General features: G+C 44.9%; 3 protein-coding genes across 4 annotated transcripts; 1 reads left to right on the top strand and 2 right to left on the bottom strand.

Moving 5' to 3' along the window:
* Positions 1-5,303: 5,303 nt before the first annotated feature.
* Positions 5,304-13,749, bottom strand: NUP35 (nucleoporin 35). The gene is made up of 9 exons (XM_027734967.2): positions 13,575-13,749; positions 12,372-12,542; positions 10,268-10,395; positions 8,554-8,614; positions 7,905-8,046; positions 7,439-7,508; positions 7,219-7,347; positions 5,963-6,130; positions 5,304-5,587 (listed from the first exon to the last, which is right to left on the bottom strand). The coding sequence occupies exons 1-9, from the start codon at positions 13,708-13,710 to the stop codon at positions 5,510-5,512; spliced, it is 1,083 nt and encodes a 360-aa protein (XP_027590768.1). The 5' UTR covers positions 13,711-13,749; the 3' UTR covers positions 5,304-5,509.
* Positions 13,750-14,478: 729 nt separating this feature from the next.
* Positions 14,479-21,466, bottom strand: DUSP19 (dual specificity phosphatase 19). Of its 2 annotated transcripts, none has more exons than XM_027734975.1 (4): positions 21,196-21,466; positions 21,049-21,095; positions 19,606-19,758; positions 14,479-15,689 (listed from the first exon to the last, which is right to left on the bottom strand). In XM_027734975.1, exons 1-4 carry the CDS (start codon positions 21,419-21,421, stop codon positions 15,468-15,470), a joined length of 648 nt encoding a protein of 215 aa, XP_027590776.1. In that variant the 5' UTR covers positions 21,422-21,466; the 3' UTR covers positions 14,479-15,467. The 2 variants fall into 2 exon arrangements, with proteins under 2 accessions (XP_027590776.1, XP_039240299.1); XM_039384365.1 differs by having other exon boundaries at positions 21,004-21,095; positions 21,196-21,441.
* A 10,754-nt stretch (positions 21,467-32,220) lies between these two features.
* On the top strand, positions 32,221-44,066 carry SPP2 (secreted phosphoprotein 2). Its single transcript, XM_027734976.2, has 7 exons — positions 32,221-32,293; positions 32,388-32,512; positions 33,884-34,006; positions 35,475-35,585; positions 37,865-37,919; positions 38,483-38,584; positions 44,000-44,066. The coding sequence occupies exons 1-6, from the start codon at positions 32,245-32,247 to the stop codon at positions 38,572-38,574; spliced, it is 555 nt and encodes a 184-aa protein (XP_027590777.1). The 5' UTR covers positions 32,221-32,244; the 3' UTR covers positions 38,575-38,584; positions 44,000-44,066.
* Positions 44,067-70,011: the final 25,945 nt, after the last annotated feature.

The raw sequence follows: 70,011 nt of genomic DNA, 5'->3' as shown, positions 1-70,011 counted from the left end.
CTATTTTTCACGCCTGACAAATTTCGCTCTTCACTTTTGATGAACGATACTTGACCTGGTCTTTGTCACATTATATATTGCACCAGTGACACCCTGACTCTCTGGCATACACACACATCTCTCAAGGTTCCTTGTATGCCCATCTGGAGCCAGATGCCACAAAAGCCTTCTAGAAATAAAGCAGATATGCAGCTGCTCCCTAATCACACTGGGACAAGTTACCACAATTTTAATTCACCTAAGAAAACTGTCTTTTCATCTCCTGGGGCACAGAGCACCAGCTGCCACCACTGTACTGCAAGCAGTAGTCAGTTAAAACATGTACTAGTGCCATAGTTGCAGTACCAGGATCCTTATGGGTCCCTTCCAACTCGAGATAAAGAATCATAAACTATCTTTCAGGACCTTTTCCATAGGCAACTCTTATTTAGATTTGGAAAAAAAAAAACCAAAACATTTCAAGGCTCAACTACTAAGATGCTCAGCAGCATCTAAATTTGACCATCTAAATGGTCAAAGGTGAAGAGACAGCCACTACTGCCACCCACTCCCCTAAACCACTCCTATTGCAGTTAATCATTATGTGTCTATTAGGCTAGTTGTCTCCTTAACAACATAATTAAAAGTACATTTTTGATTCTTAATTATGCACGTCTTTGCGAATAACATTAATTTTTAGAAAGATGCTCCAAGCCATTCTCTCCCATTTCCACTGTTTACCTGGACTGAAAGCTGTTTCATACTTCTCAGTGTAAAGAGTCACTGCATTTGCTAGAAATTGGAAAGCTGGTAAGTTTAAATAAGGGCATAGGAATAACACTGAAGTCAGCAGCAGGATCTTATCCGTGGTGCAATTCTACACAGGGAAGAAATCACATTTGCAAAGTTGAAAAGGGGAGCTAAGAATACTCTTTCAGACAGCCCAGGAAGTCAATGCACTCACCAGCTGAGAAAGCATGTCGAGCAAAAGAAGTTGGTTACTTTGCAGCAAAGAAACCTTTTTTTAATGACAGTTTTAGGGCTGACTTCTGTTGTAGTCTGGATTGATGAGCATTTTTCAGCAGGAGGCTGGAAACTGATTCTGGTTGAATTTATAATGTATGTTATAAATATATTAAAATATCTAAACAGCTTAAAAAATTAATTTTACAGTGCTTTTTTTTGTCATCATAGACAACTTCATAACCGTAATACACATTTAGTTGCCAGGAGAAAACAGTTTTGGCAAAAGAACAACCACCAGTTAACATCCTAGAACCCAAAAATTAGGTGCCTGACATACACAACAGAGAGGAAAAAATATCATTGAAAAGTTATCAATTTCTCATCCTGAAAATCAGTTCATGCCTATGAGTGATATGCTCATAATAAGTTCTGATTTTTGCAGTAAACTATACCAAAATCTGATGGAATAAACAACTGAGAACAATAATACAGTGACAGTTCAGAGCAATTCCTCACTCACGTGCTGTTTCTAAACAGAAGAGAGTCTCCAACTTCATGCAAAGGACTGTAATGAACAAAACCCACAATTCATCCACAAAGACCAGAATTTGGGGGTCACTTTAACTGCATCTGCTTACATCAGCAATAAACTCTTTATTTAAGCTGAAAGTTCACTTACAAAACTGACAAACTTGAAGAATCAAGACATCTGATGACACAGGACACCACAATTTACAGCTTCTCAGACATTCTCCTGATTTCAAGGCCCGTTCTACTTGCAGAAAAGTGGAAAACGTGATTTTGTTGACAGAAGCACAGTTCATACACATGACACGACCACACACCTGCATCACAGCATTCCTTAATAAAGGCAAAAAACACTTTGTACAAAGTTATTAATTATGTATTCATTTGTAAAGGTAACTCCACTGACTGAACATTTTTTTTATAAACACTAGCAGAAGTTTGACAGTTTGCATTTTGACACACCACACCAAAAGAACACTTTTTACTCTTGTCCAAACCAGTACAAAAAGGCAGTACCACAAAGCCGTGGAGTAACCCAAGGACTGATGTTTTTATTAGAGATCTAGAACATTTATTCCAGAGCCTTCTCACCTGCAGTCCAAAATTCAGTAAACCAGCTCCCAGTTCCAAGTTGTTTGTGAGTCAGCTTATTTTGGTTTCACTCACTCAACAACTGAGCAGATTATTGTTCCTAAACATGGTTAAGCAGCATATTTTTGCAGACTCATCTGTGGTGTAGTGACCTACTGTCAAAGTAAAGGAAACTAATGCAAGGGTTGTATTTTTACACATGTACACAAACTACCAGAAAAAAAAGGCAATTTTGTTCACTTAAGAAATGGATATTGTGGCATATCCTGCTAAAATATCATTTGGTGAATTAATCCATCTCAAAATGGAGATGAGTGAATACTGGCAAGATTTTAAATGAAGTTTAGGAACTATTTCCTTGATGCAATATTTAAAACTCCGAATTACTCACAAATTAAGCTGTTCAGTAAACTCACCTTTGTGCTTTCTTCTTTTATGACAAAAAACACTTCAAGGGACATTCGAGCACCACTATTTTCTCACAGTACTGTTTGTTTATACGCTTCCTAACTGAAGTACAATTCAGATCCCATATTCCATTCACTACCAGTTAAACCTCTCATTACAGTTCTGAAGAACTGCCACACGGTGGAGGTAGATGCCTACAACTTGAAATGAGAGGCAGAGGTGATGCACTACCTTCATTTTATGTTAGTGTAAATTAATTACCTAAGTTAATTATCAAATTACTTGCTTTGAAAGCTACTAGAAAGCTAAACTGAGGAGGGGTAGAAGGAAAAAAATAAAGACCATCTCCAAGTTATAAAAGTCTTCAGCAAAAATAAGTTTAAATTGTAGGGTAATTCTCATTGAAACAATACAACAAACCCTTCTACAATTTAAAACCTGTGCAGACCTATATACTAAGAGAATTAGATCCCTGAGTAACATGCTTGTGATCCAGGCAGACAGCAGCAAATATGTATTTCCGAGTTTTATTTTAAACTAAAGCCATAATCCTAAAAACAAAAATGTCATGTGCAGTCTTACAAGAAACCCCATACATCTAAAATCAGAACTCCTTTTCATGAGTGCGTTCTCATCACTGAGGTCCATAACTTTGACTCTAATGTAAATCCCATCTAGCAGAAGAGAATTCTTCCTTATTGCAAAGCAGCAGATCCACCGTTAACAAAGGGGCAGAACTGGATTTTCCAGTGCAATGCTACCCAACAATAGCAGCTGGCCTGGAAAAGGGTTGAAGACTTGAAGACTCGTGCAAGTGTTTCAGAGATTTTTCACAGATGTACTTCAACAGCCTCTGCCCTTCCACATGTGGCCCCTGGACACCCATATAATAATAATATTACCAGGAACACAAACTGTGGTTTGTGTACTCTGGGACTGTCATGTTCTCAGACTGAGCAAGCCCAAATCATTGATACCAGGGTTTAACTAGTACTCAACATTAAAACAACACAGTAAGTCCTACCAGCAGTCTTCACCAGCAGAAGCCACATCATTTCTTAACGATCCTGTCCAGAAGTGCACAGATTTACATGTTCTGAGCTTCCTTCTTCCCCTATTTACTACATACATCCACTACTCCCAAGTGCTTTTACTCTACAGGAAGCTGCAACAAAGTGATTACTGTAATCATTCCTAGAGTTAGGAGAAACAAGAAACTAAGGTAAACAACTCAGTACAGTTTTAAATCTGTAAAACAGATCAGCCAGACTACTGTCTTGGGCTCCAGCTCCTTCCTTACGTATTTAGCTTCAGACTTACTTGGTCCAAGTTCAACATTATCACTTCACTACACCAAATCCAGCACATATCACAACTCTCCAGCACACCAGAAATGTATTCTGCCAAGCAACTAGCAAAAAACAAGAATTAGCTGAACTCCCTTTATTTTTCTCCAGTCATATGCATGGCAAATATTTTTTGCCAAGAAAAAAGCCAGATGTATTTAGAGAAAACATGTTCAGGTGTTAAGTCTGAGTAGTTCCCTTTGATCAAATGCAAATGGACAAGTAGCAACCAATATTCTAAAAGCATAAGCCAGCAAATCCATCAAATGCATCTCAAAAATCTCTGAATCTGCCTGCAGGTAGGTTCCTTCTAAAGTGTTCAGTGAAGAACAAAGTGCTCCGAGGTAGAAACCTTACTTCTCACTAAGTGCTTTGGGGATTTTAGTCAGGACCATCTCTAGCTTAGTCCTGTAAACTGGATGCCCATCAGCACCTGAGGGACATCAGGCATGCTGCTGGACTAATCTTGAAATCTAATTTTATCAGAGGAATGCAGCTGAAGAACTTTGAGACCACACTGCAGCGTGAAGCAAAGCATGGAAAGGGGTATAATTGGATTCACCTGACCAACACACCACTGACCCAAACTAAAAGGCTGATGTTGACCACACTAACACAGCCACAAAGTTATTAAAGGAATAGTAGTTTCCCAAGTATTATGAAAAAAAATTGTTCTCTTCCCAGATGAACGAGACCATGAGCTGAAATGACACACGTGATTACTTGAGAGGCTCATCTCCAACACTTCCAGGGGGAAAGTTCAATTCAAAAAGTAAAAATAATTCAGCCAATACCTTAAGAGAAAATTTCTTAGAAAAGTCTTGAAATGAAAGCAGCTGTGGTCACCAAACATTGCATTTTCCTATTTAGCTACTTCAACTCAATGTTTTCTAGTTTAGAATGCTACAGTTTGTTACCTGTTAAGTGCACACTGCTATAAAATACCCACAGAGACAACATTTAACCACTAGCTAGTTTGAAATCCAGTTTGTACTGCTTTGTAAAAATCAGCAGCACCTCCTCTGCTGATAACACTTCAATAAACGTTAGACAGCATCATATTTAATAGTTAAGAGCACTGCAGACAGTTTTTCCTAACAGAACTCATACTTGTTTAAAAACCAACCAAAGGAAAAAACTTCACTTGATCTTTATTAATAAAAAAAGAGTTCAAAGGCTGCTATGACATTTAGAACAGTATGCCAGAGATAATTATAAAACAGCAATGAATCTTAATTTAAAAAAAAATAAAATGACACATACTAAGAACAGCCCCTGTCCCTGGGAGCCAGCTGTGCATAGTTTTCTTCCTGCAAGTAGCCCATAGTCTCTCCAGAGGGGAAAAAAATAAAAAATTAAAGGCATCAGTAAATGTAGCTGCCATTTTAAGCACTTCCAACTTACTGGGAAATAACTCACAGAAAGTAATTATAGAGAAGTCAGTGCTGACATTTTTCCTACAATCATGCAATTGGAGCACAAATGGGAATAAAGCACTTTTATTTACACTTAACTCAGTTTGCAAACCCACGTGTACATTGCCATCATTTAAAGTGCAAGCTACATGTCTGCTGAATGAACTGAAGGCATAACAGGCGCTGTGGGAGATAAAACACCACCTGTAGTTATACAACTAACCACGGATCCAGCTCCAACCCTGACCAGCTGAGTGTGTTCCTGCCTCTGGGACACTACCAGCCAAACACATATTCCATTGCTTTGGACACAATACTTTCATCTTTCCTAGGAGTCTGTCTGTCAGAAACCACCTACAATGGAAGGGAGAAAAAAGAAGAGAGAAAATAAGAGAGTCAGTCAATACAGCTAATTCTTTTTACACTAACCCATTTCTATTTCTTTTCCTAAGGACAACTGTATTTTGACAAAATACGTTTGAAATCGTTTCAAAACAAGCCCTTAATCCCTGTAAAAGTGACAAATAATTAATTTATTATTATTATTATTATTATTATTATTATTATTATTATTATTATTATTTTAGAGACTGAACAGACTGAAGAACATCTTTAAAGAAATGACAGCAAAAGATAAAAGCTAAGGTCACGAAGTTAATTGTCTGTACAGCCTCACACAACCAAGAGGAGACAGCACAAAAACACGTGCTTCTTTTTCCCTTAAAATACCTGATAGTCACTAGTGGAAGCTTTATATGCTGTTGCAAGAGGTCTCATTGTAGAAATCCTTGTAGTATTATTTGCAAGTTGTATTGGTGTGCCCGTAGATTTTGTAGGTGGAGTGAAAACCGAAGACATTGAGGATGTAGAGCTTCTTTCAGAGTTTTCCATCACACTCTTAAAAAGAGGGTTAATATAATGTAAACAAATACTAAAAAGCAGTATTCCAACCTTATCTAAAATTGTCTACTATCTAAAATTGTTTGACAAAATGTATTCATACCCCAAAGATAAATGGCCTGTCAGTAAAGAGCACACAGGTACAGACCACCAGCAAGCATCTTCCTCACTGCAATCATTCACATGTTGGATTATGCCATTGCAAAGTAGTGAAAGCTTGGAATCTGTTCACAGTCTGTACTAAACGTCAACCAAGCTTGAAACAGTGTAGAGAAAATATATTGTACTAATTGCAGAAAACTTCAAGTAGTAACATGTTTCAGGCCCAGTGGAACAAAGTAGCATAACACTCCCTTTCTAAATACTTCTAAAATATTTGACCTGATCCAGACAAAACTGTCTTCAAGTCTTTAGCCACTCTCACCTTTTGCTCAGACTCAGCTTGCCAAAGAGTTTCATTCACTCCCTTTAGCAGATGCCAGAAAAGAAGTCAGAAGGCTCCATTTTGTAAGCTTTTGTTTGGAAAGGAATGCATGTAAAATCAAAGAGGCATCAAGTGACTTGACGGGCACCACGAGTTCCACAAGAACCCAGAGGATACACGGTGGGAAATAACAACTAGCCTGGGGGGGCAAATTTTCAGTTCAATGTACTAATATAAACTCAAAAGCCAGAAACACATGAATAGTCACATTAAAAAGAGAGGGACAATAAGGAGGAGCAGCAACAGTCTTAATCTGCCCTCACTTATATATTGCAGCCTCTGAGTGCCATAAATTCCAGTTGGGAAACTTCTCTCAGTTGCCTCACGTTACAGTTTCATTTCACTACCTTCAATAGCAGTATAATTCTGTGCACTGCAACTTCCAAGGAGCAGAGACTGCCCACAATGATCCTTCTCAGCAGGAAATGTTGACAAATACTTCAGAAAAGAACTGGTGTAATGTGTAACATTCTATACCTACACAGCTACATACGCTCTGCAATTCCAAAAGAAAAAAAATTAAAGAGGTCAGGGGAAAAAACAAAAAGGAAGATCAAAAGAAGAGCGCCTTATATTTAACTAAAAGCAGCTCTTAACTTACTTTATCTATACAGGGCTTGACACCAATCATGATGGATTCACCAAAAATTCTTCCATCTTTGCTTAAGGCTTTCCGGGCTTGAAGCTTAGACTGATATCGAATGTGCATCCAGTTTCCTGTGTTGGACATCTGCAGGAGATGAGGTGAAAATTGTGAAATGCAGCTTCTTAAATACATGAGTCCCAATGTTTTCAGAAATAAGTGTCAAACTAAGACATACCACGTGCTTTAATATGTTTCCATACTGAGCAAACTGTAGAAGAATGTAGGAAGCTGATGCTTGAGGAAATCTGAAGGACAGAAAAAATGTAAAAAAAAAAAAAAAAGAAATTACTAGTAGTTTAAGAATTCAGGTGCTAAAATACAATCCTATGAAGGGTTTATAGAAATCCAGAAGAGAGCAGTGTGAAACCATTTTAGAAGCAGTGACTTGAGGAATACCACCTTCTAGGCACTTTTACTTCACCACACACCTCCATGGCAGAATGGTGCCTTTCTAACTTGAAAAAAAATAACATTTAGCTTAAGTTAAGGTGACTCACTAAAAACTATGTTTGCTTGCTTTAACCACAGTTGTATTTCCTGCACACCTACGAATGCCAGACAACAGCAACGCCCAAGTATTTCCCTTCACATGTCACGAAGACTTCACCCAGGTTTTTCTAACAGTCTGGAAATCAGCTTACCCAAATACAGTTACCCATGTGTCATCAAGCTGATCTTCTGAAGTAAGGGAATCACCTTGAGTATAAAAAGGATCTAGCTGAGCAGGAGACAGAGTAGTTTTCCTAGGCTGCCCAATACTTGCAGGACTGAACACGCTTGAAGCTGTTAAATTAAAATGGCATCGTTGAACGGATTTCTTTTGCAAAACAGAGAAGCTTAAAAGTCTATAATAAAACAATAAATTCGGTATCGAGCATTTCACTTGCATATGGAGGAGTCTGATGGAGATTTACTCACAGACACAGACAAAAAGTAAGTCAATCCAAACTTCATATCCACAAGGGTGCTACTAAGTCTCACGACTAACTCAAGATCAGAAACCTTATGAAGATGGAAGGCGACCCATCAATCTCAGCTGCTTCACTCGAGTACAACCACCCCTGTGCTCAGTTCAACAACACTCTCTGAAGAAGGAATAAGTAAAGTTGATCAAAAAATTCAGTGTCAGAATGGATAATTATTTCCTACTCATACACCTTCTGAAAAGCTAATAAATACACAGTTCCTTTGCAAATTAGTAAGGAATTGATGTAGTTTCAACAGTGGTGACTCTTCTGTATTAAGGAAAGCAATAAGAAAGCAGATTATATCTTTTTACAGGACATCTACCTGTGCCTGGAGTTGATGGCAGAATTCCAACTGATGGGCTCTGTGTTAAGGAGAAGTTGGCCTGCATTGAAACACAGAAAGTAACAAATCATTCTAACAGGTATACACTGCTCAGATCAAAAGAGATCATCTTCAGGTGATATAAGCATCAGGCAAGAATATTAACTGTTGCCTTAACTTACTCCTAGTTTTTAAGAGTAAGAACATGTATATTTAATACAAGATTATTAAGAGTTACTAATGAAAAGTTATTTGTACTTAAATGTACTTGACATATGCTTTGTGAAGCAAAGTATCAGTACTCAGAAACCTTACAGTTTAGCTTTTTCAAAACAGTCATCTCACTTATTGCTGCAGTACAGTAATTCACACATCCATGTGATGGGAATCCTGATGGGAAGAATGTCAGCATCCTAAGGCACCAGCATCTAACTCTCGCTTCCTAAAGGGTTCAGAAATCATGGGATCACTTGTATTCCTCACTACTAGACTCACTTTCCTGCTCAACTACTTAGTGTAACTGCACTGAAGGGAAGTATAGTTCAAGTTTTAGCTGTTAGTACTTTTTTTCTTTTTAACACAGGATTTCAACATCCCAAACAATTTTAGTGTATTTTTAACCTGAATCATGGCATTTCTTAGATACAAGCCCAACCAAGCTGGAGTGCCTGCAGACACAGCAACACGTGTTCTGACAGTTGCTCAATACCTTTTTCTTAATTTAACTTGCAGTCTTTTAAGACACTGTTGGATTCTGTCTGTCACAGGGAACCTCAGCTTCCAGAACAAACTCTTCAGAAGGCAACATTCAATAGAGAGACTGCTCATTCAATGAAAAGCATTCTCCTTGCATCAGAAGGATCATGTCCAACAACAAAGAACCTAATAATGCTTGGCTACTCACTTAAGTAGCAGAGCTTATTATAAAAAAATTACCCTGTAAAATTTTAGTGTTCCTCTTTCAAAATTAACCCCACCTTCCTACCCAAATTTTGATTAGATATTTTACTCAGAAAAAAATTCCTTCTATTTCAGGAAGTGCCTCTATTGCCCACTAAAAGATAATCAGAGAAACATAGAATTGTCTGGGTTGGAAAAGACCTCTAAGATTGAGTCCACTAACACAGCACTGCCATCTTCACCACTAAACCATGTCCCCACATGCCACATCTTTTTTGAACACTTCCTGGGATGCTGATTCCAACACTTCCCTGGGCAGCCTCTTCCAACACCTGACAGCCCTTTCAGTGAAGAAATTTTTCCTGCTATCCAATCTAAACATCTTCTGCTGCAACTTGAGGCCATTTCCTCTTCTCCTATCATCTGTTACACCTGGAAGAAGAGACCAACCCCCATCTGCCTACAACCTCCTTGCAGGGAGCAAAAGGGCCTTTCTGGCAATCAGCAGCTCAATAAATCTACAAGCAGGTGAAAATCTGCAACAAGTCTGGATTTGTACGTACAAAGCACAACTGAGGCATGACTTGCATTTCTCACTCTCTACTGTAATGACAGGAGTTTGCTTCATGACAGCAGCTCACAGTTAGTGTGCACAGCAGCAGGCACACCAAACACCCAGAGCCAGCAACAGCACGAGCAGAAGGCTCACCCATCATTTTGCTACAGCAGTTTACAAACCCAGGCTGAAGAATTCGCCGAGGCAGGAAGCTGCCCCACATCTTCTGCTAAGAACAGGCCAGTACCAGACACTTACTGGTCTTCCTGAGGTTAGAGGTGTTGATCCAAGCCCAGGACTAGACAACTCATCATAAATGCTCCTGACGGGTGGAGCACCGCCTTTATCTTTGTGTGTGGGGACCACTGGTTGTGGGGGAGATCCTCCTGCAATGCAAAGGAACGAAGGAAGAGCATGAGCAGACTTGCCACTATACTCCACTGGGGCTTGGTTTTGAACCTTCAGTGGTAAATTCAGCCATGAAAAAAGCTGTTGGTTGTTTCACTGGGCATTTGCATCTGTTCAGGTTTGAATGGTCTACATAACACAGTGTCACATGTGTTAAACTGTATCCTTACAGAAGCACCATCTAAAACTTTTAGACCTCTTCTTAACCCTTTATACTCTCTGTTAAAGTGCACTTGTTCTTTTTCTGAAGTTCTGAGCATACATCTAGCTACAATGAGCATATAATAGCTACATCTTCCTATTTTAAGGTAGGTTAGCAGTGTATTTTGTTTCAGACACTAACTAGCCTGTAGAGATGCAAAAGCAAGGTTTTTAAGACTTGAGATGTACTACATGCTAAAGAACCATACCAAAATGCACACAGATGCTTGCACGTGATTGTCACATTCCCACTGCCTAAATTCCTTGGCTTCTCATCTCATTTCACATGAAATAAAAAATGTAAGCAAGCTCGTGATAGCAGGGACTAGCTTGCTTTTAGACAGGATGAAGTGAAGCCAGCTTCCCTCTCACAAACTTTCGGACTTCCAGCATAACAGAGAATTAAACTGACTGAGAGAACTTGAAGTATCTAAACATTTTGTGTGGGTTTACCTCAGGAAAAGAAAAAAAAAGTTTACAGTTTTCACTTGCAAAACATTTAGAAACTAAGCTTTTCCACAGTACTTTTCAATCCTAAAATTCTGAGCTTCAAGACTCCACTCTGAAGTGTTTAACACATACAAGAACTGCTCCTGTTATATGCAATAACTGTATATTATATAAAGCACTCTCCCACCAAGGTTTTCAGTTTTAGTGATGTATTTAATTACTCATTTTGGTAAGCCTGTTTTAGTACCTTACTGTTTCCTCCTTTTCTAAAATTGATACTTTGAGACTGTGATAAAGCCTTTTAAAATCAGTTGGGTGAAATTCCCATGACTACTTCCAATGTCATAAATACTTCCCTAAGAGGTTTGTACTTGATGGGGTCAGGAAGGCAGACAACAGCAAGAAGTAGGAGATCAACAGACCAACAATCACAGAACATTTTAAGTTGGAAGGGACCCAGAAGGATCATCGAATCCAATCCTGCCTGACATTCAAAGAAGAGAACATCTAAAATTCTCTTGCAGTGCCTTAATCCTCAGTTTCTCCTTCAAGATGACTATTAACACCATCAGATATTAAATTACGCCAACTGATTTAGTAAAAAAGCCAAGATCACCCATGATGTGCTAACTACTCACTCATACTTCTCAGAGAAGAACACAGACACAATAATACCAACTTAAAACCATGTGCAAGAGCTCTTCCCAATCTAATCAATCAGGTCACAGAAAAGAAATGAGTATCTACAGCTAGGAAGAGTCAGTGCTACTTCAGTTCAATGACAGCAGACATCAAGACTAACTACAACCACTAGATAATAATTAAGAAGCATTTTTTTAGTTTCTCTCCTCTCAGTTTTTACAAGTCTGACAATCCATGACATTTTAGAATTCACTGCAAAGAAACCAGCAGTTTGCACGTGCTGCACTTAGTTTGCCAGCAGACATCTGTTTTAAATAAAGAGAAAACTCTAATGGCTGTATGTGCAATTGACTTGTAAAGAGTTGTATAAATTGATTCTGTATTAGCAGAGATTTATATTAACTTCCCAGTAAAACAAAGTTTTCCTGGTACCAAAACTGCCATTTTTAAAACAGCTATTAAATTGAAGACTAGTTTGAAGAATTTAGCCAAACTCCATTGAATACAGTCGAGTTCACCAGTTATTCAATCAGTGGAATTTGTTTATAGCAAGTTATAAAACTTGCTATAAGGATTCAAGTCTGCAAGAGTCAAGCAGAATGACGAGACAAAGCAATTTGTTACTTTCAGGACAATTTTCCAGCATTTTCAGAGTCCTGACCTGCAAGTAGCGGAGACCTCGTTTCCATCACTCCAACTGAAGGGCCGCACAAAGCACGTGGCTGTGGAGTCACTGGTGCAGGTAAGTCACCCATCAAAAACCCGGGAAGGAACTGAGCACCAGCTCCTTGTTTGGGAGACGTCGGGGAGCCGAGAGTCATTGGCTCAGCTCCTGTAAACAAAACGTAAAACCAGGGAAAAGAAAAGTGATCTAGCGTTTTTTTTCCAACGCTTTGATTGTGGTTCTGTTAAAGAAATGTAACACGAGATACAGCAAGTGATTAAGATCACAGAATGGCAGAATCATTAGGATTGGAAGGGGCCTCTGGAGATCATCCAGGGCAGGGTCACCTGGAGCAGGTGACACAGGAACATGCCCAGGTGAGTTTGGAATGCCTTCAGAGACGGAGACTCCGAGACCTCCCCGGACAGCCTGTTCCAGTGTCTTCCCACCCACAATGGAAAGAAGTTCTTCCTCACGTCGAGGTGGAACTTCTCGTGTTTTAGTTTATGGCCATTGCTCCTCGTCCTGTTCTCATTGCCACCGAAAAGAGCCTGGCACCATCCTCCTGACGCCCGCCTCTGAGATATTTACATGCATTAACGATTCCAAAGACGGTTCTATAATAATTCATTTTGCAAGTTTTGCAAGCCAAGTTTACCACAACCTCGCATTTTTCGCAACTACGAGCAGCGGCCGCTCAGTTTAATTCCAAGCCCGTTCCGCTTCACCCCAGAGGGAATATCAAGTGGTCTTAAGCTGTGAGGGGAGGTTTAGGTTAGATATTAGAAGGAATTTTTTTACAGAGAGGGTGGTCAGACATTGGAATGGGCTGCCCAGGGAAGTGGTGGATTCTCTGTCCCTGGAGATTTTTAAAAAGAGACTGGATGTGGCACTTAGTGCCATGGCCTAGTAACCGCAGCGGTAGTGGATCAAGGGTTGGACTTGATGATCTCGAAGGTCCCTTCCAACCCAGCTGATTCTATGATTCTAGGATTCCCCGTCCTGGCGCCGTCTCCCACCGCCCACTCCAGCCCGGTGGCATCCAGATTCCTCCCGGCCTGGAGCAGGGGGTCAGCGCCGGCCCCGCTCCCTTCACCGGGACACTCGAGCGCGGGTGGTGCCCGGGGACCCGCCGAGCGCGGCGTGAGGCGGCGCCCGGCACAGCGGCAGTGCGGGGGGCGGCCCGCGGGCCCGGCTCACCTGCGGGCGGCGGCTCCATGGCGAAGGCGGCCATGGCGGCCCGGGCGGGAAGCAGGAGGCGGCGGCGGCTCCGCCGGGCGCTTTCAAACAGGACGGAGCTTCCTCCCTCCGTCACTTCCGACCCGCCCCCCGACATCTTGGGCGGGAGGGGGGCGGTGGGAGCTCCCTCGTCGGGCCGGGCTCTGCCCTCACGGCTCCCCGGCAAACGGCTTCACCCACCCCATCCACCCCACCCCCCATCCCCGCGAAGGGCCAGGTCGTGAAAAAAAGAGTTGAAAGAACCGCAGTTGCCGTTACAAGAGCTTGCGCTGCGTTGTTGTTTCCACGGGCTGAGAACTCAAAGCCGCCCCCTGGACTGCCCGGGGAAAGGGCTGCGGTCGCTGCCCGGGCTGCCCCGGCCCGCCGAGCCCGGGGTACAACGCTGCGGCCGCTGCCCTCGCAGACGGCGACCAAGGGACTGCGATCAGATGCAGAGGGGTCGCCTAAACCTCGCATTAGCGTTTAGCGCAGTCATGGGATGGTTTGGGTTGGAAGGGACCGTAAAGATGATCTTCCACCCTCCTGCTGTGTGCAGGGACACCTTCCACTAGCCCAGGTTGCTGCAAGCCCCGTCCAGCCTGGCCTTGAACACTTCCAGGGATGGAGCAGCCACAGCTTCTCCGGGCAACCCGTGCCAGGGCCTCACCTCAGGGAAGGCCACCCTCGGGGAAGAACTTTTTCCTAATATCTAATCCAAACTGCCTGTCAGTTTGGATCCATTCTCTCTTGCCCTGTCTTGACCATGAGCAATTAATATTGAGAACACACGGTGTGGTTCAAACACAATGGCATGCAAAAGTTCAGACTATTGGTACCAAGAACGCCAATCTTGAAACCAAACCTTTCAAGTCACTTCAGCACGCAATTTATCCAAACACAGGGTCCTTTTTATTTTACTGCATAATAATATATCAAACCATTAAGAACTGGCATGAAGGCCACAAAAAATACTATTAAAATCTTTTACAGATTTTGCGTGTGTACTGAACATGCTATCTTAAGACAGTAATTCCAGCCTGAGATGTCTCAGGAACGCTGAAGTTACCTATCCTATGATGTCCATTCTTTATATATGGTGTGGAATGGAGTGAGGGAACAGCAAATGTGGACTGAATGTGAAGAAAAGGCAATAGCAGTGAGCAGATAGGTTGTTATCAACATTTTTCATATCTCCACCGAAATGATTTACAAAAAAAAACCTCTGCTGGTTCCAGCACTTTGGAAACATCATGTTAGTGCACTTCAAATCCCTACTTGATGAGAAATGGTAGAAAGACATGAAGCATGAAAGTATCCTACACATTTTGAGCATCCTCCAAAGACCATCTGTTTTAATTTCAAAAAAAATTTAATGGCTGGCTAGCCCACAGAAATCAATAAAATCCTCTTTACTTGCAATATAAATTTAAAATCCAATATGAAGGTACTTTGTTATATGAACATTTTATTATCTAGATTTTACAACCGAATAGAATGCATACATTTGGAAAGTAAACGGGGCAACTTATCTCAGTTATTTTATTGTCTTTCTCGATTGCCTGCATTTTCTGATGTATCATAAAAAAAACCACCATCATTCTGTTGTTTTCTACTGTTTCAAGGAAAACTGAACTTTATCTTTCTATTAGCACTCTAGGAAGAGCTGGTTCTTGGGCAAAACTTCTCTGAAGTCAGTGGAATATCATCTGGCCTATAGATGACATGCTGAAAGAAAGGGTCAAGGGAATATAAGAAAAAATATGTAATGACTCAAAAATGCACAAGGGAAAAGGGGATTGCAAAATGACAGATTAAAGGACATCCAACATCTGTGCCTGTATAGTCAAAACAGATTGTTTCCCTTCTCCCTTTTGATCAGTCATGATCATTTATGCTTCCATTTTCTTTTAAAATCTGTTCTTGGTATCTGTGAAGCTGCTCCATGAAGCCAGGATTTGGACAAGCCGCAGGCCTCGCATTTTTCACCAAGGAAAAGGCTCTGGCAAAACTCAGTCTTTCCGAATTCATTAGAAAACCAATGACTACAGCCGCTGCACGGGAGACTCCTGCATTGCAGTGGACCAGTACCACGCCATCCTTCAAAAAAGAAATTAAACATAAGGTGGGATATTCGTTAGGCAGATAAAAACAAGTACGTAGAAACTTTACACAAAAATCTATTAAGACGTACTGAAAGCTCCTTGCTGAGCTCAAAGCAAATATTTATACACGTAAGTAAGTCCAAACACAGATATATAAGCCCAAAATTAAGTATTTTTCTAATCAAAGCCACTTTATAATTACCAAATACTTCAAATTTAATTCCTCACTTAAAACTAAAAAATATCCCTCTGTCTTTTTCCCTGAGTCCTTACAGGAGCCCCTTCATGTAAAAACCAAATCACAGACTCCCGGGATGCTAAGATATCCGATCTAATTGGGTGCCAATTTTAAAATGGATTTTATTTGCAATATGGAAAGGAACTTGACAGTATCTTGTTAAAGGTTAAAACCAGCAAGGCAGCAAACAGCTGGGCACAGAGGCAGATTTTGGAATATCTTGTAGTTCCGGTCACACGCTTCTTTAAAAAGACACTGCAAGCTTCGTTAAGAAGTAACGAGCACAAATTAACGCAAAGACAGCCAGACAGTCTAGTGTGGCTCAGGCAACGTTTGCAAGGCCCAGGCTTCATAACACTGTCATGTTTGTACATCAGATTACACCCTGGAAGAGGCTCCAAACTGTCTGCCAGATGCCACTGCGACACAAAAACACATCACCAAACCCACAGCACCTCCATATTCTGAATGAAGATACTGAAACACGACATGATTTGCTCAGATACTTGAGAACTAAGCATACCCATTCTAGATATAAACAGCCTGCTCTGTCGGCCCTTAACAGGCACAAATTATTTAAGGAGCATTTTAGCCAGTGACAGAAAGACCAGTGAGTGACAAGAAGCACCAGGGTTCCTTTCCAGGAACTCGATGGTTTATGTTACAGAATTGGGAGCTGCAAATTATCTGGTCTATTAATAAACACACAAGAGCAGAAAATGGTTCCTGCTCCAGAAATCTCCCAGTTTAAGTAAAAAGACAAAGCAGGAAATTGAGTATTATTATTCATGTTGGAGAAATGCCAAGCTGGGACTAGAAGAATGACTTGCACAGCAAGATTATGGCAGAGCTAGGCACTGAGTCTAAGCTCCTGCATCCCAATGAATCACAATATCATCCTTTCTTGCAATGGAAATCACATTCCCTGTGCACTGCCTGCTGCAAATTGCACTCTTCATTCCCTTTCTCACAGTCATAGGGCCGTGATTCCTCATCACACAGACCATGGCAGAGTGGGAAGCAGACCTGTCCATGTATTTCAACTACCTGAGGGAGTGTCAGAGGTGACCTGTAAATCCAGAACAATGACATTAAAAATTATGCCACTGCTAATGAATCAATTGCTGAAGCTTATCTACTGTAAATGTGGAGCAGTTTTTACTGCTTTAATGGGAGTTATTTCAGACATAATGCACCATAATCAAGATCAATATCTAGCAGTGGCACTAAGAGTAAATAATACACATGGGAAGTGACCTTTGGTTTTTTTCCCTTTGTAAAGTTCATGCTTTGTTTTCCTCTTTCACATATAAGTTTGATTTGGTTTTTTTTAATAACTGTTCTGTTTTACATTGTCAAAAATTATTTAGTGATATCCATGGTTCCTGAAAATTACTGAACATGAATGAACACGGGCAATAACATTAAACCAAATTTAACACTGAGAACTTTTATCTCTCCTTTTTAAACCCCCTTGTTTACAATTCATACAAAGATTAATTCAACATGTCATTCTTGACTAGTTTTGTATTAGCTATGAATATGAAATAAAGTGAGAAACAGATTGCAGATAGGAAATTCATCTCTCTTTACCAGGAACTCCTTGCTCTGACTCTGGTAACCTTTGCCTACCAAGAAATGGTCCGTGGTCTTGCAAAACATCTTTTAAAGATTCAAGACCAAGTTGGTTTTTTTTTAATTTTTTATAGAGAGGGAAATGAAATCACCTTCCACCGACAGAAAAAGTGATTATACAATGGCTATGTACAGTGGGCAAAAGAAATTAAAAAGAAGCATAAAACTTTAAGCTAATGTAGTTAGTTATGGATCCTTTCTACTTTGGAGTGGAACCAAGTATTTTTCGTCAGGAAAGACAGGAGGAGCAATAAGGAGAGAGATGTTCATGAATAAACAGAGATTTCCTCCTTGGAAACAAAAGATTTTAGAGGTTTTATTATTCGACATTAAACAGAAATATGAAAGAGCAGTAGCACTATGGCCTGACATGTGTCACCTAACATGTCATGGAAAACCTGCCTGCCAATTTGGAGCTTAGAAGAAAAGGTGAGCTCCGATGGGTATCAGAATTTGTTGACAGACTTGAGCCATTAGAGTTTCAGAAAAGTTGATCCAGTTCCGAGTAGCAGCTGGCAGTGACTTGAGGAACAGCGCAGGCTTCCCTTGCATCCTCAAACTGGAGTGCTCTCATACTCTCTCATTTGAGTTAATCACGTTCTAACAATAATTTCTCATATATCACACTCTCTCACCAGTGAACTTCTCTCCTTCCCTCCTATTAGGAGATGAAGCACTCGTATCTCTGTGATTGCTTGAACAGATGAGCACTTCACGACACAGTTTATCATAAGCCCTTTTAACCCTATTTTGACAAAGCAAATAAAGTGATTCAAGCCACCCAGAGATCTGTCTCTGCATACCACTATCACATGCTTTGTCAACTCATCCTGGAGAACAACTATTCCACCAATTACCTGCTCTTTCACCCACCTCTCCCATTAGAAAACTGTTAATATCGCTGTAAAAGTTTTCCTGAAAACTTCTTAGCTTACAAAATAGTAACCAGGACATAAACACCAGAGGCAGAAAGCAAAACTGTGCAGTTATGAATGGCAACTCTCATTTAGAAATGAAGTGGAAACCGTAACTAGATACCTTGAAAAGGTCATTAAGTGACAATGTGTATCACATAGCTCGTAAATGATAAATGAGAGAAGGAAAGAACACTGCATCACAAAGAAAGCTGAGGCAAGATCATCTTCTTTTATCCCAACCTACATGAATAATCAATTTGGTAGATATGGTGGAATAACATGCAATAAGGTTTGGTTGTCAAGTCACAGTTTTCCCACCAAAGCAATGGTTGTTGTAAATTACACAATAAGCCTGAATTTAACAGCTGTGAGTCAGGGATGCTCCTGGTTACAGACAACTCTGCCAAGCAACCCCAGAAAGAGTCCCTGCAGCCCATTTCCCATCTCACATCTTTTTCAGGATTTTGGGAGCAGTTAAATTACTTGTTGGCTCCAAGACTACTAACACATGCTCTGACATCCTTGGTACATATGTGGATTCATAGCTCAGCGTGTGGCATCTTCTTTGAGAACCTGGTCTAGTGGGAGGTGTCACTGCCTGTAGCAGGGGGTTGGAATTACATGATCTCTAAGGTCACTTCCACCACAAATTATTCTATGATTCTATGATGAAAAGTTCAAGGATGGTGACCAGCTGATGCCAAACCACACAGATCTGTAAAAGCCCTGTTAGGCTTGCTTCTAATCCAAAACAACATCCCTGACAGATAAGTAAGTTTTCTCCTTTCCCCTCTGCCAGGGGTAATGACTTAGGATGGGATTTCTTTATCTAAAGTAAGCCACTGCTCCATCTGTATTAAAGAAGCATTTCTCTAAAACTCAAGACAGACATTCTGAAAAAAACATTGCTGGAGGGAATGGAGATTAACAGCAGGGTCACGTTTCTAGGAATGCTTAGAGATTGCCTGGATTCTCTATTTACAATTCTAAAAGGCAATGGCAAAGCTATTCATTTGGTAGCATATTTTCTTTTGACAAAAGAAGCTGCTTTAGTTCTTAAAATAGTGCAATAAATAATGTAAACAGGATAACTACTAACATCAATTATTGATAGACAATACCTGGATCTTGGCTTTCTCAATAAACTCAAAACATTCAGGGAAGTAGGAGGTAATATCGGTTTCTGGGAGGTCCAGAATAGAAATGGTCTTGTATATAAAATCATCGAGGAAGGCATTTTGGACTCCATATGCCACATTTAGAATGTGAGTAACCTAAGTCAAAAAAAAAAAAAAGGAAAAAAAATGAAAAAAGCATTTTCTGAAGACAGCAAGCAAAATGAGCAGTGGCAAGGATTAATTATTCTTTAGGCATACACAAACTGTATCTTACACAGCTGGAATGTTCAGTTTTACATACATATGCTGTCTGTGGTGTGGTTTTCTCCAAGCAAAGTTTCAACGTGTGCTAAAACATACTGTGAGAAATTTCAGGGTTTTTCTGAGAGGAAATGAAAAAATCAGTGCTCAAACGAACACAGACTAAAATACGGATTTTCAACAGAAAAGGCAGTTATCAGCACGTAGATGGCAAATAAAAGAGGAAGCAATAGGAACAAGAGCACAGGCCACCCAACAACTCCCCAAAATCAAGCCTGCCCTAACCCATCAGTTTAATGTTCCTTCTGGTGAGTTACTAGAACCATTTACTGGAGCAGAAGGATTTCAGAGTAAACCATACCTGCCCTTGGCAGGCGAGACCACCTCTGGCCTCCTGCCATCTCTGCTTTGTCCAGGCTACAGCCACTTGGTGGGTTTTTTAACTTACAGTGAAGTGACATTTAGATAGCACCAGATCCCAGCCCAGTGCACTCCCTGTCCTGCAGGAGCACCACTGTCCGAAGGCCTTATCACCCCATTACTGTAACAGAGAAGAGTAAAAAGACCAAAGTTTGGGACAGATTTTGAGCTTTGTTTTTCCAGTTTCATCAGTACCCATAAGGCAAGGAGGGATGGTGCTGCTTAGTGTCTGAAATGTAAACACACATAGCAATGCAGGAATCTGTTCCATTAACAGCTCTAAACAATCATCACTTTTGCAGCGAAGTAAGACTCTTTTCAGTGGTGCCCAGCACCACAAGGAGCAAGGGCCATAAACTAAATCACAAGAAGTTCCATCTCAGCATGAGGAAGGACTTCTTTCCATTGTGAGTGGCAGAACAGGCTGCCCAGGGAGGGTGCGGAGTCTCCCTTTCTGGAGACATTCCAAACCCACCTGGACACGTTCCTGTGTCACCTGCTCTAGGTGTCCCTGCCTTGGCTGAGGGGTTGGACTGCACGATCTACAGAGGTCCCTTGCAAGATTCTGAGACTCTGGGAAAGCATTTCAACTTCCCGTGAAGCTCACAGGCACTCATCCATCTGCAAACGGAGCAGCCTTTTGAAAATGCGAATGGAATATAGTTTTGCTCAGAGCTGCTAAGAGAATACTTCAGAATTTTTAACTTGACAGACACCCACCGCGCATGGCGCGGGATGCGCGTCTACACGTCCGCGCCAAGTTACCTTGTGCTTTCTCATCGTCTCCAGGTCGTGAGCAGCATCCTGCGACCCTGCGGAGAAAGGAAGGACATCCCGCCGGTTGCTGCGCTGGAAGGAAGGGCATCCCGCCCGGCCGGCGGCCCCGGGCCCGCTGCCCTTAGCCCCACTCACCCAGCAGCAGCCAGGGCTTCACCACCCCGACCTGCAGGTCGGCGCTCAGGTCCTGCACGAAGCCGCCGCCCGGCGCCGCCTCCCCCTCCTCCTCCTCCTCCACCTGCAGGCAGGCGCCGCGCCACGTCTCGATGATCCTGCGGCCGGTCAGCGTCGTGACGCGGGTGCGCTGCTTCCGCAGGTTGGCCCTGGAGAAGCTGCGGATCTCCTGGGCGAGGGAGTGCATGGCGTGACCGCCGGCTCCGCTCCGCGCCGCCCGCCCCGCGCCGCCCGCCCCGCGCCGCCGACGCGCCCGCCGGGGCGGGACCGGGGCGGGCAGGGACATCACCCCCGGACCGCCCCGTCCCGTCCCAATTAAAGCAGCCTGCGAGTTCGGAATGCCCGTGCTCAGTGTCAGCAAGCCGTGCAGCAGTGCCTGTCTGTCTCTAACTGGGACCTGCTTCTTGGGAAGCGTGGGAAAACATTGTAAGGAGCTTGTTGCCGTGGAATTTAAGTGCTGAAAAAATCTCCAGAGCAGTTAATTAGGGGTGAGATAAGAAAGGGTTTATTTTGCCAAGGTAGTAGATGTTACAGGACGCGCCGGCCGTGCCTGAGATGTTACATTTTATAATACCATCCATCCAATCCCAGATGTGTCCACCCTGTGGCCTTTACTCTGGTCCGCCCCGGGGCCACCCCCTGAGAATTGAGTCGGGGGGCTTTCGGGACCCCCTGTTCATCCCATCTTCATCTCCCTCAGAGCACAAAGGGTACATAGTTACCCAATTTTTGACCGTGTTCTGTGGTTTAGGCCCTGACAAAAGACTAAACATTTCTGCTATATTCAGGGGTACGAGTGATATAGGGAGCATAGAATGGGGTAAGAGGGTTAAGGAATGTGTAAACAAGGGTGCTAGAGAGAAAGGGAAAGGGACAAGGGACAAAGGAGGGAGGGTTGCTGCTTTTAAAATCTACTTATAAAACTTATAAGGCTTACCAATATTAGAAAAATAAAAAAAAAACATTAGGGGCTTAAGGCACCAAGCTAAACGGAAAATATTAGAATGAAATAGTTTGGGTATTTCTCCCCCAGAGTATTGGACTAGGGTATTCTCTATAGCATACTATTTGTAGTGTTATACAGCTGGTACATAGTATTAGAATCATAGAATGGCCTGGGTTGGAAGTGACCTTTCAGATCACCTAATTCCAACCCCCTGCCGTGCGCAGGGACACCTTCCACTAGACCAGATTGCTCAAAGCCCCATCCAACCTGGCCTTGAGCATTGGCAGGGATGGGGCATCCACAGCTTCTCTGGACAGCCTGTGACAGTGTCTCACCACCCCCACTGTAAAGAATTTCTTCCGTATATCTAATCTAAATTTCCCCTCCTTCAGTTTGAACCTACAACCTTCTTGTCCTGTCACTACAGTTCCTGAGGAAGAATCCCTCTCTGGCTTCCTTTTAGGTCCCTTTAGATACTGGAAGGCTACATTGTGTAAAGTCTGTATGTGTGTTTAAATCTGTATGTGAGTCTACAGAGATCACCATGCAGATGGAGCTGTGGAAAGCCAAAGGAAAGATCTTCAGAAGCACACTGGGTTTAAACTAATTTGTTTAATTTGTTTTCCTCCTGACTCCAGTGTTCAACAACTTTAACTCCTCAGATATTCAAAGTTATTTTGGAAGTGTTTATCATACAGAAAGTGGAAATGCTGCCTGAACAAAAGGATTGTTACTTCAAGGGAGGAAGAAGGTGATGGAAGGGACAAATTGTGGGAACAAAGGAAAGTAATTCAGTCTCACCCTGAATGGTTTTCCTCTGAGCATGAATTCACGCTATGACAAAGAGTTTGCTTTTCCCAATTTGTCCTCCCCTTGCTGCATGAGGAAATTACAGCAACACAATACAGGGTCTTGTGCATCTTCATTGGTTTTGGTACATAACAGCAATTTAAAGGCTTTGCTTTTCATAATTTTGTCAGCAGATGAGATGGAGAGTGTAAAAATGATTGATTTCAGCGATCCCTTGATTATTTTTTTAAGTGCTCATAGCTGTCTGAACGCTCACTCTGGCGAGTGCTAACTGGTGTTAGAGGAAATTTCCCGTGTTTTGGGAATTCTCTCTAGATCAGTGTACTGAGGGTATTTAGGAAATGCTGGAGCTGAGATTTGCCAGGGTCCCGTGGTTAGCCGGTAGCCAAGGGCTGAGGGCTGCTCCAAAGGTATCCTGTGGATTCCTGTGCCATTGTCCTGTTGCCACAATGCAAGGAATGAGCCAACAACCAGTCAGGAGAAATAAACTTTGCAGAGACTTGCAATGCTTTGCTTGATGTGTAAGGACAGAGGGTGCATTTGAGTCTGTCCAAGCACCAATGAAATGCAGAACCCGAGTTCATACCTTGAAAGGGTAAAGTAATTCCTGTGTCTGGAAAAGGCATTTTGTTAAGGTATTAAAAAAAGTTCAAACTGGTCTTTTCAAAGGGGTTTAGGCATCAAGGTGGTACTAAGTGCATCAACAAATATTTCAATTGATTATTTTAGTTATTTGTTATATATTTTTTAAATACTATTTACAAATCATTCTGAATGTTTCTAATTCATTGGAGCCTTCCTTAATTATTTAGCATTTTGGTGTTCAGGCTGTAAAGTATGTGAACAGTCACAACATTACTGCAGTCAGTTTGGCAGATGTATGAATAAACTTGCTTATGGAAGAGTCACACCCCACTTGCATTTCAACCTGAGGGTGTTACAGTGAATGAGAACAAGCTGGAACACTTGTAGAAACAGCAAATTTCAAGCAAATGGCGAGAGAGAAGAATTTTCCTGCTAAATATGGGTTTTATGGTCAATGCAGTGCTTAAGAGCCGGGACATACAGCACGTTGCTGTCTACTTTTTTTTTAATATTAACTTAAAATGGCTCAGATTTTGAACAGCCCATGTCTTAGTTACTGGAGATTCTTCACTGTCTCCTAATGAACACCCTCCTGGAGCTGAAAATGTTGCTTTACATAAGTATTTATATATTCTGAAACTCAGCCACAAATGCTTTTTCTTCCCAGCACTGAAAGACAGCAACCACAATTGACTTGAAATGGGTTAGTTAAAGTGACCTGATACAATTTTGGCTGTTTACTCAGCTGTAACTCCCAGCAAGAAGTAAGCATGGACTCTGGACTGAGGGGTGTTCCACTAATACATTTGAAAAGGTGTATTTGACAGTTGAAATTATGTATCGTGAGAGGACAACAGAAACAGAGATGAAAATCAACACGTAAATTACTGGGTATGTTTTATTTTGTGGACTTTTGTTTAACTATTCTGCAGATATAACTAGTAAATCCTTGTATGTGCATAGATTAGCATTAGGAATAAGTGGCAAAGTCCATGCTGTCACTATGAGTTTGGATGCTGAGCAGGATAAATGCACATTTTCCTCCTACTACTGTGTTTTCCTATTTTTTTTTTTTTTTTTTAATTATCAAAGATTGAGGAAATTGCAGTAAACTCCAAACAGTGAGTTTTGTGGTTCTGGTGCAGCCACACTTGTTTTCTCTGTGTGTGTACATAAATATGTGTTAAAATGGTACTAAAAGAGCTTAAGGGAGATCTTGGCTTGTGTGGTTTCCCCTGGGTGGGAAGGAACATCAGGTGCAGCCTGATATTAGGATCCTGGATCATGGGAATCAGTGAATGACCTCAGTTACAAAACACCATTCTGGGTGCCTTTAGTCTGCTCTGGTCTCCTCTGAAATCCCTGCTGTAAAAGCAGCTACTGAAACATGGTTTATAAATTCACTTAAAGTATTCTAAATCCAGTGCTGGTGTGAGACTGCTCCTCCAAGGAAAGATTTATTAAACAAACAAAATCTTAAAAGAGAAAACTGCAGACGAGAGATGTATTTTGTCATACTTGCATGACAGAACCTGTGGGAACGATGGAAACACTGAATCTTTTGTTCTTCCACCTTCTGTGTTGAAGGGATGGCAAGGCTTTAATCCTGCAGTTTTCTGAAGGAATGTGTCTTGGAAGAGAGAGCACTGAGTTGCCAGATTGATTCTTCCTTTGGAAGAGGAACCCCAGGTCTTGCAGTGGATGGCTAGAATGGGTTTTAGTAATGTTGCTAAATGGAATATAGCTATTTTAAAAGGGCTACTGTTACCTTCGATCAGCCCTGCGCTGCAATTGCCCGTCCCTCCTCCCCAAAATTGACACAAATGAAGATTCCTTCCAGGGAAAAGGTGCCACCACTAAAAGCTCTGGCTGCCCACAGAGTGCCGAGGCTGTGCCACCAACTGCACCTGAAAGCCAAAGGTTCCAGACTTTCTGTCCTGGAGCAAAGGACTGCTGTTAGTCCTAATTTCATCCCTGCCCTGCAATAGCCGGTCCCAACTCCCCAAACCTGATACAAATGAAGATTCCTCCCAGACCAAAGGTGCCACCACAGAAAGCTCTTGCTGCCCACTGGCCAGTTATCTGTCTGTCCCAGTGGGACGATTAGTGTTTTTTGTAATATCCTTATTTGTTTGGCTTGCTTTTGCAACACCCAATGAACTTTCATTCCCTGACAGCTTTTATACCTTAATAGAGTTATTATATTGTTAACTCTTAATAGAAAACCATTTGTAAACCCAACAATGCCCTTTTTTTTGTCCTCTGTTTGTATTTTATTTTTTGCAATTGACTCTGCCATTGTCTGGTTTTGCTGCTGGGCCTGGAGGCAGGAGTTCAGGGATGGGAATACAGCAGCAGCCAGGCTGTGTCTGCAAAGGGCCTGGGGCTGTCAGTCTGAACCTGCACCTGGAAACACATTTGGGGCACTAGGAGCTGGAACTGGAGTGCCTGTTCTGCGAGGAGCAGGAGTAATTCAGTCTTGCCAGGGTTTCCTAAGTGGATTTGCTTTCCCCATTTGAACTGGTTTTTTTACATTGCTTCTTTAATCCATGTCAATATATATTTGCCTGGCTTTTGCTGTTGTGCCCCAGGAGGTGATGGATTTATCCTTCTTCCTTCCCTTACACACTAATCTAAACTGGGGATGCATCAATTTAGTGTCCTCACTTTCGAGGGTCTGATCTCTCTAGGGCTGTGCTGCCTCTTCTGTGCAGATGGAGGTAGTTGCAGATGGAGATAGTTGCAGATGGATGGGGAGTTAGTCGTGGTCTCCTCCTTGGTGGAAGCTGGCCAAAACTGGGCTGCCTTGGAAATTGAGGCAGCCAATTTTAAACTTGGTTCTGCCTTCAGACATACTTTAAGATGTACCTGTCCTGACAGGTCTTCCATAACCCGACAGATACCTTTCTCATCTCGTAGCACAGGATGCTTTCCTGTGGAATGTCCTACATCTATCCCCGGGGGAGTGCTCCTTGGCATGGGATGGAGAACCTCAGGGAAGGGAGGATGCATTGTGGCCCACTGCTGATGGCTGAGGCTCCTAGAGGAGTGGGCAATACCCTTGATCTGGAGGGGGGGGTGTGTTGCGGAGCCTGCAGAAGGAATCTCAGCAGGAAAGCAGAGCCTGGGCCTTGTCAATAAACCAGTCTGTATTTCCTCACAGAGGAGGTGGCTTGCATGTTTTTGCCACCGGCTGTCTCTCGCTTTTCCATTATTAATTTGATTTAAGACACTGATACGATATTGTCTCAAGGCAACTTGGTGTCGTTATTTTCCAGCTTCCCCAGTGTAAGTGGGTAGTAGCTCTTGCTTTATGCCATTCCTGTTATTCTTTCTGTGTGTAGGATGCTAATGTAATTCCAATAACAACATTGTAAAACTGTCATCTAAGAAACACGTAAATCTAATAATCTCCCTGTTAATTTATGTTGAGTTTTCTCCCGTCGGGAAATCTTTCTTGTGATAAGGAATGTCAATGAGATTATATAAAATGCCCCCTTTTTTTTTAAGAGGTTTTTATTTTGTTTAAAAAGTATAGATTTGCTTTTTGCGGTGAATAGCTGGAAAACATTTTTGTTTTATCTGCAGGGTGGGTTTGGTCTGGAAGATGCTAAAGTCACATACAGTTAAAAATTTCAGCTCAAAGAAGAAGATATGAGTAGGGGAAGGCTGCAAGTGTTCTGCTTGCCTAGGCTGGTGGCATGTATGCAGATATTTTGAAAAGAGATTCATGTAATTTAGAAATTAATCATGGGCTGTAATTATCCCTTGATTGCGATATTTTTTATTTTTGCTTTGTGTGAAATCTTGGATTCGTAAATTCAGGATGGTTTCAGCACAAACAAAAGTGCAGGGTGAGGTTGTAACCTCATGACTGGATTGACTGCAGCAGAACTGCTCAAGGTGACATATTCCCAAGTTTCTACAGTATGTCCTGTTTGGGCTGGAGGGTGCTCCATTGCCAAAAGCAAGGGCTAATTTGTAATGAATAATTTATTCACAAACTTCACCTTTCTTTCCTGTTCTGCTCTCAAAATAGCGAGCAAATAGACAACATTTATTCGGATATTAGAAATGGGGTTTTATGATTTGTGACTGGTATCAGTGTAGAGCTGGAGCTATGAAGTATTTGGGGTGTTTGTGCAGTGGTTTGTACGTGGCTTGTGTACACGTGCTGGGGGTCCTAGTGCTTACACTGGTGGGGAACTGTGAAAATTCATCTCTGTAAATACGTGGTGGGCTTAGATTGGAAACACTTGGTAGCAGAATCCCACAAACATTGTCTTCAGGCCAACTTAAACACACAAGTGTCCCTGCCTTGCTGGAGCTGTGCTTGTATTGAATTAGTTGCTTTGGATAACTTTTGCTTTAAGACCTGCGACAGCAGGTTTCCCTTAAGGCCTTGCCTCTTGCAGTTTGAGAATCTCCACTTAAAAGCGGAAAAAACCCCAACCAACAAACTCCAAAGCTCACTGCAAGCCCTTAACGGGGTCAGCGAGGCATAAACTTAAACTGTAAAATCCATAAATCCAAGGACAACAATCTTCACCCCTTCTGTAATTTTCTGCAGGCTTTCGGCCTTCTCGATTTGACGCCCAAATTCTTAAATGCCAAGAGTCACTGGCGTCCGTGATGGTTTTGATCCTCAGGAGAAGTGACTGAGGTTTTTTCCTTGGAGCTGGTCGCCGCAGTCAGATTTGTCTGCTAAATGCAGGCGCTCGGGCAACAGGCAGCACCACTTCGCGGGTGATGGATTGCCGCGGATGCGGCTGCGGCAGGTTGACTCCAGGTGGCAGCAAAGCCTCACGTGCTGGGATGAGAGAGAGAGAGGAAAGCGAAAAAGCAAGGAAAAAACTGCAATTCTGGGCTGGGATAACGACAGTTTAACAAGTGAAGAGTAAAAAAGAAAAACAGTGATGCAAAAGCAATTACTTGTCACCAGCCTGGCTGTAGTAGCTGTGACATCCTCGTGTTACCAACATTCTCTTGGTTACTAACTCCATCCCAGTCAAACCCAGTACAGCAAGTTATGGGTTGGAACAGCCAGCTGCATGCTGCAACAAACATGATAAAATAATTACATACCCAGGAAGACACTGCAAGGGATGAGAGTTCACTTGGAAATGGCTGGCTGGTTTAGCTGTAAGCAGGTCTAAGAGGCAAGGTCTAAGCATCTAGTAAATGATGCTTGAGGATGAACTTTTGTGAGTTCATTGTGAAATCTGATGAAGGATTTTTTTCCAAGGGTTTCCTCCGAGCATAAATGGAGGAGGAAGTGTTGCACTGGCTCTGTGAACCAGAGAGGATCAATTGGCTTTGGCAGACTAAGTGTTAAAGCTGCGTCAGGTGACAGGGATCAAAAGTTCAACTCCTGTGCTGCCGCCACCATGGGGGCTGAGGGGGGTAAAGCTTTGTGTATGTACAAGGGGGTCGATGAAAACAGTAGAACTACAAGAAGTTAAGATGGTCCTGCAAGGTCCCTGCCTCCGAAGAGAGGTGATGGGGCAAGGTGCCTACTTGGCATGGTCAACCAGGACCTACTCTGGATCCTCAGGTGGATCATGGGATGCAGCTGTTTCTCAGGAGTGGTCCCTGATGCTGTGAACCTTCTGTCTGAGCTCAGAGAGAGCCTGACCTGTGCCCTCTGCCCAGGACATCAGGCTGTGTCTCTGTGTCTTGTTTGGGTGGTGACAGAATGAGGGCAGACCGATAACACAGAGGGCTGCAGCAGGGCCCCCATGATTTTCCTGCTCGGGCCTTTTCTGCTCTGGTCTTGGAGCTGGTTTGCTCTATAAATCTAAAATGAGGGACACATAAGAGGTCCAACAGATTTTCTTCGTACCATTTCTTCCTTCTGTGGGGGTATAAGTAATCACTGCTGGCTGTTTGGACTCCAGGATATCTTGTCTTGCTCCCCTTGGCTGTACTTGTGGAACAGCTGAAGCTTCTCCTGTAGCTGAAACCGAGCACCACCATTATCCTTGTTGCAGGAAGGACCAGCACCCACTGGAACCAGGTAGTCCAGGGAGTCTATCCAAGAGGAGGACAGGGGATGTGGGAAGCAGCTGGCCAGCACTGTGGTCTGGATGCATCATGGAGTGCCCTGTACATATATGATGTGTGGGCAAGGGGACAGCACAGGTAGGGGATGGCAGCTGGGACTGGAGTGTGTGAATCCCAACAGGGAATCCCTTGATGAACAAGACTTCCCAGAGCTGAGGGTGCTCCTGGTCTACAAAATGTAATGTAAAAATTAAAAAATCTTAAAAAAATATCTCCGTCCAATCCCCTGCCATGGGCAGGGACACCTTCCACTAGCCCAGGTTGCTCCAAGCCCTGTCCACCCTGGCCTTGGACACTTCCAGGGATGGGGCAGCCACAGCTTCTCTGGGCAGCCTGTGCCAGGGCCTCCCCACCCTCACAGGGAAGGATTCCTTCTTAATATCTAACCAGTCTACCCTCTCTCAGTTTAAATATGTGGCTTTTTTCAGCAAGACTGAGCTCCCCTGGCTCTGTCAGCGCCTTTGGACTGTCTAATGTCGGGATCAGGAACTTGCACCAATTCCAGGGTCTCCAGTGACATTAAAGATGCTAAAATTGGGATTAGCAGTTGGTATTGTGTCTATATAAGGCTAAATTGGGTCTTAAATGTCCTTTGATGCTGCAATGTTTGCACAGCAGCTGAGAACTTGAGTAAAATTGTAGTTTTACTCTCAGCTTGGGGAATCATAGAATCCCAGAACAGTTTGGCTTGGAAGGTACCCTAAAATTCATCTAGTTCCTGCCCCCCTGCCATGAGCAGGGACACCCTGCACCAGAATTGGAAGAACTGGACTAATCCCTCTTTACCTTTTCCCCCATGGATTTCGAGCTAATGTGAAAATATCAGTTCAAGTTGAATTTTGCAGGCTCGCAGAACTAGGAAGAGGCACTTCCAATGGGATGTATAACCCTTCAGCCTCTGTGAGATCCTATATTTTGAGCTCAGCCCTGTGCAGCCCAACGCCAGCCACCAGGTTGGTCCATTGCAGCACCTGAAAGTCTTTGTGGTTCCACGTGTACCTCGAGACTTCTGAATCCCTCATTGAATTCCCCGTTGCTGCTGTGCCGGACATGAGACAAAGCAGGGCCCTGAATAGCCTGTTTGGGTATTTCTTGGTTTAGCTGTTCATGACTGAAGTAATGATCTAAAATATATGCTGATTTAAGCCTTGAGCTCACCACCAGTTACTTTTTGTTTAATGTCTAAAACCTTGTGTGACCGCTCAGAGACTCTGAAATCCAGAGGTGAAAATAACAGCTTTGGTATTTAAGAATCCTTGAAGTTTGGGCTTGTGATTTATCTGGTCAAGGATCTTAATGCCTGTGGGGGAATTACAAAAATTTTAAAACATTGTTTTCATTGGCAAGCCCCTTTAAATGGCAGCAAGAAACTCACAGGGGACAGGGTATGACACTAGCGACTGTACTTGACAGCCAATGGCTTCAAAAGCAGGAGGTGAATGTTTTGCCTGGATTCATCCAAGATTTCAAGTTTTCCAGGGCTTGGTTTGGCTGGTGATTGCAGGTAACGTTCACTAAATGCAAGGATATAACAGCAGAACTGATGGAAAATGTGCCCCAGAGATAGGGAGAAAAACTTGAAAATTATCAGTAGGGTCAGCAAAACATAAATAAATGAATACATTTTAAAATAGACATAGCTCTGTGGCTTTTTAGGTACCAATCTTTGGGGCTGGAGGTAATATTTGCCTTGCATCAGCTACTGCGTTGTGCCAGTGGCCCTGTAAGAGCTGTTCCTGCTGACCTGGCAGGCACAGGAAATCTAAATATTTAAAGTTTCAAAGGCTCCAGGTAACGCAGTGAGGCCTCTGAGGTTCTGCTTCAGGCTGTGGTGTTCCAGAATGCCCGTCAGGGGTGTGTAACTGAGGTTTTGTTTGCTGTAACTTGTGCTTTTTGTTGCTTCACTCTCAAAGTCCACTGCCAGCAACACCAGTAGGAGCTGTGGAGGGTGAGGTTGTGTCCATCAGACCTGCAGTGCCAAAGGGATTAGACACTGATTAGAATTCCACAATCACTGAGGTTGGAAAAGCCCTCCCAGCCCATGGAGTCCCCCCTGTGCCTGACCTCCACCTTGTCCCCCAGCCCAGAGCACTGAGTGCCACGGCCAGTCCTTCCTTGGGCACCTCCAGGGGTGGAGACTCCACCACCTCTCTGGGCAGCCCCTTCCAAGGCCTGACCACCCTTTCCATGGAGAAGTTCCTCCTGATGTCCAACCTGATGAAGGTGCTGGGTCCAGTGCTAAGGAAAGAGTTGTCTCACCCCATGGAAAAATAATGGCTAAAAGTGAACAGAATAACTATATTCCATCTTTGGCTTTGGAGATATTGGGAATTCAATGCTCCCTGAATTCTCCTATTGGGAATTCAGTCCTGGGAAAAAGGCACTGCAGCCCATCCGTTATCAGGGAGCTACTGCTAAAGGGAGAAAAGCTGACAGCAAATATTTATCCTGGGATCAATTCTGTTTAAAGTGCAATGTTTGTAGAAGGGCTTGGGCATGGGGAGGTCAGGCGTGGGATCAAGGCTGCATTTATATAAAGACAGGAATATGCACTGGAAATCCTTGCTTAGAAAGGGAAAAGACTGGAGAATTTTGAGAGACACATCATGAGGGTCCTAATTTTTCTCCTCACACTGTGCGTTTTCTCATGCTCTGGTAAGTTGGAGCCACGTCCTCTTCCTTAAGGTGCTTTTGGGGAGAAAATACAAGTCCACAACGAACTCCTAATGGAGCTGTGCTTCCCTCTCAGGGTTTCCAGCCTATGACTATGAACTCCCTGTCGTGGAAGAGGCTCTCAATGCTTCCATTGCACGGATCAATTCCCAGTCCTGGGGGAGGAACCTGTATGGTGTTGTCAGGAGCCACGTCACGGGAGTAAGTGTACAGACAATGGGGATCCTTTACCTGAAACTTGCTTTGCTGGGATGCAAAACCCTGTTCCACTCAGCTCTGGAAACCCAGATTTCATTGGAATTCACTGCTTGGAAGAGGGTGGGCTTGGGGCATTATCTGGAATCATGGCTTTAGGAACACAAAAATCCTTTGTGTGTTGGTTTGTAATTAAAAATACTTCAGGAGTTCAGGTTTTTTGCCCTTAGAACAGAAACCTTTGAAGGATGTCTTGTAGGATTTTGTTCAAAAGTGCTGGTTTTAAATACCTCCAGCTAACCACTTTGCTTTGGGTATCAAGCAACCTGGTTCATCTAAAGGTCTCAGCTGATTAAATGCCACCACACATTCTTTCTCCAATCTGTATTTGTCACCTGTCTAAACCACCAATTGTAGTTTAAATCTGCTGCAGTCTAAATGCAGGCTGTAAACCTCTATCTGTTTTAACTTGTGGTGCTAAGAATTGTATTGGATACCTAGAGTTAAGGAGTTTAAGCTTCTTAATTCAAAGTTAGCACATCCATGCTCCTGAACAACCTCAAAACTGTTTCTGTAGGTGGCATGTTTCAAGTCTTCTGCAAGAATGAATGACAAAATGACTGCTGAATTTATATAGTCTGGAGAAAAAACAAACAAATATTTGAAAGCAATGCTGATTTGTTGTTAGTTGGGGTTTTTTTTGGGGGGGAGGGAAGGTTGCTTTTTTTTTAGTCTCTCATCTGAGCTAAAACATTGATTAGACTGTGAGAAGGAGGAAAAAAAATAACAAAAAGCAGTCAAGCTCTCTAAATCTTTTGGTGGTGTGTGCATGCTGCCCATTGAGGCACCTGAGCTGACATGGAGTGCCTCTATAAGCTCCATTAAACCACTTGCTTGCACTCATGGGATTTACTTTCCAAGCCAGGTGTTTCCAACAGACCTCCCAGCAGTCAGGATATCCAAAACAGAGCTCTTGGCACCCTGGTTCTCACAAAAGAAGGGGTAACATGCAGGGGTAATGGGTAACATGCAGGGGTAATGCTGTGCTCATCTGCCTTTGACAGTTTAGGTCCCCACAACTCTGAGTAGTATCAGGATCCAGCAATGACTGGAAGACTCAAGTGGAGTGAGATTCAAGTGGGATTCAACCCCAATGAGTGGTGTTTCAAGTGAAATCCCCATGGAAAACTGTCCTGTGTTGCCATTACCAATAAAACAAGCCTTTCTCACACGCAGCAACCCGCTCTAAATTGGGCACTGATGCCTAATGCCCTCCTGTCACCTTCTGCTTGACAAAACAAGGCAAGGTTGCCGTGCAGTGGGCACAGAAGAGTGACAAGCACTAATTAAATGTTGTGTTGACCTTCCTTTTACCAGGTTGACATGTGGGACAGTGATGCCTACAGACTAGAGCTGCAGTTCAGCATCCGTGAGACCACGTGCTTGAAGGCTTCAGGGAGAGATCCCTTCACCTGTGACTTCAAAACTGGGCCTTATGTGGTAAGTGCCTCTGGTAGGAATGGGAGCCCTCCCCTCCCTGCAGGATGCTCTCAGGATGTGTTGGGAATGCTACTGGTGCTGAAAAAATGAGGAATGACTGGCTTTCTGAAAGCCTAAACAGATACAACCCACAGCATGGAGTGGGTGTTAGGTGGGAAGGGTCAGTGCTGGGATAGTCTTTTGCCTGGTCAGTGGGGAATACAGGGACTGCTGTGAGCTGAAAATAGGATTTGTGTCTTGGAGCAGAATGTAGGAAAAGTGTCTGTGTGTTCTGGGGCCAAATCCCAGAAGGAATGGCTTCTTTAAGATAAGATGGTGGAAGAGCTGATGTTTGACCTGCTTGAGCCTATCATGCATCTGGGCACCAGGTAAAGCTTTCTCTTCCCATGCAGTACAGATTCCCTCTCTCTGCTGATGGCTTTCAGCTCTTCAACTCTCAGCCTCAAATAAACAGGTTCTTGATGCAGTTCTTGCTCTGGTCTTGATTCTCAAATCACCAGCTTTGGTGGAAATATGTCACCTTTGAGTCTGGACTTCTTTGTGCACAGTTATTTTGGCCAAATCACAGCTCCCATTGAGAGTTTCTGAGGGCTTGTATCCTAACTGCTGGCACAGATCTTCCAAAGCATGTGGAGCAGCTCTTGAGTCCCTGTGCATCAGACTTCCACAGAGATTATCTCTGCCTTTATGCTGCTCCAAGCTGAACTCTTCTCACCCCTTTTCCCTCTAGGAATGGCTGCCAAACTTACTTGTCCTTCCTGGGCACAGTCTTTAGGGAAGAGCAGGGATCTGGAAAGGCGGTCAGCAAGGTGCAAAGGCTTTCCTCTCAGCTTATGAATAGTGTTACTCCCACAGGAGGCAGTTTACCCCATAAAGAGAGGAATGGAGTCCCTTTGAGCATCTCTACTCGTGAGCTAAGCAGCTGGTGTGTGTGTGTAGATGGCACCACACAGAACTGATAGTTATTGCTTGGTTTTCCTTAAAAACACAAGGGTTGGCTGCTACGGTGTTATCCCTGGATCCTAAACAGACACCATCCCTCTTTTCCTCTTGGGGCAATACAGTGTGAAAGATAGTGTGAGGGTGTGTTTTCCAAACTTGAGTGCAGGTTTTGCCGGAGCTTCTGTCAAATTGCAGAGGCAACTTCTTTAAACAAAGGTAATTTAACTTTCAGAGCTGGAGCTGCCATTGGCATAGCCCTGCACTGCCCCTGTTTGTTGTGCTTGGTGAGGCCAGGGCAGTGAAAAGGATGTGGAGGTTTTCTCCTACCTCGAGCAGGCTCGAGGCTTTGTACAGCCAACAAGTGGTTGTGGAGGAATAACCTTTGTGTAGTCCTGTATAATCTCGCTTGAGTTTCTTTCTCTTGGAGTTTGTTTTCTAACTCCTTCTACAGGTTCCCACCCCCAAGGAAACTCTCATGTACTGGAGGTTTGCCCTCTGAGATTTGCTCTGTTCCATTCTGTTACAGCCAACTGCTTCCTGCAGGAGTGTTGTGGAAGTCTCTGGGGAGCAGATTTCCAGTGTCATCGTGCGGTGCCATCGTGGCACGTTCAGCTCTGAGTCACTGAGCAGCGAGGAGGTAAGGAAAGGGAAAACTGCTTTTGGCTGCCTGGGGGAAAGAAAAGTCTTCTTATCCTCTTTTAAAGAGAAGTCGGGTGTCTGTGTGTGAACTGCAGTTCCAAAACTGGAGGTCTTGATCAGAAAACTGACTGTGGTTTGAAATCCAGCTGTGTCCTGTTACACTTCCCTTTCCATCAGCTGAGGGGTTTGACCCTGCTAATGTGTGAATCTCTGCAGCAGCCTGGCACACCCACCAGCTCCAACACTTCCTTCCTTGAGTATGTGCCTGGAGAACAGTGATTAGCATGTCTTGGACAGAAACAAATCCTGATGGCTCTGGCTCTGACACCAAACCCAGCTCTCAGCTGAGCGTGTCATCACAGCACAGCTGAAGGACGTTTGCTCTGCTGAGATCTCTGTGTTCCCTTTTTGAGCTCTTGTTTGATTTTTAGGGTGTGATGAAATGCTGACCAAACCCGGGAATTCCTGCTGGCTGTTTTCAAATCATGCCAGCGTCCACTTTATCCGTGAACTGACTCCTGAACCTGGGTGCCTGCACTTTGAACACAGCTCTACACTGGGTGTTGTGCTTGAGGGAACAAAGTTTCTCAAGGAAGCACGCGGAAAGCTTTTAATTTTGTAGAATGTAAGAGACTAAATTAATAATTTGAATCATAGAATCACAGAGTGGTTTGGGTTGGAAGGGATCTGAAAGCTCACCCAGTCCCACCCCCTGCAGGGACATCTCCCATTATCCCAGGTTGCTCCAAACCCTGTCCAACCTGGCCTTGGACACTTCCTGGGATGGGGCAGCCACAGCTTCTCTGGGCAACCTGTGCCAGGGCCTCCCCACCCTCCCAGGGAAGAATTCCTTCCCAATATCCCATCTAACCCTGCCCTCAGGCAGTGGGAAGCCATTCTCCCTTGTCCTGTCACTACAAGCCCTTGTGAACATTACAAACCCTTGTGAAAAGTCCCTCTCCAGCTGCCTTGTAAACAAATAGGATTCTGTGTCACCTTCACTTGGCTTGAATTGCCAAATTAGCTTGTCATTTATTCTTTTTTTTCCTCAAAATCTCTATTCAGAGCTAGCTAGTGGGTGCACCACAGGAAGTCTTGATTTGCAGAGCAGAAAGGCTGCATGTGAAACCCTGAAATGTGGAACACAGCACTGGATGTTCAGTCAGTCCTCTGTGGGTTGATATAACTGTTGTTTAATAGAGCACTCAGCACAAACACTTGTTTTTACCAGCAGACATCTTCCTGCAAGTCTTCCTTAACCATCACTTAAAATTCAGTGCTGCTGCCACTAGTCCTGCTGGGGAATGTATTTCCTGCAATGTTAATAAGGAATAAATGCCAAAGGGAATTATTGCACTTGAAAAGGAAAGTGTTTCCCTCTGCAGAGGGCTGCAGCAAGTGCACTGTAGCTCTTGATCGAGGGCTGTAACTCAGCTCAAGGGACCTCAGCCTGGCTGAAATGGTGTCAGTGCAGCTGTGGTGGTATTTGGGGAGAAGGAATTGTGATTGACTGAGGCTGGGATCACAGGATCTCCTGAGCTGGAGGGAGATCTTTGTGGGTACAAAGATCACCAAGTCCCACTCCTGGCCCTGCATGGGACACCCCAATAATCCCACCCTGTCCCTGAGGGCATTGTCCAAACATTTCTGGAGCTCTGGTAGCCTTGGTGCTGTGCCCGCTGCCCTGGGGAGCCTGTTCAGTACCCAACCACCTCTGGGGGAAGAACCTTTTCCTGAGATCCAGCCTAAATCTCTCCTGGCACAGCCCCAGCCATTCCCTCAGGTCCTGTCAGTGGTCACACAGAGCAGAGATGGAGCTGCCCTGCCGGTGGAAGCTCAGACCCCGATGAGGGCTGAGCTCAGTCTCCTCCAGGCTGAACAAGTCAAGTGATCATGACCAGTGGGATCTCCTTACTTGGTTAGAGACCAATAAAACAAGGCTTTTAAAAAGACAACTTTGGATAAATGTGTCCAGGGGGTTCCCCCTGTGGCTGCAACAGAGAAGGAGCTCTGCAGGTTCTGCTCTCCTGGCTGTATCTGCACTGCAGGGAGGTGAGGTAAGGTTTGAGGCACGAAGGATTTGGATCTGAGAGCCTCCCTGCAACCACCAACTTCCTTAGCAACGCCACTACTTCACAGGGCTATCAGCAATACTTGTTCTCAGCAATATTAATGATCAGGTTTGGAATTACTTTAGTGATCACCCAGTGCCTGAGGAAAGGGAGAGGTGGACCTGTTGACAGATGAGCTTTTCAAAGAAATGTCTTTAATTTACAGATGATGTATGTGCCGAAAATGACCCCCAGCCGGGGAGGCAGCGCTCGCAGGGAAGGTAAGACAGCCCTGCCATGATGGACTGCCTTGGCCTGTGTTTGCCTTTTGTAGCATCTCAAGGTCATCTCTCTGAGGGAGAAGACAATGTGGAAGATCAGCAGTTTGCTTAGGTCGTGGGCAGCTGGTTTTTCCTTTGTTGAGGATACAAGGAGGGCATTTTGCTGCCAAGCGGGGCCACGCTGAGGTTTATGCGTTGTCTGGATTGCCAGATTTGTGCTCTCATAACCAGGACTTGTGTGCTGGTTTATACAGTGTCTGGATTGCCAGATTTGTGCTCTCATAACCAGGACTTGTGTGCAGCCTCGAGGGTGCCCCGATGTCGTGCTGATGCTGAATATTATTTATTTTAGAATCCCAGAGTGGTTTGCGTTGGAAGGGATCTTAAAGCCCATCTCATTCCACCTTCTGCCATGGGGCAGGGACACCTTCCACTAGCCCAGGTTTCTCCAAGCCCTGTCCAACCTGGCCTTTGACACTTTCTTGGGCAGCCACAGCTCTGAGCAACAATGAACATGTTTGAAAGCATCTAATGCTCATGTATCTCACCATGTTCCTTTTTAGAAGATGTCTTTGCTCCTGAAGCCTTGCCTTCGGGGGGAAGAGGTGGCAGCCACGGGGATTGGCACAGACTCAGCTCCGACAAGATGGAATAATGTGGTTTGGGTGAGTGCAATTCCAAGTGGAGCATTTATACACCCTAGGTCTGCAGTTTTTGGGGCAGGGTGGGGAAGTGACTGCTCAGGAGGAAGGCGCTCTTGTTCCTTCACTGCTCAGAAGACATCCCAGCTACAGATCTCATGGCCATCACTCCCTTTTGAGTTCCATATATGTCTATGGCCATCCCACATACTCCCACGAGTGTGCTGGGGTGCAGTAGTGCGAACAGGGTGCAAGAAAATCAATCTGCTGAGTGTGAGTTTGACACAGGGTTCAAGACTTTTTGCCTTCATTTGCCTCACTCCAAGGACATTGAGGGGCTGGAGCACATCAAGGGAAGGGAACGGAGCTGGGGAAAGGGGCTGGAGCAGCAGGAGCGGCTGAGGGAGCTGGGGGGGCTCAGCCTGGAGAAAAGGAGGCTCAGGGGGGACCTTCTGGCTCTGCAACTCCCTGACAGGAAGGGGGGGAGCTGGGGGGAGTCAGGCTCTACTCCCAGGGAACAAGGGAGAGGAGGAGAGGGAATGGCCTCCAGCTGTGCCAGGGGAGGTTTATATGGGATGTTAGGGGAAATAAAATTCACCAAAAGGGTTGTAAAGCTTTGGAACAGACTCCCCAGGGCATTGGAGGAGTCACCATCCTGGAAGGGTTCAAAAAACCTGTGGATGTGGCACCTGAGGACATGGTTTAGTGGTGAACAAGGTGGTGATGCTGGGCCTTGATGATCTTTTCCAACCTTAGCAATTCTTCTGTGATTCTGTGTCTCTTTATTGGCAGACACATGTTTCTGCCTGATGTTTCTCGGATTCTTTGGACCTTATCCCAAAAAACCTTGACACATGGCTTATGAAACAAAAACTGACTGCGGTGTAATGGGTCTGGGAGAACCACAGTGCTGTTTGCCCAGGAAAAGCATTTGTTGCGGATAATCTGTGAAGGAGATGTTTGGAGCCCAATTAATGGGAATGATAATGAAAGACACCAATGATTTATTGGAGCTGGCAAGGCCTATCCTACACAATCCACCTTTACTGACCTGTTTCTAAGGCTCTGTGTGGGAGCAACTCTAATTACTGCTGCTATCTTACCTGCCATTTTAGGGATTTAATCTGAAGGGGAATGCTTTGAAAGAGTTTTGGCAACACAGAATGAGCTTGTTCTTTGGCATGTTAAGCAGGTTTAAAGCATTTGGGAAAGGAAGGTAGTGCTATGTCTTTGTGATTAAAAAGGCTTCAAGCACTCACTGGGGTACAAATCATTAGCAGGTGTCTGTCCCTGGAGAGGGCCAGAACTGAGCTCAGCTCAAGCCTCCTGCACTGGAGCCAGTTTTAAACAGAATTTAACACCGATGAGTCACCAAAACCTAACACATGTTACTCATAAGCATATCTGTAGTAAACCTCCCTGTGCTGAAGGAGACAAACCCCCTGCTCTCCTGGAAACAAGATATGAAAGGAAAACCCAGGCATTCTGCTCTGTTTGTAAAAATTATTTCATTAAATCCATGTGCTATTTTAGTTTATCCATGAGCCACTAAAGCCAAGAGGCTGTTTTAATCACTTCCTGTCTTCTACAGGAATCCTAATTTTCCTTTGCATTTGGGAAGTGTCAGGTACCTTTAATCCTTTGGCTCTCAAGAAGAGCTATGCCTGTTAAGCTTTAACACAAATGCTTTGTGTTCCTGTATCTAATGTCTAAGAAATCTCCAAGCCAAAAGCAATCTGTAAAATCTTCTTGAAAGAGAAAGTGAAAAAAATGGTGAGGAATGTATGGTTCTTGAAATCCTGAGCAGCTCGAAATTTAAGACTTTCTGCTTGCTCTGGAAGATGGGTTGCAAGTGTCATTTGTGGAGCTGTGTTTCATCCCAGTGTCCTCCTGGATTTTGGACATCTCAGAGGCAGATACCCCATGAGATTGGGAGAGAATATCAAACTCCCTCAAAGCTCCCTGTTTCTCTTTTTTTTATCAATTTGACTTTTTAGCTGTAAAGTGTGGAGAAAGGTCTTCTTGATTTGAGTTGTTTCCAGAATGAGAGGGTTTCACCCCTGGGTTTAATTTGGAGCCACACAGCCCCAAATGATTTCATGTGTTTGAGGCCAGGAAAAGTTATTCCCGCCCGCTTTCCCCGGGTTTTGGCACCTGTGTGATCCTGGCTGGAATTATTACAAGCCATACTGTGATGGCAGTGTTTGGTGGGGCATGGGAAACGAGAGTTTTGAAATGGCAGCAGCTCAGCTGGCTTAGCTTAGCTGAGAATATTTTGGGGGAGGCTGGGGAAATAGCAATTTAATAATAGAAGACTTTCATCTCTTCCTCAAAGAGCCTGGTGCTGACAGGCAAAGCTAGACAAGTTCAGGTGAGAAATGACATGTGATTCCTTTTTTTTACACAACAGGATGGATAACTGGCTACTGCAAAAATTACTCAGGCAAGTGACTGACAGAGTTTTTCATGCTGGATTTTAGGTTTTCTGAACCAGATCTTCTCATCTTTTTGGCTAGAGGTGTTATTTCAGGGGAATTCTGTGCCTGGAACTCTGTGCAAGAAGCTGGGCTAAATGATCTCACTGGTGCTTTGTAGCTTCTTTTGTTTATTAGAGTGTGCTAAATATTCAAGGGGGGGGGGAGGAAATCAGTGCCATTGTTACATAAAGAACTTTTTTAAGTCTGCAGTTGTTAGATCCACTGGTCTGCTGGGGCTTGCAGGAGTTAGAAACTGCATATGAAAAATCCATCAATGATTAATGAGCTTATTTCAGTGACAGGTCCTAATCAGATTTTCTGGATTTATTTCCTAGCGTATCTCCAGAACTGGAGAGATCTAAAATTCCCACTGCATGCTGTGGGCCAGTCTTTCCAACAAAAGGCACGTGAGGGAGTGACAGGAGGAGGGAAAGCTGCTCCTCGGTACAAGAGCTGATCACCTGTGGACAACCCTGCAACAAGGGTTGGGGTCATCAGTGAGCTTGGCCGGGGATGTTCAGAGCCTGTGGGAGCACCAAAGGGCGTGTTAGTGATGCTGCTGAACTCCTGGGGAATGTGCTTGGAAAAGATGCTGTCTAGCATACAAATAATATGAGAGGCTTTTTGAGTCTGCACAGGGCAAGGAATTTGGGGTTCTCTTAAGCTGGAACCTGCTTAACGATGTTTGTGGCTCTGAATTGCAAAAAGGAGCCTAAAAATAGCTCAAACTCGTCAAACACCTCGAAGCCCAGAAAGCAAATGGGTCTCAATGCTCTGCTGTTCCAAAACCACCTGCCTAAGGAAGTTTTTCTGTGCAGGGGGAAGCCTGACCTGTGGCTTTTATCTGGAATCTCACCAGTAGTGCTTCATGGCCTTGAACAGGAAGATAAAGCAGCAAGTTGCCTTTGCAATATGCACGTATATGGTGAATGCTGATATTCTCTTACTCTAATCACATAAGGAAAGCATTTTTTAGCAGAAAATCAAATCCCTCCAGCATCAAGGCTGTGATTTCCTCCTCGAGTTTTCTGTATTTTCCTTACAATTACTCTCTCTTACCTGGCACACCTTGCTGCTGGCAGGAATATGGTAGTTATTAGCAGCTGATTAACAGCCTTGCAGAAGTGAATAGACTGGCACCCTTGAATATTAGGGTTTGGTTGTGGTTTTTTTTTCAATGGAAGAGTAACTGGCAGCATTGGGCCTCTTTCCATACCAAGAAATCCAGGATCTGACCTTCAGAGTGAAATGGATGCTTGTTTATCTGTCTTCTATTGATATAATACCAGAGCAGGGTGCAAAGCCCTCCTGGGGCATGGGAAAATGAGCTTTAATCCCCAGTGTCCTCATTAAGGAGTGGCTTGATTTTAGTTGCGCTTTCATATCCCCATGCCTCTGAGTTTTTTTCCTCTCTCATTCACCCACCCACCTTCTACAGTTCTCAAAAAGCAGCTTATTGCTTTCTGGGGAAAGAAAAAAAAAATAAAGTGAAGCACCAGAGGGAAGGAAAATCCCTGGCGAGTGGGATCTGTTGCAGAGCGCGTGAGCTCCGTGTCGGAGCTTTGGGAGTGAGAGCTTGGGGAATGACAGGCTGCTGTTTCATCCCTCCTGCCACAGAGCCTGTCTGTGATGGCTGAGCCCTTGGTGGCACCTGGTAGCTGTGATATGCTGTGGCAGGGAGGACAGCAAGCTTTCATCTGCTCACAGGGAAAGGACTGGGATTGAAACAGAGCCAGGCAGGGCCTTTCCTGGCAGAGGTCAGAGCTGTTCTGGCAGAGAAGGGAATTGCTGTGACAATCTCCTGTTGCTACTCTGAGCAGCAGCAATTTTCGTCTTGCCCTTTGTCCATCTCTTCTTGATCTGTTTTGAAGGATTAGACCCACAGCTGCGTGGAGGAAATTGTCCCTGCGTCTGGAGGATGCAGAGCTTGGATGATCCCTTAGGCTTCACAAGCCCCTTAATCAAATTCCTGGAGAAAACCAATGGAACTTCCCTCACTGGAGGAGCAGAAAGGGCTCTCGGCTGCCCTCAAACTGCTGCTCAGGGTTGGATTTTGGAAGCACTAGAAACGAGCTTGTCAAAGGATCAGGCAGGGGGGGAAGGACCCCTCAAAGCAAGGCCAGGTTCCTGAGGCTGTGTGGCTCAGGTTTGTATATGCTGGCATGTGGATCCTCTTTGGGCTCTAGAGAGCAGTACTCTTGGGGGAAGGTTTTTTTCCTTAAACTGAGCTGGAATTTCCCATATTCCCACTGGTTCCTGTGTCTTCTCCTGTCACTTGGTCCCCAGTGGTGAGTGTAGTGGCTGGTCCTGGTCCTTAGGCCTGCACCCCCTTCCCCAGGGCTGGGTAGGACCCAGGTGCTCTCAGAAGGTCGCTCTATTTCATCACTTCCACATGTGTGGACATTCCTTTCTGACCCAAATCTATCCCTCAAATTTTACCAAGAAAATTGTCTTACTGAAAAATTTCAGGTTGCCATGGTGACCAACTTGCTGAAGACACAGTGTAGGCTACAGAATGCTGGAGAAACAGTCACATGTTCCCTCTGAAAAACACATCTTCAATTTCTTCTGCATACTGAAGCTTTTAATTCAGATCCCTCTCAGAGCAGACCCTACATCAGCTCCAAGCCTCAACCATCTCTGCTTTTGAGCCTTGACAATATGTGTTGATTTGTGTACTTATTTCCCTGCCGTTAATTTTTCTAACAATCTGCTTCTTTTTTTTTCTCTCTTCTTTTACTCTAATTAGCCATTGCCATGACATTTGTGCACATATGTTTTGCATATGCAGGTTTCTTTCTGCAGATTCCACATGGTGGGACTCTGACGTTAAGCAAGTTAGTAAGCAACTTGGTGAAGCTGAATACCCTTTTTCCAAGGCTATGGGTGTTTGGTTGGTTCTGTGAAGTACGAGACATTCTCAGCTCTGCTATTTCTCCTTTCTCACTGTTTTTCAAATTAGATTGGAGAATGCGAAGAATCAAGATTAAAAGATCCAACATGGGAAGAAAGAACCCGATGCTTTGTCCTTTTTTTTTTTTTTTTTTTTTTTGTGAAAAACTATTCTGCAATGAAAAGAAGTCTTTTCCCAAACTCAGTTTCTGCTGTGATGGCAATTGAATGAGCTCATGAGATGCCAAATAAACACTTGTCCATCGAGAGCCCCTTCTGATGTGTGGGATCTCCCTGGGAGGACTCTCAGACACCGAGTCAAACCTCGTGGAGGATATTTGTACCATCCCATAATGATGCTATTAGAAGCTCGTTATTCCACCTGTTTGTTCTGTTACTCTCTGTAATTTTCTGTAATGGTCTCAGCTAATTATTGATTATTCAAACCAATAAACTCACTCAATTCCATTTTCTTGCTACAAAACCAAAGGCTTGAGTTGTAGCCCACCAGCAATCTGTCTTTAATGGCTACTTGGCCACTAATGTGGGGAGCTGAGGGAGCTGGTGACGGTGATTGCCAGGTACTAGTGGCTTTTGGAAGGAGGCCAGGTTAGAACAGACCTCTGGTATATTCCTCTCCCGGGAAACATGTCTTAGCAGTCTTGTCCCTTTCCCTCCACTCCATGCACAGAACCCACCCTGCAGCTCTTTGTGAGGGGAAAGTTTACTGTGCAGTTTTGGGGGGGGTTCTTGTTGAGTTTTTTAATGCTTTATCAGTTATACCATTGTCAAAATCAACTGATTTTTCTGTCTGAAGCAGCTCTCCCACCCAGTTTGGCTCTCAGTTCGTTTTCCCTGCTCATTGCCGCAAGGTGACCTGATCTGTAGGAATTTCTATCGCAAAAGCATAAAGATACGTAGTCAGAGCCTCAATGATCACCTGTAGCAGCAGCTGGGAGCAGAAGGAGGTGACAGGTGCTGATAAGGTGCAGAAGTCCAACAGAGGAAGGGATGTTTTACCTTTCCAGGGTGCTTCTGCTTGGCTTCGCTCAACAGAACTGGGAACAATCAGCCCTTCAAGGCCAGCTTGGATAGGGCTTGGAGCAACCTGATCTAGTGGAAAGTGAGCAGAAAAACCTCCTTGGCTGTTCCCCGCAGACCTGTCTTTGTCTCCTGGGAAGGATAAGGTGGATTGACACGTGGACCAGCTTCAGCTGGGTTTGTACTCCTCCCTATTTCACTCTTGCTTTCCCCAGTTCCCAACAGACAGTTCTCTTGGCCTAAAAGCAGTGATACGGGGCCAGGAGTTGGACTCAGTGACCCTTGTGGGTCCCTTCCAACTCTGGCTACTCCATGATTCTATATATTGCTGATACATGATAATCAAACATGCATTTCTCTACCAAAAAAAAAAAAAAAAAAAGGCAAAGAAAATCCTTTATTTTTTCCCCAGCAAAATGAATTCTGGTCCTTGCTGCACGTATGCAAATGCCTTCACACCTAGAAGCTGACGTGGCATCTGCTGTGCAGATGTTTATCTGGCAGCAGGGAGTAATATTTCTTTTGTCCGCATTAGTCGAGTTTTCCTGGTCTCAAATAGCTGACTCAAGCACTTGATGCTCTAGCATACCAATGACAGTTGCTATGGATGTTCCCCTCCAGCTCCCCCGGCTGAGACTCGGGTCTGCGTGAGCAGATCACGCGTTTTGTTGTCGGATTTTGCTCGGGGAGTGGAGATTTATGCAGCAGCAGGGACAGGGAGGGAGTTTTTCCCCCGCGCCCTTCGAGATGCTGCTTGCCCTGGCAGGAATGTGCAGAGCAGAAATCTCCTCTTGCAGACTTTGAGGTTGCTCAGAAACTCTGAGGCAGCAAAAAACGAGCGATGGCTGAAGGGAGACAGCAAAGCTATGAGGGATTAGACCTGGCCTTGCTGTGTCTTTGTGGCAGTTTGAGTGTTGCCTCACCAGAAGATGAAATATAGCCACCCTTCAATGCGTAGGGTGAGAGAAAAGGGGAGGATTTACGTTGATTTGGACTTGGGTAATAATTTGGGGAATGAGCAGGAGCAGTTTCAGCCGCCTGCAGTGGCAGAGGCAGTGGCAGGACCCCCAACCCCTGCATAGCCAGTGTGTCCTGGAGAGCTCCAGCACTGCAGTGTGTCCATGGGGAAGGATGGAAACTGCTGACTTTTTACTCTCTGTGAGAAGCAGTAAAACCTGGCAGAATCACTCCTTTTTCTGCATTTTTCTCTGGGTTTTTTTGTACACCCCAACACTTTTTATGCTGACAGTGTCTGGGCAGGAATTCCCGTGATGTGGGATGGGTGAAGGACAACACCATCCAGTGATGCTGCAGAAAAAACAGGTTCAGTTCCCTTCGTGCCCTTCAGCCGAGACTTGTGGAAGCACAGTGGGATTTGGGCTCCGGGGTGCCATGGCATCTCATTTCCCAGCCCCTCTTTTTGGCATCATACCACAGATGGACACCCCGTCCCTGGAAGTGTCCAAGGCCAGGCTGGACGTGGCTTGGAACAACTTGGTCTAGTGGAAGGTGTCTCTGCCCATGGCAGAGGGGTGGAAAATGATGAGCTTTAAGGTCCATTCCAGTCCAAACCAGTTTGTGATTCTATGATCGTTGCTGGGCACTGATGTGGTTTGTGCCACCACAGGATTGGTACTGGTGCCTTGGTAGCCCTGTAGCAAATTCAGTTCATGTGGACTAGCTGGGAATGAGTAGAACTCCCAGTAATAAAGGGGGGGGTTAGTCCTGCGTGAAACTGGCCTAAAAAAGTGTCAAAGAGAAGAGATCATGAGCTGGATGGAGCCCCACCCATGTTAGAGAGCAGGTTATTGCTCATCCTGGAGGAATGCGGAGATTTCTTGGCATATGTTCTGCTGTCAGCAACCTCTTCTCAGGTTGCTAATTCGGACTGACCCCTGGATGATCTCTCAGAAACAAAGGAGAGGCCTTAATTGCCAAACCCATGTCCTGATTCAGAGAGCAGGGAGATGTTGGGATCGGGACCTGAGCGTTTTCCCATTCTGACTGAGCATGTGGTTCATCTGCAAGTGCAAGTTTAACACGGAGACTTGGGAGGGTTTTAGGGAGACACAGCTGTGCTGAGGGTGGAGAACATCCTTTGTGGCAGAATAAATCAGTAGCTAGTGCTCAGGCTGTTGGTGAGCTTGGCCACGCTGCTCCTGCTTTGCACTGATGCCCACTAGATGTCAGAATTGAACAAATGCAAGGGGAGGCAGGAGCTCAGCTCTCAAATTATTCCCATTTCTTTTTTTACCTTCTGATTTCTGGCCTGCTGTGTGGTAAAATGACCTTTGGGCAAGGAGGATCTGTGTATTTAAATGGTAAAGAGAGCAGGGGATGCAGAGGAGAAATGACTGAGACAAAAAAACCTGGCCAGGTTAAAGTGCTTGTTTTGCCCATGGCAGCTCAGAGCTTAAATTCTGCTCCAGACACAAAAATAGTTTTGCTTTTTACTCCATGGGACAGTGGAGTTTTCTCTCTCCCGCATGACAAACCCTTTTTGATAAAATGGCTTTAGATAAAATTTTAATCGAATTTTCCATCCACCCTTTGCCTTGGCTGTAAAGTGCCTTTGGTAAGAGGAAAGGTAGAGAAATAAATGCTGGTTGTGAAGAGGGTTTAATTTTAGAGTTGAAGTTTTCTACCTGCTCCCATCTCTCCTCTTATTCAGGAGCTCAGCTCATTCACTGCAGCTGGTTAACATTAGCAAGGGCATCCTAATGGTTCATAATAATTAGATGTGCTAATTAATGCTTCCACAACCAGCAAGAAATTTGCTGCTGTCTAACATTCACAGCTGCCACTGTGTTTGCTCCTTTCAGACCTTCTGCAGTCTTTAAAATCCTGATTTTTTTTTCCCCTCCTTTTTCCCAGGACAAGTTTATGCCTCAGTCTCATGACATGGGGGGGGACTGTCTGTAGGAAATGGAGCACGAGCACTTGACAATCATGATGTGGTGAAGGATTCTGAGAAGGTGGTCGTGACATGTCCGTGGGCACTGCTTTTTCTCTGTGACAAACAGGGAGTCTGGGGCTAGAAAACCAGTGTTAGCCCTGAAAGGGAGCCCTAAAACACGGGTCTTAACTCTTCCAAGAAAGTAAAGCTCCTGAAAGTGATCAAGATGTTTGTTTGAGATTAAATCAGGGGGAGATTAAACTGGGAGGAGCAGCCCAAGAAGGAGATTGGGATTTTGTGTTGGCCTCCAGGCACCAAACTAGTTTAGGGCATAATTTATCTGTGAGAGTTGAAGGAGGAGACCACCAGGAAAACCACAGAGCCTGGCAGGATCCCAGGGATTACAGGCCATGATTAATGAGAATTTTAAAAGAATCTTATGTGCTTTTGGCAACAGAACCTTTTTCTGAGCAGTGGGAAGGTGATGGTGTTGGCTGAGCCTTCTCATCTGGGATAAATAATGGAGGGGAGAAAATCAGCATCCCAAAGAGAGGGCTGTGGATTTAAATAGGCAAAAGAAAACCCATAATCTCATCAACAAGAGGTCCTGTGCAGAAGAATAGGGTCAGAAACATTTAAACCTGGGGCCTCAATGACACCTGTGGGTTACTGGGATAGACTCATTGAAGCTTTTAGGTTGTAAAAGACCTTTAAAATCATCGAGTCCAACTGTCAACTTAATAATGGGGCAACAAAAGCCCAATCACCTTTTCATGTTTTAAAGGTCTCTAATTTCCTTTTGTGGTTGAATACTGAAGGCAGTCTTGTTCAACAGTGAGGAATCTCCATTAAGCAGGTTTTCCAGGTATTTGGGAAGTAGATAGAGAGGATTAAAAAAAAAACCACCACAAACAGAAAACCCTGAGATAGTCTCTGATGCAGGGGCTGCTAAGGAATATTTTAAGACCTTTCCTATTTAGTGGAATGGTCTTGCAAGGTAATTTGAGGGGAAGTAGCACTGACAATAAGAAATGGTAGAACTGATTGCAAGAGCCTTTGACTTGTTTGGTTTTCTGAGCTGGTTAAAACCTGTTGTTGTATTAAGTGCAAACTTGGAAAGAACGGAAAGAAACACTCGTCCATGGTATTTTTTTCAGCTTCTTGAGCTCTTAAGAGCTTTCAAAGGATTCGCTGGTCTTGCTGGTTAATTTTCGGGAGCAGGCCCCACACCACGTTTCCCAGCAGAGAAAAGGACTCAAATAGATGAGGTTTGTGCATCGAGAAAGATCCCCCTTTTCAAAGGGTTGGAGCAGCAGATCTGTGCATCTGCAGTGTGTTCAGTGAACCAAAACACAGCTTTTTGTCCAAAAATCCCATGTGACAAAGCCTGCAAATACACCTACTGAAGTGGGGGTGTCTGGGAAAGACCAGAAGGGAATGGTTGGCTTGCTGCTGCTGTTCGAAGAGCATCACAGATTTTAGTTCTTTCACTGAAAGAGATGGAACAAAAGCTTGGAGCTGAAATGTTAGGCCTTGGTTTTCTGCCGTGAATATATGACTGTATCTTTTTTAAAATTAGTATTCATTTGGCTTATTTCCTTATGAAATGACTATTCAGTTGCTGTCTGCTGTTGGGCAACAGGCTGTGTTCTGACACTTCTGCATTTCTCATCCCTCTCTGGCTGAAATAGCTCAGCAAAAAGTTGCCAATAATCCAGTTTCCCCCAAAAAATCCTATTTTTAGGAGAACTTACTATTTACTGAGCACGTTGCCTGGTCCCACTGTGAACAAGAGCACAGATTCTCAGTGTGGTGCTTGTGCCTGTCATCAGTTGACATTTGCAGTGTTGGCTCTGCTGAAGAAGAGCAGGAGCAGAGGGCTGGAATTCCACAGGGACATGCTGGGAGGCTGGAGTCTGCCACGGTTTGAATGTGAATGCTGCTGGTGCAGGAGACTCCATCTGGTTTGTATTCATAGCCCTGCAGGGGCTCCCAAAACCCAGGGAGCTGGTTTGTGGGAGCTGAGTGTGACCTTTGGAATCTGCTCCTCTGAGCAGCCAGAGAAGCTGCAAGGTTCGAGTCTGAGGCTTAAAACTCTCTCCTTACTTGATGCTAGGGCTGTTGATTTAAGGATGAGGCATCACTGGGACCTGATGTGAGTGGTTTTCCTTCCAACCCTGAGCATTCTCAGATCTGCCACCCTTTGCACAGTCCCAGTCGTGGAAGGAACTGGGCTTGTTTCACCTCAAAACTGCCAGAGCCAAGGGCCAATTTGGCAAAAGAGGGGGGTTCTGGTGCTTGTGCCTCCTTTGTCCTCCTAGAGAGAAGGAGAAACAGATGAGATCTGTGGAAGAGCTTGGCTTTTTTTGTCCATGATTTGCCAAGAGTGGGAAATTCGCTCTTGAGCAGCCCATGACATACAGCAAAGCTCAGCCAAGGCTCAGCTGAAAGTCCTGTGAGCACTTTGCCTTGTCCTTTTCCATGTGTGTTCTCTCTTATCTGCTGTGAGTGCAGAGAATGATGTGATTCCTGTCCTCCAAACACACCTCCCCAGCCCCTAATGTGTTAAAAAATATGGCAAGTGCTCGTTACAGAGCTGGTAAATGATGTTCTGAGTGGCTGAGCCCAGCGTGGGGCAGAGCCCTGTGCCAGGTTCCCCTGCACAAATCCCAATTAATGTAACCACAGGACATGCTGCTGCAAGAAGCCACAGAGCACAAATGCTTTGCCATGATTAGGGACCTGTAGATACTTGCTAGTGTGGAGTGCTGCCTGCTTTGTGGTTATTTGCTCTTTTGAGTCCACCTTTAGAGGAGAATTGAACAAGTCAGGCACCATCTGATTCCAAGACACTGATTTTAGCAAAAAACCAGTCATACAAAGTCTGTCTTCCCCTCGTTTCTCCCACCTCATCCTGCTCTTCACGGATCAGGGACAGGCAGTTCAAATGTGTACGGATACCACGAGCTGAGAACATGAAAGGCAGGGAGACAAGGCAGCTCTGAAAGTAGGTTAGAGATGAAACAAGCCTGAAATTTGGCAGCTGCAGGCAAGGCTGGGTGGCCCAAGGGAAATGGCTCGAAATGATTGATGAGATAAATGATTAATGAAATGGTGTGATCAGCCTGGCGCGGGATTGCGTTTGTGTTTGGATCCCCAAGACAAAACCTGAGAGGAGAAGGGTGAGTGTGAGTGATGCAGAGCAACAAGTGCAAGGGCAGCATCTCCCAGAAGACAAGTAGATCACTCAAGTCAACCTCATGTTGGCTTTATTGCATCCCGTGGGGTGTAAAATATGCCCCTTGCTATGACCCTGTTTGGAGGATTGACTCATCATTTGGTACAGGATTTGCCACCTGCACAATTCTGTTTAGGCAGCTCAGATAGACAGAATTTCATCTGAATTGCATTTGACACACGGAGTTTGCTCTTACCTTCGCTGCCATCCACTGTGCAGAGCAGGTTTTTTGGTGGATCAGGAATATGGAGTCTCCTGGGCTGTTTGCATAGGGGTAGTAGTAACCTTGGGGTGCGGGGGGTGTTCAGATCTCATTCTGCTTTTTCCTGGCAGATATTTCTTTCAGGAAAGCAGGATGTTGGTGTGAGTTGTTCGAACAGCAGCTAATCTGTCATGCTGATGGTTGTGTCAGTGGAGTCTAAATAAGAGATCGATCTGTGTTTACACCCCTCACCAACTTCTTGGAAGATTTTGGAACTAGGAGAGTGGCTTGTGGGAACTCGTTGCATCTGCCATTAGATTAATAGATCCAGACCTTACAATGACAGAACTATGCCCTCAAGGACTTCTTTTTTTTGCCAGTTTAAAAGACAAATGCATCATTATGTGATTCTGTGTGATCACTGTTGCTCAGATCCAAGTGTTTCCAGCGCACAGTAGGGCCAATCAAACCTGTTCATTAGGAGCTGGCTTGAAGAACCAGTCTCTTTGGACCCATCAGATGACTTCCTTTCCAGAATGTAGACACAAGTGCTGGCTTTCCATGGCTGGCATGTCCCAACAAGTGGCCGTCTCCTCCAAAATCAAACGGGAAGCTTGCAGCAAAAGCTGCCCTAGGAAGATGCTGTTTCTCCCAGAGGTTGCAGCACCTCCTGATTATTTAATGCCAGCTGGCTGGGATGGCTGGAGGCAAATATGGATGTGCACGTAGCAATGGATATAGAGATATAAATATGTCTTTCATATGTAGATTTTCTTCTCCCCCTTCGCTCTACAGCTCTTCAGCTGCTGTTGATTAGGAGGACACTGATTTATAGAAACCAGTATAGAAATGGCAGATTTCTTCACCTTCCCCTTTCTGACATGAGCAACTGCTTCAAACATGGCTTGGAGAAGCTGAGCTGATTTTCCAAGCAACACCAGTCTGGGCTCTGTTCCTGCTGAATAGAGAGGCAGCTGGCTTTGCAGCCTCCCAGAGCTGCACAGGGAAAACCAGCTCTGTGTGAAGGTAATTTATTTCCCCAGGGACAATAAACTTACATGGGATGGATTGTCAGAGAACCGAAAGTTGGATTTTTAAGCAGTCCTGTGCTGCAGGATTGCTCAGTCTTTTATAACTGTGTTGGTTGCTCTCTAGGCTGGATGTAAGTTCTGGAATGACTTGGAGAAAGGTTGGGGGAAAAACCCCAATATATTTGTGTTTGTCTTTTTCTCGTTCTTTTCCTCTTCTTAACAACATCCTTCATAAGACCATGTTTTGGGGAGACATTCAATGGCTTGGATGTCACCCTTGGGCTGGGTGACATCACCCTTTAAATGCTGAGGTGGGTGTCAGGCCCTTGGTAATTTGGGGAGCACAAAGTCATGAGCCGGTGGATTTAGCTGACCTTCTGCAAGGCATTGCCATCAGGAGATAAGGAGCTCTTAGGAAACCATGGGGGTGTTACACGAGAGCCTTTCCCTTCTCTGACTCTTGCTGACAACAGTTGGGTGGCTCCTCCACACAACCTCCTGGGATTTTTACCATTCCCCATAATAGCTGGGCTGTGCCATGAGCTTGGGCTCTGATTTGGTGAGATGCCAGCGGGGCACTGCGGCCGTGCCTCTTTTTGGCTGAACCTCAGGAGGCAGGCATCCAAACATCAAGGGTTTCTTCCACGTCCAGCATCTAAATCTTTTTAAAATGAAGGGATTAAAACAAGGAGGCAGAAATGAGATCCCCATGTGATCGCTGCATGTAATCTGTGCTCTCCTTGAGGACGTGTGACCTCAGGAAAACCAGACCTTGCTGCTTTTCCTCAGTTACAAAGGTGTCCCCAGGTATTTGCCTTCAACTGAAACCTCCAGGGCATGGAAAGCTACCAAGAGTCATCAAGACCTACCACCTAATAATGGATTGTTGCTGAGTAGGCTGGAAAGCCCTTGAGACCAAAGATCTCTACGATGTGTCATCACCATGAGATGGAGGAAAAAACAACTGTAGAGGAGCCAAGGGCACCGGTCTCTTCTGGGATGGTACCAGGAAAGAGTTTGTGACACAAGGAATTCATCTTTCTTGTTTTTAAAGAATCATCACAGAATCCCACACTGATTTGATAGGAAGAGACCTTAAAGCTCATCCAGTCCCACCCCCTGCCATGGGCAGGGACACCTTCCACTAGCCCAGGTTGCTCCAAGCCCCGTCCAACCTGGCCTTGGACACTTCCAGGGATGGGGCAGCCACAGCTTCTCTGGGCAGCCTGTTCCAGGGCCTCCTCACCCTCACAGGGAAGAATTTCTTCCCAATATCCCATCTAACCCTGCCCTCTTTCAGTTTGAAGCCATTCCCCCTTGTCCTGTCCCTCCAGGCCCTTGTCAATAGTCTCTCTCCATCTATCTTGTTGGCTCCTTCAGGTCCCGGAAGGCCACACTTAAGTCACGCTGAAGCTTCTCTTTTCCAGGCTGAACAATCCTGATTCTCCCTACCTTTCCTCCCAGCAGAGCTGCTCCATCCCTCTGATCAACTTGGTGCCTCCTCTGGACTCGCTCCAACAGGTCCATGTCTTTCCTGTGCTGGGAACCTCAGAGGTGGAGGCAGCTCTGCAGGGGGGATCTCGCTGCTTTCCTTTGGGGTCTTGGGGGCTGAGAAGCCTCAGGAGAAATATCCCAGCCCCATTTCTTGCTCTCAGACTCCTCTACAACCATTCCCTAGCTTCTGCAAGGGCACATCTTGCAGTCCCACTGGGATGCTGGGAATACAGAGGGTAACACTCAGCTCCTCCTCATGCTCTTTTCCCACCTGTCCTCCTTTCCTTCTGCTGGATGTGACATTCACATCTCAGGGTGTTGGGAATCCTGACAGTTGCTGAATTCTGTTTCAGAAGCCAGGCTGTACTTGCAATTTGAGGTTTCTTTGAGTAAAGGGAAGGCTAAAAAAAAACAAATCATTTCTTTTTAAAAGATGGGTTATGAGAAGAAAACGATGAAAAAAAAAAATGGAGTGCTGAAAGAGATTGGCAGGGTGGTTTCATCAGCTGCTTGCTCTCACAGTAACCATATAATTTTTTTATCCAGGAGAAAAAGCTTTTCCAAGTGAAAAGTATCTTCAGTGCAGCTGGTTGCACCTTGTCTGCTCTCAGGGTAAGTGAAAGGCAGTGTTGACTGTTCCCCTGAATGTGGCAGTGAACAAGCCAGTTCTGTTGCCAGCACACTCCCAGGTAAAAGGCTCTGTGCAAATGCCAGAGGAGTGTCTCTGTCTCCAGACTTGAAAACTCAGCTGTCATTGCTTTCACCTTAACATGAAATAAGATGCAAAGGGTGTGGAGAGAGAGAACAGACAAAAACTGAACTCTGAGCCAAATTAGGTCTGCTGTGAAAGCAGTTTTCTGTTCCAGAGGTCCCTTTCTCTCCACAGGGGCTGGGTTGACCTTGGGTAGCTGCCAGACACCCTCCTGGATGTCTCTCACTGCTCCTCCTTGGCAGGACAGAGGGAGAAAACAAGATGGAAAATCTCCTGGATGGAGATAAAGAAAGGGAGATCATTCATCAGTTACTGTCCTGGGCAGAACAGACTTGCCTTGGAGGAAATGAATGTATTGCTAAAATTCGTGCAGCCTGGGGAAGAGGAGACTGAGGGGGGAACTCATAGAAGCCTAAAACTTCCTCCCAAGGGGCAGCACCGATCTCTGCTCTGGTGACCAGTGGCAGGACCTGAGGGAATGGCTGGAGCTGAGTCAGGAGAGGGTTAGGGTGGATATCAGGGAAAGGTTTTCCACTCAGAGGGTGGTTGGTACTGAACAGGCTCCCCAGGGCAGTGGGCACGGCCCCAAGGCTGCCAGAGCTCAAGGAACATTTGGACAACACCCTCAGGATCAGGGTGGGGTTGTTGGGGTGTCCTGGGCAGGGCCAGGAGTTGGACTCGATGGTCCTTGTGGGTCCCTTACACATTTTTTTGGGTCACATCTTTATCCTTTTATATTACCATTTACTGTAGCTAATAACAACCAAAACAGCTACATACCTGTTTTCCTTTGCAACCAAATTGTCTAAAATAAACCACACACACACATATATATATATATATTTATATATCTGTAAACATTGATCATCTAGTATTGATGTACTTTGATTCACCCCAAGGGATTTATTAGCGAAGAACAAAAGTTACTTCTGTCTTTTGGGGCAGGTTGTAACAGTCCCTTCCAACCCACGTGACTCTCTGATTAAAGTAGATTTGGATGGTGAGAAACAGAGACAAAACATAGAGCAACATCTTCTCTCCACCCCTCTTTTTCCAAGCCCAGCTTCACTCCTTCCCAGCTCCTCTATCCCTGAGGGACTGGGAATGGTTGTGATAAGCCTGTAACAGCTCCTCTCTACTGTTCCTTCCTCCTCCCACTTTTCCCTGGAAAGTACTGGGCAGAGGAAACAGAGCAGCTCCAGCAGTGGAGAACATGGGCTGAGACATCCAAAATCTGCCCTATGGGCAAATGGACTTATCCTTAAGGCTTTCCATTCCAAGTCCAGTGCAGGGAAGAACCTCGACCTTCTCTTGTGGAATATTTGGGGTTCGATTGGTAACTGTCCTATTTGAGAGTGTAAGGACATCGCCAAGTTATTTAAAATTCCCACTTCCCTATCTGTTCTGGCCTCACAGCGCAGTGTTTAATAAGTCCTTTACAACACTGAGAACTAAAGGCTGCTTAATAGCTTGTCACTTCAAGTTTGTGTTATTTCAGCATTTGCATAACTGCATTCAGGATTTTGGCACTTCACATGAAGCCACCACAGAAGTTTGAGCTCCTTGGCTCACCCAGCAAGAGGAAGCAGGTTTGAGGGTAGATCACACGGGTTCATTTTCCTGTGGGGTGGGCAGGAATGTTCTGGTAAAAATAGGCGACTTCTCTTTGAGCCAGGCTGATGTATCTGAAGTCTGTGGTCCTCCCACTTCTCCTCTTCTCTGGCAGCTACTCCAGCAGCAACAGCTGCTTCTTCAGCCCAGGCAGCTGGGATCTTCCAGAACAGAGAAACCTGGGCCCAGTTCATCATCTCTGTTAAATGCCCCCATGTCACATCATACTAAGTTGAGCTCATTGAGCAAAACCCCCAAATCCCTGGAAGCTGCCAGTACTTCAGCTGGATCTCTGGAGTAAAGCACCTTTCTACCCTTCTCCTGGTTTTGTTTCCCCCTATGAGCCATCACATTTTCTCAGGAGAATGTGTTTTAAGAACCCAGCCTGCAATATGTTGGATGTCAACCCAGCTTTTTGTTTGGAAGGAGTTTTTTTGCCCATGCCAGTGAGAACTGGCTGAGGTTCCTTTTCCAAGAGATTTGTAACTATGCAGAGTAACCACGGTTTCATAGCTGGGCTCCAAAAGAACCTGAATTCCAAATGCTGATGCAGGAGTGGCACTGTCTCACGGCACTCCAGATGCTTTCTGCCTGCTCTGAGATGGTGAAATGGACGTGGAGCTCCTGTTTATACAGATTTTGTCACCTGTGACTGTCCTGGAATGGCATTTTTAAGCCAGCTTCTAAATCTTAAAGGAGAACTTCTTCCCCAATCCCCTGACTACCTGGCCATGATCTTTACAAGTGTGTAAAGCTGTGTTTCCCCTTGTCCCTGTTATCTCTTACCGTGCTGGTGATGTATCAGGCCTCCTCTAGGTGGTTCTAAAACCCACAATAAACATTTTTACTCTATCTGTCAGTGTGAATATGTAGGTACTTTTCTTTTGTAAGGCAGATTCCTTAAACTCTTCTTGTTCCTGGCTTATTTCTAGGAAGCAGCAGGTGTCCAGGCAGGAAAACACCATCGACAGAGCCCATTTGCAGCCTTGCTCTCTGACAATTTTCCCACCTTTATAAAATCTTTCTGAGAGCTCTTTTAAAACTGGTCCTTCTATTTTTGGAGGCCCTCTAGTTGAATCTTAACCTCAAAATATCTGAGTGAACCTGTATCAGATTCGATACCCTTAGAGTTGTGAGTGGAGAGAGGTTTTTTTGCCATGTGGAAAATTGACGCTTCCACTTTGCACCAGCTGTGATGAAGGAGTTTTCTTAGGATTTCTGAAGGAAAATGCTCCCTGCTAATGTGTTAGGAGGATGGTAACAGCTGCTGTGAGTTGGCAGTGCCCCTGGAGGCTCCTGGAGTTCGGAGAGCGAGGGCAGAGCGAAACAAGGGAAGGTGAAACCAGCAGCTGGGGGAACGTGGGTAATGAAAACAAGCCAAGAATACCCTTTAGTCATACCCTTTAGTCATGCCAAATGTAAATGTGAACATTCCCTATCGCTGGCATCCGACTAAAAAGCGGAAGCGAGTGAGCTAATGAGATGCTGGAATTAATGTGGTGTGTGAGAATGCCACGGATCCTGAGCAGCTCAGGGAGCAGAGGGAGGTTGAAGTGAGGTGATAGTTTCATTAACATCTCCCCCCCTAATCTTTTTGCATGCTCACAAAAGCCTTTGCTGATTTAGAGAAGCCTGAAATGTGTCTCCTGTCTTCCATGTGAGTGTTTGCTGCTGTTTGCGCTCCCTGATTTTAAATTATTCAGGTGGAACGGAATAGCAGCTTGTTGTACAAGAAACCTGTTAGAGAGCGAGACCTGTGCATGGAAGAGGCAGAGGGAGGGCTGGTGGAGTGGTGGTGGCTGCTTAAATTAGCTTTGATCCCAACCCTGATACGAAGCCAGGGTGGAAAAGCAGAAGTCCAAGGCTGTCCACATCCTTGGCTCAGCCTTTTCCCATTTGTTCCCCTTGCCCTTCCATAACAGGATCACCTCTGCTGCAGCACTGGCACTTCTGCACAGCCAGAAGGGGTTCCTGTTTCCTTACCCTGAGAATGATACTAAAATTCACCCCATGGCTCAGAAACTGGAGAAGTAAATGAGCTGAAATGTGTGTTTTAACTTCCTCTGCACTCAGGGTGAAAAGCTGAACGTTCTCTGTGAGGAAGTAGGAATTTTGTCAATTGCTTGATTCTGAAGTGGAGGAAAAGAACCTCTCTGCCCCTTCATCCTTCTGTAACCGTCAGTGACAGACTGTAAGTGTCACAGTGTGAACGTTGGCATCTTCTACCAGGGCTGCTGGGAGCCACATTTTCCAGTATTTAGTTCCTGTGTGACACATGAGATGAGAAAGGCTCTGCTGTGCTTGCAGGAGGAGCTGGGCTATGCTGGGGAGGGGGTCTCTCCCTTCCAGCGGGAGCAGCTGACCTTGGCTGCACACGGGTGTGAGATGTGGCTTTGGAGATGCTCTGGAAGCCCCACGTTTGGAAAAGTGTCATCTTTTGGGGAGAGTGGCAGATGGCAGTGAGCAGCAGTTGCTGATCCCCAGCCACACAGTAACAGCTCTTCCTATTCCTATCCCTTTGCACACCAAATGTGGGCAGCAGGGGATGGTCTTGGGCTGACCTACTGCAGCCCCAAGAAGTTTTCAGTGGTGGTTAATTCTTCATAGGATTGCCAGGCCATTGAAGTAGTGTTTGTATGTCAAACTTTTTTTTTGGGGGGGTGGTAGATGCTGCTGTAAATCATGGAGTCATTCAGGTTGGAAAAGACCTTTGAATTCATCTAATCCAACCGTAAATGATGTGACTTCAATAAAGAGCTGGGACAGAGTTGGGCTCTATGCAAAAACGCCACTAGAGCTGTCAAGTAGTCAGGTTGTCTGTCTTCAGCAACCTTCAGGGTTGTTCTTGCCCCAAGGACTAATTTTTATCTTGTAGCATGAATCAGTTGTGTCCTTAAAAAAGCAGGCAAAGCCACAAAATCTGAGTCATTGCTCTTTGCCTTCAGTCAAATCTTGGCAAGGCCAATGTAAGTGGCTGTAGAATGGAGCAAAACATCAGTTGCATCTACATCTACCAGTCCCTCCATACATCCAGATGGGAAGTAGTGGAAACTAGCTCTAGCCAGGGCTCCCTGTCCTCCTGTGAAGTGCTGAGATCACACAGAGCATGACCTTGCATTGGCAATTCCCATTTCACCCTTTAATTAACTTGGCTTCCAGAAGTGTTTTTACCACCCAGTTATGTAGCAGTTAAAATTTACTTCTGAGAAATCAAACTCGGTTCCCTGCATATAACAGAATAATTTAGGTTGGAAAACACCTCCAAGATCATATAGTGCAACCTTGATATAAACCAAGAAATCCTATTATGGCTTCTGAATGCAAGTCAGTGGTGCTGTTGTGGAGGTAGAAAGCAAATCACACACTGGTTTGGGTTGGAAGGGACCTTAAAGATCATCTCATTCCAACACCCTGCCATGGGCAGGGAATGCTGCTGTTAATTCCCATGGGCAAACCCAGCACCATCCTTTGCTGACATTCCTGGAGAATGAGTCAAGCCAGGCTCTAATAAGCTGTAGTACCTGTCATTACTCTTATCTGGGAATGCTATTGAGGAGAGACTGTCAAATATCCTGTTACACTTCCAGTCCCAATCTCACTTCAGCTTTTTGAAAGCAAACCACTTTGTGTCATGTGTAAACTCTCTGTTTTGGGTTATGTGACCCATGCTGGTTTTCCAGTAAGTCACCAAAAAAAGGGGAAAAAAAGCTACCCTAAGGTTTTACACCCCAAACTTGACTGGTAGTTCCAAAATCAGAGTCAGTTTTGCTGCCTATCACTTCCCAGCCAAGGTGATAAAATGCCCTTGGACAAGGATTGTGAAAGCTTTCTTTGCAGCAGCTATTGTGGCAACTTGGTTCAAATGCCCAAATGCCAAGCAGCCTGAGAGTAATCTTGAAATCACCTTTGACACGGTTTGTAGCAGCTTTCTGAGAGACATCACAAAGAAAGGAGCAAAACTCAGCATCCCTGGCACTCTTGTGGTGCTCTTTCAAATTATTTAGCACCAAAATGATATTGTCTCCTGAGGACCTCAAGGCCAGGCTGGATGGGGCTTGGAGCAACCTGGGCTAGTGGAAGGTGTCCCTGCCCATGGCAGGGGGTGGGACTGGATGGGCTTTAAGGCCCCTTCCAGCCCAAACCAATCCCACGATTCTGTGATATGATTCCATGGCTTGCCTGGGATGAGACCAATCTGACCACCCACCTGTGTACCTGGAAACACATGTAGGTGCTTTTCCACTTGCCAAGTCCTTGTTTAATGCTCTGACTCGCTGCTCAAATTAGACCTTTCTATTAAGTACATTACTTATTAATTAGCAACAACAACCACCATTGCATTGTAAGACAATTATTTTGCCTAATAACACAGCACTCGCAGGAAGTCTCTGCTTTTCCATGAGCTCTAACTTGCCCCTGGCTTTCCTGCTGCTTGCTTTCAAAGCTGACAGCTCTCAGTGGCTTTGGAGAGGCTTTTCCTAGGAAGGGTTGTTGTCACACTGCTTCAATGATTGTTTCTCTGAGCTACCACAACTGAGATTGCTCCCTGAGGGCCTTTCTCAGACCTCTTCACACAGTTTACACCCTGTAGCTATTGGGTATTTCAAATATGCATAAGCTGTTGCTGTATTTCTGGACTATTCATTTCCTACTCAACTGTCTGTTCCGTGATGGATTCCCCCTTCCCCCCCGCCTTTGTTCTCCTTTTTAGTTATTTATTTATTTGGAGGGTTGTGAAATCCTCACTGGGAAAGTGCAAGTGGAGAGCAGAGCTGAATTTTAATTCTGCCCATCTCTGGCTTGATAGGTGAACTCGAATCATCCAACCTGGCTGGGCTTGAAGCTGTGGCAACACACACAGTGCTGTGGCAATGAATCAAAAAGCACTATTTGAAAGCTTTGTAGTTAGAAAAATACATTCTGGGAGACTTTTTCAGGATCTTGCTTGTATTTTAACAGCAATGCTAGTGGGATGTATGGCACCTTATAGGAATAACTGCAAGACATCCTAGATCAGAAATAAGAGGTAAAACCTTTATAATCTTCCCAAATAGCAGTTGGGAGTTGTCGGGGGGGAGGGTCCAACACACTAGATTCTTGCTTCAAGTTGACAGCTCAGCTCTGGCCCTGCCTGTGTTTCTGTGCTGCCTCCCACCTCCTGGTACCTCTGCTGAGGTTTCAACAACGTGCCAAATGGGCATTTTCAGCTTAGTTACTGAAATACTAGGAAGGGGATTTATTATTTTTTTCCCTATTTTTATTTTTAATTGCATCTTTTTCCACTTCTTGCAGGGACAGATCTTGCACCAGAAGAATTGAAATGCAAACTCAGAGCTCTGCACAAGCTTTGAGCTGCTCGGGACATCTGTTAGTGCCATGGGCAGGCTCTGGAGCAGACAGTGCTGCTGACAGCAGGCAGGAGAAGATCAGTCTGGACAGTGTTAATCCCAGTCTCTGGCAGGCTGGGTGTTGGGACCAAGCACAGATGGCTGCCCGTTCTGCAGTCACTTCCTTCAAGGAGCTGGAGCTTGGTGGTATTTTGTGAATCTATCTCATTTTAGCACATTTTGTGGCTTGTGATGTCACCAGGTAAGGACTGCCATAGTTTTGTTCTGTAGTGACACTCAACTGGCTGCTGAGGTTTGATTTCCCACTGCACTTTTCCCCATGCTGGAGCAGGAATCTTTCCCCCAGCTTGTGGCTGGAGTCTCCTGCCATTTAAATGGCTTTTATCTGAAGGAGTTAACAAGAGAGAGACCTCTTTCAGCTAGAGTAATACTCCTTCCATCCCAATCAAAACATCACTGGGAACTTGATTAGGAGGAAATGTGATGCAGATCATCGAGGAGAATATCCTCCAACAGCTTTGCACCTGGAAACGATCCTAGAAATCCCATTGTTCCCTGACAGCTGATTAACAGCAGCTCTTCACAGGGTCATTACCATACCTGGCTGAGGCCTCTCTAATAATCAGTTGAATTAATGCCTTCCTCGGGGTGACAAAAGGGACAAATCCAATCTCAGGGTGTATTTTCAGTGGCTCTGCTGAGGGAACTGTGACTGTGAAGGTCAGCACTGCAGTTGCCTCCTCTGGGTGTTGCTCTCGCTTCACTCAGAGCTTCCCCGCTGCTCACACCGAGTGGACTATCAAGACCTGAGCCAACTCCTACAGAATTCCCACATCTCTGTTCCCCAGGTTCGTTTTAATTCACTAGCACGTGATGGGATAACACTTAATACCCTTTATTCCTTGTGAGATGGAAGGAGTGAGATTTAGCCCAACAACTGCCCTTTGACTACATAAAAACACAAAATCCCAGAATGGTTTGGGTTGGAAGGAACCCTGAAGACCACTCCAGCAAATCCAGACAAATCATTTATTGATCCCTTAGTGCTGTGTGATGGATACCAGGGTGCAGGTGTGCCCGTGCGGGGGGAGGGGGGGGGGGCTCCAGTTTTTGAAAATGTGCTACTTGATATCAGGCTCTGAATGAAAGTTGTTTTCTGTATAGATTTTTGATGACTAGATTAATTAATCTAGCATCTCTATTAATATGTTAGCCTATTATTAATTCTTAGAGGATGAGCCTCTCCCTGGCTGCCAAACCTCTGCACTCCCTCTTCCAAGGTGGGTCTGGGTGTGCGCTGTGCATGTAAAGGCAAATTAAGCGGAGAGGCTTTGCTTGCTGATTAAAATCAGTGCCTATAAATAATTCTGATGTTAAATGCTGCCTGTGCCCTGCAGAGCTGTCAGAGGATGCTTTAAGTTAGTTCAGCACATAATGGGAGTCTTGGGAGTGAGTGGAATTCTGGTTTTGAGTGGGGACTCACTCGCTGCCTGTAGCCCAGGGTGTGGGGTGGTGCCGCTTACAGTCCTTGTGCCAAAGTCCATCTGAACAGCAGAAGATATCCCTCCTGCTTAAAATTTGGGAAGGTTCAGTGACAAACTTCTTGGTGGGGCTGTGTTGCGTGCCAGCAGCATATTTGTGCAACCAGGAGAGCTCATTCCAGTGCTCCACACTCACCTTTCACCAAATGATGTCCTTCAGTGCTTCTCGTTGCAGTGAATACTCTGATAAGTTGCTTGAAGGACCTCAAGGATATTCTCCCGGCATTGTAATTGTTCTGGAATGGGGGGTATCTCCTGGAAAAGGAAGGATGTGGGTTATTTTGCAGTGGGATGTTTTTCCATTGGAAAGCATTGCTTTTTCAGGCAATTACCCTGTGTTGGCAGAACGAATTTCAGTGAACAGTTGATAAAATTCATAATTAATGAGCTTTGGCTACCACGATGCTGATTCTGTTCAAAATAAGCTCACATTCCACGCTTGCTTTTCCAAATATAAATGAATCTGCCTTTAAGTGGAATCAAATGTCACTTAGACATATGTAGCCTAGGGGGGAAAGTACATTCTTCAGCTGTTTAGTACCTGTCCCAGTCTGTTTGCAAGGACGCGTTGATTTTGGCCTTCTGGGCACAAAGTAGCAAGAAGAAAAACTTTATTCTATGTAAAATGCTGCCTGTGGGGCAGGATGGATTTGTATAGGGTGAATACTGAAAGCATGAATTGGATGGAGATGCCTCTACGAGCTGTTTTTGATATCCTTGTCTCCATCTCACTGTTTTCCTCTCTCCTGGAGGAAACATCAAAAGAACTTTTCTGTGGCTTGTCTGGAGACACCCCTTGGCCAGGTGACAGTGCAAGTGATGGGTTTGGAGGATTAGAAAGGCTTTTGAGATCCCCACGGAAAGGGGGAGAGAAATTTTAAAAATCTTCAGCATTCAAGGGGGAGAGTAGTTTTGAAGAGCCTTGGGGGGGATACCCACAGAAACACCAGGATCTTGAGCTAAAGAGGGAAAGCCAAGCAGTGCACGGGATAGCAAAGAGTAGGAAATGGCACTTTCTGTGCTGGAGTTGGCAGTGGAGAACATCAACCCTCCTGTGTCTTGCAGGGGTAGTTGAAGCTCAGAACTGCAGGACAAAATCTTCCCTGGCCCCGAGGGCTTTCTGTGGTTCTTCTTGCTCAGGGATTTCTCCTGTTTGAGGCTGACAAAATAACTGGGCCACGATACAGAACTGACAGGCTTCAGAAACTGGTAGCAATAAATCCTGACTTGTTTTATCAGTGCCAACAGTTGAAGAAGTCCCTGAATGTGATGGTTGTGCTTCCTCAAGCAGTACCAGCAGGTCCTGCAAAGCACCTGGCAGATCTTAGAGAGATTTGCACAGGTATTGAAGGACCTTGCCTGTTATGATGCTGTGTTGCCTCCTTCTCCTCAAAGCAACCTTTCTGTGCCCCTACAAATGGCCATAAGAAAACTGGGCTGGGAAAGAGAGGGTTGGAAAAAGACAGTCTTTGAAGTCCCTTCCAACCCAAACATTTCTGGATCTCTGTTTCTGTCATTGCTGATGGACCATGGAGCAAGCTGGTTTAGTGAAAGGTGTAGGGGTGTGGAATGAGGTGATCTTTAAGGTCCCTTCCAACCCAAACCATTCTGTGATTGTTCAGACTGGCATCGACGGATTCATTGCCTGCAGAAACCTGCAGAACATTATAAATTAGCTCTGGCTACTCCGGTAGCCAGGAGAATATTCATGAAACAATTAGAGCTGAGAAAAAGTGATCTGTAATTGGTGAAAATGAAGGCAACCTCAGTGGCCAGCTCAAGTAGGTTAAGAATTGCTGTGTGATTAAATGCTCACACCTGCTAAACCAGAGCAGGGGTTTTAATCTTCAAACCAGCCTTAGATTAGCTCTGCCCTGGCAGAGATGCTGTAATTTATAATTTTTCATCTAATTGAGTGAGATGGTTGCCTGAAGTGTGGTGAGAATGTGTAACCCATCAACCTATTGGGTTGGCCAGAGTATTTTCCCTGCTCTTGGAGCTTGGAAACTGTGTCTTGTAGGAGATTAATATATGTCTGAGGAGGCTTAATTTTTTTCTAATAAAACCCACTTCACTTTTTTTTCCCCACTGTACCTCCTGCAAATGTCTGCCCTGCTGTCAGTCCTGTGGGAAGAGAGAAGCTGGCTGTGCAGTTCTGCCTGGCTGCCACAAAACTCAGGGGCTGGGATGTGTGTCCTGGGCAGGTTCAAATGTCAGCTGATGTCCTGAAGACACCCGTGGTCACTTAAAAGCTGTAACTTCCATTGACAGCGAGCTGAGGTGGGGTCAGGCCCGGACAGGGACCCTTCTCATGGGTGGGAGGTCCTGGGGGGCATCTGAGGTATCACAGGGAAGGGGTGACCAATCTTGCAGGTGGAGTGAAGGGGGCAGTGTGGGTATAAGCACTTGGTACCTCCTCGAGATTTTGGGATGTTGGCAAAGGGTTTAATATTCCTGTAGTATCCCAGTCCCTTTATGGTCTAATGCAGTTTGCAAGGCATGAAAGCAAATCCAACTCGGTAACAGAATTCAAAGGGGAAATAATGACTCGTGCTCTGCTTCAAATAATTAAAATATGCAGATATTTAGTGATCTATCAAGGGATATGAGGGAGTAATAAGACACTCTGTCCAATTTGTTTTAGGGCTGGAGTTGGAGCACTGTAGTATAAAATTATAACCTACAAATTAATCACAAGAATGTTCCCTGTATCTAGGTCAAATCCACATGTGAACCTCCACAAAACTTTTGCTTCATTCAGCTTTTTCATGATTATCTTTACTTTCTGGTGCATCAAGGGAGGTAAAATCCCTTTGATTTTTAAAAAAGAAAAAAAAAGGGGGGTTTCTGTTTTGTTTTGTGGGGGTTTTTTGTTGTTTTTGTGGGGTTTTTTGGGTTTCTTGTTTATTTGTTTGTTTTTTTCCAATTTCTCTTTAACTTCTCCTTCCTACCTCATTTTTAAAGTAGAAAGCTTTTTCTTTTTAAACAGGGGGAGGGAGGAAAAAAGGGAGGTTTTTTATGCATGTTTTTCACAGAAAATTGCTCAAATGCAACCAGTCCTGTCGTGGCTCTGAAGGAGCCATAAAATTTCATTACTGCTTCTGCAGTGTCCAAGGCTGTGTGCTGGTTTAAAGATCTCTCCCTAGAATCACTGTGTGCCTCTTTGCCATCCCTGTGTGGCTGCCAGGTTCAGTTCATGTCTACTCAAGTATTTCTTTTGGGGCTGAAACCAATTAAAACTGTGATGAATTAGAGGTTCTGCTTTTGGGTTAGCTCTGAATCTTGGCTTCCTGTGCACGAGCATCCCACTCTGCAGGTGACTGTGAAGTTGGACATGCTCTTATACAGAGAAGGATGAAGAGGGAGCTCTGTGGTGTCTAATATTCTCACTTTAGCTGAAGGTCTGAAGTGTGGTTGTGGTTTGAGGACACTACTAAAGCATCATCTTGTGTTGATCCGTCCTTGGTGAGGTCCAGCCTCGTCCTCTTCAGGAATATGAGCTCAAGGCCAGGTTGGATAAGGCCTTGAGCAACCTGGGCTAGTGGAAGGTGTCCCTGCCCATGGCAGGGGGTGGAATGGGATGAGTTTTAAGGTCCCTTCCAACCCCAACCATTCTGTGGTTCTATGAATGTTGTGTAGGAAGACTTCCAATTTTTTGGGGGGATTGATGGCAATGTCTGGTAGTCCTTGCCTTCCCATTCCCAACTATAATGCAGGCACAGCAGGTAACTGCCTGCCTGCTCTAAGGAACAGTGGGATGAGCTACATAGTGGGACATAGTAAATGGTAGCAAAGAAACCCTCTTCCACTCCTGTGCCTGCCTTTGCTCTTCAATAATAGCCCTTCAAAGAGCTTTAAAGATAAAGTGGCCATAAAAATAAGAATCAAAACATTCAGCTCCTATTTTCTCCTTTTGTGTTAAAGCTCTTAACGTCAGATTCCTTTGAAAATGTAACATCTCGTCAAGTTTGAGGCACTAGGAATAGTTCCTGTAAATCTTCCACTTCTAGAGGTGAAGAGAGCTGGAATTTTCAGAGCATGTCAGGAATATTTTAAGGCATTTTCCTGGTGAATGGTGTCTGGGATGTGTCTGGGTGAAGTCCTGGACCCTGAGACTGGGGCAAGAGCCAACACACAGCAGCTCTTTGGTACGTTTGTTACTGTGAGAAGAAAACCAGGGTGCCTTGTTTTTGGCAGCACTCCCCGTGTGAGTTACATTGCAATGTACACATTGCTACCCCAAAATTGCTCTCCTAGGCATGGTTATGGCAGGCTTTTTTTCCTGAACCACATATAAAGCCTGGTGCTGCATCTCACATTTCTGTCCCATGCAGTGAAGCGTCCTTGGAGCTGTACAGCTGAGCTGGCACCAGCTCAGAGCAGGCATTGGATTTCCAAACCTATTCCGGCTCACACAAGCACAGAATGGTTTGGGATGGAAGAGACCTTAAAGCTCATCCAGTTCCACCCCCCTGCCATGGGCAGGGACACCTTCCACTAGCCCAGGTTGCTCCAAACCCTGCCCAGCCTGGCCTTGGACACTTCCAGGGATCCAGGGGCAGCCACAGCTTCTCTGGGCAACCTGGGCCAGGGCCTCCCCACCCTCACAGCCAACAATTCCTTCCCAATATCCCATCTAACCCTGCTCCCTGGCAGTGGGAAGCCATTCCCCCCTGTCCTGTCCCTCCATCCCTTGTCCCCAGTCCCTCTCCAGCTCTCCTGGAGCCCCTTTAGGCCCTGGAAGGGGCTCTCAGGTCTCTCTGGAACCTTCTCTTCTCCAGGTGAACTCCCCCAGCTCTCCCAGCCTGACCCCAGAGCCAGGGTCTCTGGTCACATTAAAACATAGGCTTAAAATACCACTCTGCTCTTTTAAGGATCACAGTTTGACCCAGCCTAAAGTCCACCTTGACTATTCTACCTTGCATTTGCCTTGATCTCCACACCAGGGTTTGCTCAGTTGCTGACCAGTGCCACCAGACCTGATCCTTTCCTGCTCCCAACATCCTCCTGGTGTCCCTGAGGGATCAGTCATCTCCTCTGGAGCAGCAGTGTGAGAGCAGAGGCTCTGGGGCAGGATGGTAGTGACTGTTCCATTTATCTACTGAAGGCTTGATTAAACCCAAGAGGACCCTGGTGCAATTGCTGCTTGTTCCCTCATGTCACTACAAGCAAACTGCTCGTCGGAGCCTGACACAGCCCTTGCACTTGGCTGCTCTGCCTTGCTGAGGCACAGGAGTGGTGTTGGAGGCTCATCCCTGGGCATCCCTTATGTGCCAAAAGGGCTCTGTCCCAGCCTGGCTTCCTCAGGGTGAGGAGATCTGTGCTTTTCCTGCTTATTACAGGTAAGGCTACTCACCTCTCCTGGGTGGCCTGTGGACAATAGTACAGCCTTTAATCAGAACAGACCCTTCTGACAGCCGTAGTCTGAATAAATATCTTTCCCTCTTGCTAGCTTTCCATTCTGATTTTGCTTTCCCTGGAGATTTGCACTCTCACCACCACCAAGAAAACACATTTATTTTTGAATGTGTAGCTAAGCTGGCAGCAATGTAACACCTTTTCAGCTCTCGCTCGGTGTAACTGCAAGAATAAATAACTCCTTTCTCTTTCTAGTCTCAGGAATATTTGAGCCTCCCATGGCTTTCCAGTAAAATTTGATTTATAGATAGGTGCTGTTTGCATCTGATGCAGAGGAGGTTTTCAGTGCTCTGGAGGGGCAATTGAAACCACCGGGGTACAAATCCTGGGTCATCCCTTGTCACGGACACAACACGAGGCTGAGCTTTGCTTCTGCAGGGAAACCAAGGCTTAAGGAGACAGTGATGGGCACGAGTGGCTTCACAAAGTCCAAGGTGAGAATGTGACTTTGGAGGTGTGGGATGAGCAGCAGGCAAGGAAGCAGCTGCTCTGGAGGAGCTTTGTCAAGCTGGAGGAACTGGGCCTGGAACTGAGGTGCTCTTGATGGTCATTCCTTAATGGCAGAAACTGGAGCTTGGATGTCCCATCTGGGAACTACCTGAGCCGGATTGGGGGAGTGAAAACTTTACCTAGTTACGGTTAATGGGGTGAAAACTGGGCACTTTGGGTTGAAAGAGAGGTGCAAAGGTGTTTTCAGCTTGCAGGAAGATAGTTTTGTGTTCATACTGGAGCAGCTGGGGTCCAGCAGTCACCCCTTGGTGTGGAATGAAGGGGTTGCAGCCAGAACTTTCAGTCTCTGCAGTCCCAACCCTCACCCTGCAGGTGCCTAATTCCCTAATGAATTCCCTGAAGGGCAGTTACTGCTATAAGGCTGGAAAGCCAGCAATTCCCTCTGCCAGAGCTGTTCCATATGGACCACCTCTGCTTGCTGAAACAGGAGATAACCTGCCCTTTCGACTGCATTTCCTAGCAGGTTTCTGGGATTTTTTATTTTTTTCCCTTTCTCTGGCCTCCCACGTGGAAAATAATCCTTTCAACATGCAGATGGCAGCTTCCTTCGTGGCGAGGCAGGCATGTGCAGAAGGCTGTATTTTTACTCTATTCATAGAGCATGTGTGTGAGTTGCTTGCAGGGTGTTACTCTCAGTATTAAGTTAAAAATAGCTGGTGTTAAGCTTCTGATTCTTAACCTTTTTTTGCTCGCGCTCCTTATTTTTGTGATTTATGGTGTAAAACTTCTCTGTGGTTGAAAAGAGCTAGTCTGGCTTTCTAGGAAATGTCTACAGCTTGCTTATAAAACCAGGTTCTGATGGTTAAAACCATGAAGATATTTGATTTATTGTAAATGTGCCAGGGTAGACACTGGATTGTCATGTCCTGGATTGAATGCTGGTGCCTAAATTCACAGAATTCATAGAATCATAGAATTATCCTGAGTTGGAAAGGACCCCCTACGATTCTTGAGTCCAGCTGGAGTGAATGGCAGTGCTGTTGCTGCATAACTGAAACATGTGGGTTGTGAGTAGGAGAAGTAAAAACCCCTAGTGGACT

The sequence above is a fragment of the Pipra filicauda genome, unplaced genomic scaffold (genome assembly GCF_003945595.2).
Source record: "Pipra filicauda isolate LSUMZ 115617 unplaced genomic scaffold, ASM394559v2 scaffold348_size1222971_pilon, whole genome shotgun sequence".
In the NCBI taxonomy this organism is placed as follows: Eukaryota; Metazoa; Chordata; class Aves; order Passeriformes; family Pipridae; genus Pipra; species Pipra filicauda.
This window is presented reverse-complemented; position numbering and strand designations above follow the sequence as displayed.

Bases quoted from the DNA above. Each gene is read 5' to 3' on its own strand.
- NUP35 (XM_027734967.2), bottom strand. From the start codon at position 13,710: ATGTCGGGGGGCGGGTCGGAAGTGACGGAGGGAGGAAGCTCCGTCCTG. The intron at 8,047-8,553 runs GTAGATGTCCTG...TTAATTTAACAG, and splicing joins GCCATCAACTCCAGGCACAG to CTTCAAGCGTGTTCAGTCCT. The intron at 6,131-7,218 runs GTAAGTTAAGAG...CCTCTTTTTAAG, and splicing joins TCAAGCCCTGTATAGATAAA to AGTGTGATGGAAAACTCTGA.
- DUSP19 (XM_039384365.1), bottom strand. From the start codon at position 21,421: ATGCACTCCCTCGCCCAGGAGATCCGCAGCTTCTCCAGGGCCAACCTG. The intron at 19,759-21,003 runs GTGGGTGTCTGT...TTTTTGACTTAG, and splicing joins CGCATCCCGCGCCATGCGCG to GTTACTCACATTCTAAATGT. The intron at 15,690-19,605 runs GTATTGTCTATC...TCTTTTTTGAAG, and splicing joins TTGAGAAAGCCAAGATCCAG to GATGGCGTGGTACTGGTCCA.
- SPP2 (XM_027734976.2), top strand. From the start codon at position 32,245: ATGAGGGTCCTAATTTTTCTCCTCACACTGTGCGTTTTCTCATGCTCT. The intron at 32,513-33,883 runs GTAAGTGTACAG...TCCTTTTACCAG, and splicing joins TCAGGAGCCACGTCACGGGA to GTTGACATGTGGGACAGTGA. The intron at 35,586-37,864 runs GTAAGGAAAGGG...TTTAATTTACAG, and splicing joins AGTCACTGAGCAGCGAGGAG to ATGATGTATGTGCCGAAAAT.